Below are 72,089 nucleotides of genomic sequence, written 5' to 3' on the forward strand. Positions count from 1 at the left end.
ATGAGTCAAAATTTGAGATCTTTGGATCCAACCACCGTGTCTTTATGGAAAAGGTGAACGGATGGACTCTACATGCCTGGTTCCCACCATGAATCATGGAGGAGGAAGTGTGATGGTGTGGGTGTGCTTTGCTGGTGACACTGTTGGGGATTTATTCAAAGTTGAAGGCATACAGAACCAGTATGCCTACCACAGCATCTTGCAGCGGCGTGCTATTCCATCCAGTTTGCGTTTAGTTGGACCATCATTTATTTTTCAACAGGACAATGACCCCAAACACACCTCCAGGCTGTGTAAGGGCTATTTGACTAAGAAGGAGAGTGATGAGGTGCTACGCCAGATGACCTGGTCTCCACAGTCACCAGACCTGAACCCAATTGAGATGGCTTGGGGTGAGCTGGACCGCAGAGTGAAGGCAAAGGGCCAACAAGTGCTAAGCATCTATGGAAATTCCTTCAAGACTGTTGGAAGACCATTTCCGGTGACTACCTCTTAAAGCTCATCAAGTGAATGCCAAGAGTGTGCAAAGTAGTAATCAAAGCAAAAGGTGGCTACTTTGAAGAACCTAGAATATAAGACATATTTTCAGTTCTTTCACACTTTTTTAAGTATTTCATTCTACATGTTTTAATTCATAGTTTTGATGCCTTCAATGTGAATCTACAATTTTAGAGTCATGAAAATAAAGAAAACTCTTTGAATGAGAAGGTGTGTCCAAACATTTGGTCTGTACTGTATGGGGCCTTAGTGTCCTGCCTCCACCACTGCCCTCATGCTAAGATCTGTAGTGATGGCTCTAGTATACTAAGGGGTACATCTGACATAGCAAGATCGCTAGCGAGATCGCTGCTGAGTCACGGTTTTTGTAACCTCATTAGCGATATCGTTGTGTGTGACACTGAGCAGTGATCTGGCCCCTGCTGTGAAATCGCTGCTCGTTACACACAGTGCTGGTTCATTTTTTGGACGTTGCTCTCCCGCTGTGAAGCACACCTCGCTGTGTTTGATAGCGAGAGACCAATGATCTGAATGTGCAGGGAGCAGGGAGCCGGCGTCTGGCAGCCTGCGGTAAGCTGTAACCAAGGTAAATATCGGGTAACCAAGCGAAGCCCTTTGCTTGGTTACCCGATATTTACCATGGTTACTAGCGTCCGCCGCTCTCAGGCTGCCAGTGCCGGCTCCCTGCTCCCTGCACACATAGCCGGAGTACACATCGAGTAAATAAGCAAAGCGGTTTTCTTATTAACCCGATGTGTACTCTGGCTAAGAGTGCAGGGAGCCAGCGCAAAGCGGTGTGCGCTGGTAACCAAGGTAAATATCGGGTAACCAGGGGGAAGTGCTTTGCTTGGTTACCCGATATTTACCTTAGTTACCAAGCGCAGCATCGCTGCAACGCGTCGCTGCTGGCTGGGAGCTGATCACTGGTCGCTGGTGAGATCTGCCTGATTGACAGCTCACCAGCGACCATGTAGCGACGCAAAGGCGATCCTGACCAGGTCAGATCGCTGGTGGGATCGCTGGAGCGTCGCTAAAGTGTGACGGTACCCTAACTCTGGCTATCTAAGGATAAGTGCAAACTAAATTTTTCAGGAGTTTTTGTATATGTTCTTCTCTGAAAAATCACTTTAAAAAAATGCTTGGAAGGCTTTGTTCATTTTGAGTGTAAAAAAAAACACCTTATTTTTTGTTAGCATTTTTCTTCCTTTTGTTGAAAAGAATGTACTTCTTTGAAGTGTCTCCTCCAAACTAGTCACTGGCCAATCGAAGCACTGGAAAACTTTAGGCTATGTGCGCACAGTGCGTTTTTCGCGGCATTGTTGCGCGTCTTTCGGTGTGTTTTTGGGCTCAAAACTTCATGACTTTGCTTCCCCAGCAAAGTCTATGAGTTTTCATTTTTGCTGTCCGCACACAACTTTTTTTTAAGTTGCATATTTGAGCTTAAAAAAAATGGACATGTCAATTCTTTCCTGTGTTTTTCTGCGTTTTCCCCCCTTGCAATGAATTGGAAAAACGCAGAAAAATGCAGAGATGAAAAACGCAGCAAAACGCAGCCAAAAACGCGGTAAAAACGCATGCTATATTTACCGGTGCGCTTTTGCCACGGGTGCGTTATTATGCAATTTTGTGCGTTTTTAGAGACCAAAAACGCACAAAAATGCAGCGTCACAAAAACGCAACATGCGCACATAGCCTTAAGGAAAAAAAAAGTCTTCAAAGCTGCTTCATTAAGTGGTTCAGAAAATAATTTCTTAAAACTCTCCAAAGAAGAGTTTTCTGAAGTGGTTTACACTAGAAAATTTTTTGACTGCCTCTAAATAATGCGCATGTGCACATTCCTTAAGTGCTCGATTTGTTTAGCACAAAAACTGACCACTTTTGCCCTGTGACAGGCTTTTTTAAAAGGACTCTTTCCCCTACGCTTGCCTATACTTTACTGAGCAGTAAGGTTCCTACGTTCCTGTTATCTGCTACATCGTGCAGTATTTCCTAACTTGATATTCTTGGTAGACTACGCAGCTAGCTTTTTAACCATGATCCATCTGCTGCCTGCCATGACCTGGAGTACCTGTTACCCCTTTTTCCAGGAACTCAACTGGTCCTGACGTTCTTCTGTTTGTATGCAAGAACCAAATTACTCGACAGTATATTACAAAACCACAAACTTTTTTCAAAGATTGCAATATTAATCCTATAGGCTGCTTTACAGGCTGCTTTACACCAGACAATCTATCGTCCATAATATCGTTTAATTTAGTAGTTCATCGTTTCCGGGGTAGCACACGCCGCTCCGTGTGACACCCCGGGAACGATGAACAGCAGCTCACCTGCGTCACGCGGCCGCAGCCGGCTATGTGAAGGAAGGAGGTGGGCGGGATATTTACGTCCCGCTCATCTCCGCCCCTCCGCTTCCATTGGCCGGCGGCCGTGTGACGTCGCTGTGACGCCGATTGTCCCTCCCACTCCAGGAAGTGGACGTTCGCCGCCCACAGCGAGGTCGCACGAGAGGTAAGTATGTGTGACGGGGGTTACTTACTTTGTGCGACACGGGCAGCGATTTGCCCGTGACGCAAAAAGGACGGGGGCGGGTACGATCGATTGTGAAATTGCACAATCGGTCGTACCGTGTAAAGCAGCCTTAAGAAATCCACGTTCAGGAAAGTGGACCCCAAAAATGCCTAAAGTGACAAACTTAGATGGTACTCACCCTTCCTTGGTCCTGTGCTGACTTGTGCAGTGATATGCATTGTTCACATTACGTCACTGCCATAGTCAATACTCTGTGACCAGAACAGCGATGGAACCTGGACCTAGAGAGGCTGAGTTTGTTATTTTTGGCATTTTATGGAATTTGGGGCCCAATTTCCTAAAAGTGGACAACCCTTTGAATAGTTTTTTGTTCACCGGGATGAACCTCATATTGCCTATTTAAAAACTGAAATTTTTATCCTGTTTTTACTTCATCATAAAAAATCACATCTTCTAAATACACTAATAATTATTGGCCTAAATATAACATCAACATAAATAATTCTACAAACCACATGCAACAATTAAGTGATGAATGCTTCAAATGGAATACACATTTAGAACTGGGCGATAATAATGAGAATAAAGCCTGCTTTACACGTTACGATTAAGCATATGATATCGTATGCGATCGTACCCGCCCCCATCGTATGTGCGGCACGTTCAATTTGTTGATCGTGTCGCACAAACGATTATTTGCCGTCACACGTACTTACCGTTCCATACGACCTCGATGTGGGCAGCGAACGTCCACTTCCTGGAGTGGGAGGGACGTTTAGCGTCACATCGACGTCACGCGGCAGCTGGCCAATAGAAGCGGAGGGGCGGAGATGAGCAGGACGTAAACATCCTGCCCACCTCCTTCCTTCCGCATTGCCGGCAGGAGCTGCGGGACACAGGTAAGATCTGTTCATCGTTCCTGGGGTGTCACACACTGCGATGTGTGCTGCCTCGGGAAAATTGAACAACCTCACGTTCAATTTTTAGGAATTGAACGACGTGCGCGCGATGAACGTTTTAACGTTCAATCGCAATCGCACGTAGCTGTCATACGTTACAATATAACTTACGATGCCGGATGTACGTCACTTACGATGTGACCCCGCCGACACATCGTAAGATATATTGTAGCGTGTAAAGCGGGCTTTAGCTGGTGAGATTGAAAAGATCAGAGGATATAATGAAAGTGAGTGAATAACACCGGAGTGATCTCTCAATAATAGGCTTAACACTAGAAGTCCCAGGAATTTCGAGCTCAATAGGGTTTCAATGGTAGAAATGTTAAATGACCCCTCTCTGGGACTTCTATTGTTAAATGCAATATTGAAGTGAACGGAAGCTGAATTGCAGCACCAGAGAAAGACTAACTACATACTGTATGTCCAAATCCCACCAAGGATATCTGCAAGGAGTTTGTATGTTTTCCTCATGTTTGTGTGAGTGACCTCTGTGTTCTCCCGTTTCCTCCTACATTTCAAAGACATACTGATAGGGAATTTAGATTGTGAGCCCCAATGGGGGCAGTGATGATGTGACGCCCTGGGCAAGCCAGGGGTCACAGGTCATGACACCACCACACCCTACACCCCGGATAGGTACACCGAAGCTAAACCAAAAATCCTTGTTGCCTTCCTCCAGGGGCTGATGTCCACACCAGGGGGTGGGCCAGGCGGTTGGCTCCACCCACCGAGGAGTTCACAGCCCTGGAGGCGGGAAAACCAAGCAGATCAAGTCATATAGAGTTTGGAGAAGGAAGTGGTAGAGGAGCAAGAGAGAGGAGTTAAGGTGGAAGAGAAAGTGACAGTTGAGGAAGCCTGAAGTTGGTCCGGGTGTGTGCCCCGGACTGAGAACAGCAAGGTTAGCAGACGGCGGTGACTGTCTGCAGGAGAGGCTGATCGGAGGTTGCCGAAAGGACCGTGGACGGGTGGTGGCCCGGCGGTACCGGAGCGGTATACGAAGAGAAGCCAGCACCATTGGCAGGGGCCTTTCGGATCCCGGCAAGGCTAGGAGTCGCCGTGAATTTGCCAAATCCGTCAGTGAAGGGGACCTCTGGGTCTCCCAACAGCTAAGTCCCGATTGAAGGCAACAGTCCAACCGTAGGAGAGAGACACCGCCACCGCCAAGGCACCAGTTTCTCAGGGCCAGCGCCTGCGGGCAAAGAGGGGCTCCTCCGGCCCATATCCAAGCCGGGGAGCGGGTTACCGGTGGGAACCCATCGCTACCAACATTTCATTAGGTGCAGGGACAGAGACCGTCACCGTCAACTACCGGGAAAAAGCAACAGCAGCCGTCCGTGGGAACCCTTCTTTCCAGCCGTGTGTTTTACCGAGAACTGTGTCAACGTCTCAGGCTGAGTGAGTACCACCGTGCCGTGCGGCACAGCGCTGCCCCCGCGACCCTGCACCTCACCAGGCCCCGCACCTGGCCTGCCATCCATCCCTACCCCATCACCGGGCCCCGGGACAACCAACCCCCTACCCACGGAGGGGAGAAACAACAACAAAGCTGCTCCCTGTCACCGCTCCCGGGATCCCCATACAGAGCAGCGGTGGTGTCCACACAATCACCACAACCGTGGGTGGCGTCACGGACAATAAATCCCCAAAACCAATCCCCTTTTCACTCACGGGCGAGGAGCGTCGCTCGAGTCCCCGGGATCTGGCCCATCGCTCGAGCCACCGAGCAGCAGCAAGCCGCCGCAGCAGCGGCAGCCGGACCTGAGCAGTGGGAGAGCGCAGCGTCCCCTCCTCCGCCCGCGACAATGATGTCTGTAAAGTGCTGTGGAATTAATGGCACTATATATGTGAGTATTCATAAATATTTAAATACATTTACTCCTTATATGATTTGTCCTGAGTAAGGAGCCTAGATGGCTCTGAAATGCGTTGACAATAAATCATAAACTTATTCATCAATCTCATCTGTACTGTTACTTCATCCCTACGGCAGCGCGTTTAACCCTTTTCTCTTCACCATTGTTTATCTCTCAGTAATAGGCTTACATGATATATTGAAGTGAACAGAAGCTGAATTTCACTACCTCCAAAAATTCCAGGACAGTCCATGAAACATTGTTAAGGCGTCTGTGATTTTTTTTGAAGCTAAAGAAACTTATACAGATTCTTTTGACTAAACACAAGAACGATCCAAAGTACTATAGCAGGGCATAACATATTGTAAAACAAATAGGTAAATAACCCACCACAGGCATAATTCAGCAAAAAAACAGAGAATTGTGGTTTAAGTGTGGTTTAAGGGATAACAATAAATATTTTATTAACTGGCAAATACCATATTATAACACTCATAATTTGCATATGGAGAGCAGGGGTCAAAAAGGGTACCCAGGTATTCAGTATATAGTTAATTAAATCATATTATTGCTACAAGGAAGTACATGTCCACAGAGGATACAGGGAGTAAAGTGTCATGTGCAATACAATTACTATTACCACAGAAACAGGGGGATTACATAAACATTGCACACAGTCCCATGTAAAGTGCTATGCATATCCTAGTGGGTCAGACAAGAGTTTTAGCAGCACATATATAACAAATCAAGTAACAGTCATGTGTATACCAGTACCCAGAGGTGGAGGGGATGCACACCAAGCCTAAGGAACGCACGTTTTCGCGGGTAGCTTTATCAACCAGGCAAGGTAAAAATCGCCATTTTTACCTTGCCTGGTTGATAAAGCTACCCGCGAAAACGTGCGTTCCTTAGGCTTGGTGTGCATCCCCTCCACCTCTGGGTACTGGTATACACATGACTGTTACTTGATTTGTTATATATGTGCTGCTAAAACTCTTGTCTGACCCACTAGGATATGCATAGCACTTTACATGGGACTGTGTGCAATGTTTATGTAATCCCCCTGTTTCTGTGGTAATAGTAATTGTATTGCACATGACACTTTATTCCCTGTATCCTCTGTGGACATGTACTTCCTTGTAGCAATAATATGATTTAATTAACTATATACTGAATACCTGGGTACCCTTTTTGACCACTGCTCTCCATATGCAAATTATGAGTGTTATAATATGGTATTTGCCAGTTAATAAAAGATTCTTTTGACTGTAATTATTATTTTAGAGTTCACCGTGAATGCGGCTGATGTCTTCTGATTAGAATTATGGGCTGTAGAGATGTATGACTTAAAAACCTGATTTATTATGGTGTTCCAATGTGTCTGTAAAAAATATTGTCTGTATGTTATTTTTTGATAGGTTCTCAGAAAAAAATAAAAAGGCAAGTTGGCAACCTTGCTACTAAGAGTGTACGGAGCTGTGGGTTTCTGGCCCTGTACACTGTTTATATCTGTCCGCCAAGGAGGATGCTTCAAGGAGCTGATCCATGAGGGTTCCGAGTACCAGACTCCCACCTAACTGATATTAATGACCTAATCATCTGGGCAACTCCTTTAAAACCACAATTCACCCATGTAGTTTACAACTTCTACCCTCCCTTCTGTTTCTAGGAAGAGACAGGATAACAGGAAGCTGAGTGAGATTCCACAGCGATGATACCCCCAGACACAGTTGGTGGTGACAAATGTAACAGATGTCACGCTGTTTCATTGGCCTCCAAAATATATTGCTGACTGTGAGATGAAATCAGTAGCTCATGCCATGAAATGGATAAATGAACAATTTACAATGGTTCTTATTGTAGTGCTAAACTGATACTGTGTTGACAATGGATAAAGTATTTGCTGGATAGAGCTACAATAATTCTCAAAATCCTCCAAGGCTTAAATAAGAGCCAGCACAAATCTTTAGAAGGGTATGATAATTAGCAGCTCCACTGCAGCTAAACTTAGCCGAAAACACATTGCAGCGGTATGCTGATACTGTAACGTGGCATTGTGGAATTCCTTATGATGCCTCACACAGTCCTCCAGTGTCTAAACACTGAAATAGCTGCCATGAACATATCTGCTGTCACATTTATGGAGTCCACCAAAAAGATAGATTGCTTGTGAGCCAGCCCTCAACAGGGGGCAATAACCTATGCTATAAACTTGGCAATGGTAGTTATTTTAACTACCTGCAGTATTTTCCAATTCATTGTTTTAGGTGGTCGATGGCATCTAGAAGGAAGAGGTTAGACAATTTTCTCAGACGAAAATCCTTTGTCTCAATTTATACTGGGCGAATATTGTAAACTAGCATTACTAAGAATGCTCGTTCCTATAATCGTACAGTGTAAACAGGCTGCCAATCACCTGACAAGCAAGCAGATTGTTCACTCTCTGGTACTAGAGTAAACCGGGCTTTACACGCTACGATATCATTGCCGATATCGCTAGCGTGCGTACCCGCCCCCATCTTTTGTGCGACACATATCGCTGCCCGTCGCGCACAAAATCGTGCACCCCCGTCACACGGCTTACCTGCTCTGCGACGTCGCTCTGGCTGGCGATCCGCCTCCTTTCTAAGGGGGCGGGTTGTGCAGCGTCACAGCGACGTCACACGGCAGCCATCCAATAGGAGCGGAGATGAGCGGGACGTAAACATCCCGCCCACCTTCTTCCTTCCGCATAGCCGGTGGACGCAGGTAAGGAGATGTTCCTCGCTCCTGCGGTGTCACACATAGCGATGTGTGCTGCCGCAGGAACGAGGAACAAGACCGCTAATGAGCGTTAAACGATTGGTTTGGTTTTAGGACGACCTCTCCACGGCAAACGATTTTGGCCGCTATTGTGATCGTTTTAGGTCTCATAAAAGTGTCACACGCTGCAATATCGTTAATGACGCCGGATGTGCGTCACTAACGGCGTGACCCCGACGATAAAACATTAACGATATCATAGCGTGTAAAAACTCCCTAAGATTTCTGGCATAAGGAACAGTGCAGCTCATCATGAATTAGATGAGCAGTGCCATTGAGCCCTTGTCTTGCCCTATAGCACCCCAGCTCTGCCCATTATAGCACAGCTGGAAGAAACTGGTGTGAAAACGCCATAAGATGCCAAATTTTTGTGCAAACTTTGCCACTTTGCCATTGCACCACAACATTAGTGTCAGAATTACAGGAATTCGGATCTAGTAATTTGCGAATTTCATGATGACTATATCCGTGACTGTTTGAATTTTCCTGTTAAGGAGGACAGATAATACAGATCTTTAAATATGCACTTCAAAAAGTGAGGTGTTCTGGCTACAATGATAAATACATAAAGCAATAATTAATTGTATTGTTTGCTATCAGCATACTATAAAACAATAGCACTAGGGATTTCATGACACTGAATCTGGCATTAAACCTCTGGAAAAGTCAGAAAATGTTTGTGTAATGCAAAGCTGAAAAATTTGACTTTTGTCATGATACTCTAGTTTCAGGCAGCTCCACCATAAATAGGTCAATAATAATTAAAACCAGCACCCCAGTGTTTTGTTTTTTGTGGCCCGCAGGAGTGGTGGTTAACTCTAAGGGTATGTGCGCACGTTGCTTTTTACCTGCTTTTTACCTGCTTTTTTGCTGCTTTTTCTTCTGCGCTGTTTAATGCCAAAATGGATGTGTTCTTCTATTCAAGCAAAGTCTATGGGAATTTGGGTTTCTTGTTCACACTATGTTGTTCAAAATGCTGCCTTTTTGTGGCAGAACTTTGGTCAAAAACTTAGCTTTGCAGTGCAAAACCCAAATGGCAAAAACAATTGACATGTTGCTTCTTTGAAAAGCTGAGTTTTTGACCAAAGTTCTGCCACAAAAAGGCAGCATTTTGACCAACATAGTGTGAACAAGAAACCCAAATTCCCATAGACTTTGCTTGAATAGAAGAACACATCCATTTTGGCATTAAACAGCGCAGAAGAAAAAGCAGCAAAAAAGCAGGTAAAAAGCAGGTAAAAAGCAACGTGCGCACATACCCTAAGTCCCCAGCGACCTGTCTCATACTTTCCTGCCACTGTCTTCTCTTATCGCCATTGCTCCTGTCAGGCTCAGGCGATTTGTGACCTGCTAGATAATCCAGTGTGTTATGGTTGCCCAGGGGTGGCGAGCGTCCGGGAGTGGGAGCACTGGGGCATACACAGGACTCCTCTGATGAAGCTAACTAGTAGCGAACCCCTATACAGGAATTGTCTGGTGCAGCCACAAGGGACTTAAATGCACGAATGCCAGGAACCAGTGGAGGTCCGGAGCTGGTGTGCTCAGATGTGGCAGTAGGGAGGTGGAGATTCAAATGTGGCGGCATGGAGATGGTAACTCAGACGTGGCAGCACAGAGATGATGGCTCAGACATGGAGGCGCGGAGATGGTAGCTCAGACGTGGCAGCGTAGAGATGATGGCTCAGACTTGGCAGCACAGAGATGGTAGTAGAGAGTAGGCTTTAGGATGAGACACAGGTTAGTAACACGGAACTGGAACAAGGACAAGGCAAGCAGTACTAGATACAGTAGCATAATCGGCCCTGAGAACTAGCAACGCACTAACTAGTGGACAACGTTGCTCAGGTGCCTCCTGTAAGGGGAGACAGTCTTAAATACCTTAAGGTAATAGGTGACCTTCTGGGATCACTTCCGGGTAATGGGATGCCGGCCCTTTAAGAAAGGGAGAGTGGCCATGCATGCACCCTATGGGCACTTACAGAAGGGCTGCGCGTGGCCTGGAAGCAGGAAGAGGCCGCAGCAGACCCCGGGACAGAGAAGCAGATCGTGGATCTGCTGGGCAGGTGAGGAGAACGGCGACCCTGCCGAGGCCTGGGAGGGGCAGCGTGTGGAGGGGCCGTGCTGGGACCAGGACTGGGTGCTACACAGTGTTTGCTCGAGCATTATGAAGGTCACAAATCAAGACAACTCTATGGGAGCCTCATTCTGGGTCTGATAGAGTTCTACTGAGAGATTGTGAAGTAATTTCTGACTTCTGGCCAGTTAGAAATTAAAGTAAAAAAAAGAATGGCAATGCAGGACTGGAATGTCACTGAAAAAGCATTAAAAACCTGAGGGTAAGTAAAAAACAATTGTCAGGGGGCTTACATTTAAAGCCCCACTCCAGTATTGAACAAAAACAAAATGCTGGAAATGTTGCTTTACTAATAATAATAATTTTAATTTCTTAAACGCCAACATATTCTGCATATACAATTCAGAGGGAATTTGTACAAAGATAAGACTTTAAGGCTATGTGCGCACTTACCGGATTTTGCCGCGGATTTTCCGCGGATTTGCTGCATGTTTCGCTGCAGAAAATGTTCATAACATCTCTGCAGTGAATCACCAGCAAATCCTATGGAGAAAAAAAATCCTGTGCGCACTGGGCGGAATTTGACAGCTGCATGTTTTGCTGCGGGAATCCCGCAGCAAAAACAAGTGCATGTCAATTCTTTTCCGCACATCGCTGCGGGATTTCACTCCATTGACTCCAATGTTAATCATGAAATCCCGCAGGGAATAACGCAGGCAGCAAATTCTGTGCGGTTCACTGCGTTTTGCTGCGTTATTCCCTGCGGTATTTCGCGGTTTACCTCCGGTAATGTGCATTGCTTGTCTGCGGTTTTGCAGGGAAGTGATGTCATTACAGGAAGAGGAAGCCGTGCAGAGAGTAAACACAAACACATCACAGACACACACACATCACAGACATAGACACAGACACAGACACATAGAACACACATAGAAAGAAAACGGAAATATAGAAAACAAAGAACGTGGGCTCCGCTGCATATTTACCTTCCAGCCGAGGTAAGCACACAGCGGCAGCTCGGTATTCTCAGGCTGGGTAGGGAGAGGGGCAGGGATAATGTCCCCCGCCTCACTCCCCCTCCCGCAGCCGAGAATATCAGCCGCAGCTGCCCCGGCACTGTCGCATGCATTATGCGGCAGCACCGGCGTGTCCTCGGCTCTTCTTGCCGCCGTGTAGCAGTGGCAGCAAGGTAATACAAGGGGTTAATGATGGTGGGGGACCACCGCCATTAACTCCAGGCTTGATCATGGCAGCGTCTGTGTGACAGCTGACATGATCAACCCATAAGTAAAGTGAATAAAACACAGACACCGAAAAATCCTTTATTTTAAATAAAACAAACAAGCCACGTTCACCATTTTATTAACCCCTCCCGCACCAAAGCTCCGGCGTAATCCACAGGTCCTGCGCTGCTTCCATCCAGCCGCGACTGTCACAGACACAGCGCTGAATGAAAGCAGCAGACAGCAGAGGTAATTACCGGTCATTTCCCATGGCCGGTAATGTGAACTCACTGCCGACCGTGGGAAATGCAGCGATCTGTCCTCTATCTATCTATCTATCTATCCCTCTATCTATTCTTCTGTCTATCTACTATCTCAGAATTAAATGACTTTTTTTTTTTTTTCTTCAATGTGCTTTATTGCATTGAATGCAATAAAGCACATCCCAACCCGCATGCGGCAAAACCGCGGCAATACCGCGAACAATACCGCGGTAAAACCGCAGCAAACCGCGGCAAACCGCATGCGGTTTTCGGGTGCGGTTTCCCCGCGGTTTTTTACCGCGGGTGCGGTAATCTTTGAGAGTATGCGGAATTTTCTCAAGAAAATTCCATTTCCCAGTGCGCACAAGGCCTAATAGTCCAATGCATACCAAGAGTCCTGCTGGCAAACTTACAATCTATGAAAAAATAGGGGAGACATAAAAGGTAAAAATAATTTCCTTATCATCTAATTTCTATCCATCGCTATAATAATTAGGGGCATTCACATAACATTGCATGAACCAGTCACCAGCCAGTATCTGTACAAATACAGGTACAAAGTGCTACCAAGTGCTTGAAACAGAGAATAGGGGAAAGTTAGATTAGTGAGGCGAGGCAATAAGCCAGTGCAAAGAAATGTGGGTTTTTTTGGCACACTTAAAAGACTTGATACGGGGAATTAAATGGAAGGTCTAAGGTGGCACATTCCAGAAAACTGTTGCAGCATAAGAGAATTCCTGGAGACAGGAGTGGAAGGTTCAGATTAAAGAGAATGTTTTTCTTAGATCATTAGCCGCAATAAAGAGGATGGTTAGAGTGGTGCACAGAGATGAGGGAAGAGATGTAGGGTGGTGCAGAACTGGGAAGATCTTTGTGTGTAAGAGTGATAAGTTTATACTGGATTCTGTAATGGTTGGGCACCCAGTGCCAAGACTGGCACATGTTGGAGGCATCAATGTAGCGGTAGGGTAGAAATAGGATCTTGGCTGCTGTATTCAAGAGAGTTTGGAGGGGCAAATTCAGTACTGTGAGGCTGGGATCACATGGCCATAATTTCTCTCATGCAAAAGAAACGGCCCGATTATGCAAAAGACACTAGGTCAAACCCTGCTCAAAGAGCCAAGTGTCATTTATTGAGATTCGATTCTCTCACATATGAGAATCGGAGAACAGGTGAGGAGAAGATGGAGAACTTAATTTCTCCATCTTCTCCAATGTCCAATGTAATTTTACTGTGCTCAGATGAAATTTGAGTGCAGTCCAATGATTTCCATGACCTGTAGACTTGAATGGGTGCGCAATGACCAATATACTGTAAGTTGTCAATCTCAGCACGGTGCAAGTTTTTTCTCATGTCGATTCGGCCTAGACCCAGGACATGTGTAAGCAGTAGCTAAATTCAAGGATAGAAGTTAATTCCTAAAATCCTACCCACCTCCCCAGCCCATTGATTTCTAGAGAGCAGTTAACTGCTCACCTCCCACCCCCTTCCTATCAGCTCCTGACTTTTATTAGTTATCCCTATGTGTAAATGTAGTGATAGCAGTGTAGGTAGACTTCTGAACAAATCATTGATAGCTCAATGTTCTAAAGCATAACTTGTGCTGAGCTTTATATTTCTACTAATAGTACATTTCTGCTACTCACCAGAACTGTCATTCTAGGAGAAGTGCACAACCTGCTAAAAAACAGGAAATAAGGAGGCTGTAGAGTTGTGAACTGCTGAAGAGACAACTTGAAAAAATCCCTTTTAATATAAAAAGGTAAACAGCAGTGATGAGCGAGCGCACTTGACACTGCTCAATACTCGAACCTCAGGGGGGCTCGGCATGCTCATTGGTCAGCAGAATATCAAGGGTGCTCGAGCGTTATGCTCAAGTCCCCGTCTTGCATGTTTTGCAGCCTTTTTTTCAGCCAATAGACATGCGGGGATCGTCTGCCAATCACAGTAGTGTCTTAGCCATGTTGGCTACTAGCATTACTGTGATATGCTGGCGTCATCGCATCATCAGGTCTTATATGAGACCAGGGGATGTCATGCTTTTCACACTACAGTCCAGAAAGAGTTTATGTAGGAAAGACAGCGTAGATTAGAGCAGGCATATAAGAAGGGTTTTACTCGTGTAACCTTTATGCATTTCATGTGACACTAAAGGGTGTTTTTAGCCAGGTTTAATTTAATAAATAAATAACAATTTTAAAAAATGGCTTGGAGTCCCCCCTATTTTTAATAACCAGTCAAGGTGAAGCAGACAGCTGTGGGCTACGATTATCAGGCTGGGAAGGCCCATGGTATTTTGGCCTTTCCCAGCCTAAAACAGTAGCTGACCCAAACATGACGCATCCATTGGTTGTACTAATTCTGACGATTTGCCCTGACTCTTCCCAATTGCTCTGGTCGGTTAACATTCCAGTAATATTTTTGGGGTTGATGTTAGCTGTGTAATGTCAACTGATATCAAGCACAGGTGTTAGTAATAGAGAGGGGTCTATGAGACAGCCCCATTAATAATCCTGTAAGTATAAAGTTAAAAAAACACATACAGAAAAAATTGTTTATTTGAATAAAGACTCCCTCACACTATCCCTAATTCACCTATTTATTTAAAAAAACATAAATATCAGACGTAATCTATTGTGTAGAGTTCCCACGACATCTCCCATTCAGAAAACATCAGTTTCACCGTTTGTGAAAAATTCCAGGTTAGGCACTGACCGGGAGTGACCTCTGGAGCCAGACTTTCTCTTACATGCAGTGACCTCAGTAAATTAGTGACATCGCTGTGCGTGAGAATTCGGGATCTAGCACTGAACGGGAATGTCCTATGGAACCTTGTGCTCTGACATTGCGGAACCAGAATGGATTAAGTAGGATCTTCAGATTTAAAAAAATAAAAATAAAAATTGGGGAACAAGGGATAGTGTGGTGCAGACTTTGTTCAAATAAATCATTTTTTCCTGTGTGTGTTTTTAACTTTACACTTACTGGGTTTGTAATAGGTGGTCTGATAGATGCCTCTCCATTACTAACCCCTGGACTTGAAGTCAGCTGATAATTCACAGCTGATATTAACCCCACAAAAACTACTCTGATTACCACTGCACCAGATCAATTGGTAAGACTAGGGGTGAAGTGCCAGAATTGGCACATGTAATGTAATGCACTAAATCTGAGATGGCTGTTGCTGCGGGCTGCTATTTTTAGGCTGGGAAGGGCCAAAAAAACATGGGCCTTCACAGCCTGATGATACAAGCCCGCAGCTGTCTGCTTTATCTTAGCTGGTGATCAAAAATAGGGAGGACCTCAAGCAGTTATGTTTATTTATTAAGTTAAACCAAGCTAAACACTGTTTAGCCTGATTTAACCTAAATAATAAATAACACCTGAGGCGAGTGTCAGTAGCATATCACATCCAATGCTCTCACATAGGATGCAATACGCTAATGAGAGCGAAGCCTAAGGCACTTTCTTTCAGCTGTAAAATTACTGATGTTAGTAAATTACTATAAAATTTTTCTTAAAGCAATTTATCTTTAGAAAATAATCAATAGTTTTAATCAGGTTTTTGTAATAAATGCTTTTTTAACTGTTGATTTGTTTTCTTTTTTATATTTCAATAATTATTAAAAATCTTGCACTTGCCACTGGGGCCTTTTTAGATTCTAACTTTGTTTGTCTCATAATGCTGCACATGTATATTAGAAGCAATGAGACTCTGGCCCTATTTTTTGTATCCTAGCATCTAATGAGTATGTGCAAAGGTCATTGTGAAGGGAGGGGAGCAGTGTCAGCTATGGCATTACTTAATGTGGACCTTGTTTTATCAACTGGATATAGAGGTAATGAAAATAAGTTACAGAGAAACTAGATTTTTTTTCATTTGCAGACTATACAATTCATATGAATTAGATATGGAGCTTCATGTTGAAACAAAGCATAATTCACTAATGTTCCTCTCTCATTATATGTGTCATTTTCATGTTATGTACACATATTTACCATTATACAAAACAATTGAACTTGTATGAAATTTGTTTTCTTTGCTGTGAGATTAGGATTTGTATCAATTGGTAAGAATAAAAGTGGTATATGAATTTCTAGCCTGAAATACTGAATATGTTAAGATTTTAAATTGAAAAGTGTAAATTGTGCGATTTACTATTAGGTGAGGAGGTGAAGCGTAAATGAGTAATTTCTCCCGAGTTTAACACTTATACAAGTTTGCTGTTTTAATTCTTTGAATATAAACTATTATATCCTCTATACACAGCATAAAGCCTGCTTTACACCTTGCAATTAAGCATACGATATCGTATGCGATCGTACCCGCCCCCATCGTATGTGCGGCACGTTCAATTTGTTGAACGTGTCACACAAACGAATAACCCCCCGTCACACGTACTTACCTTCCATACGACCTCGATGTGGGCGGTGAACATCCACTTCCTGGAGTGGGAGGGACGTTCAGCGTCACATCGACGTCACGCGGCAGCCGGCCAATAGAAGCGGAGGGGCGGAGATGAGCGGGACGTAAACATCCCCCCACCTCCTTCCTTCCGCATTGCCAGCGGGAGCCACAGGACGTAGGTAAGATCTGTTCATCGTTCCCGGGGTGTCACACACCGCAATGTGTGCTACCTCGGGAACATTGAACAACCAGACGTTCAATTTTTAGGAAATGAACGACGTGCATGCGATGAACGTTTTACCATTCAATCACAATGGCACGTAGCTGTTACACACTGCAATGTATCTTACGATGCCGGATGTGCGTCACTTACGACGTGACCCCGCCGACACATTGTAAGATACATTGCAGCGTGTAAAGCGGGCTTAAGGCCATGTTACGCTCTGTTCTGACTATTACTATTAGCATTTTTGCTCTATTTGGCTTTTTGTTTTATTTCTTAAAACCTTTTTCTTTGCTTTTGAATAGCTTAAATTCCCATGATTAGTTTTTTTGGGTTAATTTTTGACGCTGTGTATTTTCACTGCACAAAAAATGCAGTGTTTTTTAGCTCCTTGAAACTGGACAGGATTTATTGAAATCTCATGCCTACCATGGGTTTTTTTTCAATGCTGCATAATCTGGCCTCTGCTGTGGTTTTGAAATTCACAGTATGTAAATGTTTCTTATGAATACCTAGACTAGAATTTTAGGTTCAGATTTTCCCCTTTGAGCTGCATTAGGCAAAGAAAATCTGCAGGTAAAAATGGATGTGCAATTTTAATTCATTTCCTGCCGCAGAACCGCGCTAAAAATGCCTGCAATTCACACAAGACTATGTCAATACAGTACTGCAAGCACCAAATAACAGGTAGTATCATAAACAAAGAAGAAAAAGGAGTCTGCACAAACCTTCCGGTAATGTTCTTCTTTATTTATAAATTCATAATAAAATCACACACATGGTGTGGGAAGGATAAAAACACTTGACGCATTTCAAGTGCGCAATGCACTCTAATTATAGGCTATGATTAAGAGTGCGTTATGCACTCGAAACGCGTCAGTTTATTTTAGCCTTCTCCACACCATGTGTGTGATTTTACCATGAATTTATAAATAAAGATGAACATTACTGGATGATTTGTGCAGACACCTTTTTCTCCTATGTGTGTGCTGAGCTGCACCAGCCGCTTTCACAGCACCTTCCGGATCCATTTCCCAGATCTCATTGACACGAAGCGGGTGAGCTCTATTTTTCTTACAACTTGCTATAAAAAAAAAGTAGCTTTATTTAAAACTTCACATACCAAGAAGGGACGAAAAAATCCAGCGTCAAAAACATGATAACAACATGTAAAAAAACACACAAAAAAACTAAATGAATAAATGCAAGTAATTTAATTTCATGAATTCAATTTCACTTTGCTTGAACCGTTGAATGTAGTAGATTTGTGTCATGGGTGTGTCACGGTTGACAGAGAGTACCGTGGTGGCCGGCTGCAGGAGGTCACAGCATTTGGCTGTGCAAACTGCTCCCTGACAGTCTATTCTTCCTGCTGTGGTGTAAATGGTATCCTATGTATCGTCTCAGCTTGGGGTTTATCTCTTTTCTTTTAGAACCCTTCGGATATCCTCCCGTTTTAGCTGCTAATCATCATCACTTCCCATTGTGTCCTTAAATACTCACATTTTCCCTGAGTGTTTGCTGGTGATAGAGTTATATTCTTATACCGGTGTTGGTTGCAAGCAGTCGGCTTGCAATCATCTGAAGAAACATTGTCACTTGTTGCTGTTTCTCTCCCTGAGTCTTCTTGGAGATAAGTTATTTGTTCACTCCCCCTGTGTGTGTGCTCCCTGTGTTCTTTAGAGCTTAGTGGGGTTGACTAAGTGCTCATCTCATCTGTTCCTTACTTAGGGTCCAGTTCAGGGTCAGCTAGAGACAGGTTTCTTGCTTGGCACATAGGTGCGAAACCTATCTATGGTGGTCAGGTGAGCCAGGAGGAAGGTTTGGTCGGGAGTCACCATCCCACCTTCCCTAGAGACAGGGTCTCCCTTCTGTTCCCTGTCACCGTATGTGTGGTATTTCCCCATGCCTAGCATGACAATTTGTTGTACAAAAAAATGCAGCAGAAGAAACACAGAATTTTCTGCTACATAAGAACATGACCTTACTCTGTGCATCATCATACTACTATAAACTAGTTACACAAAATACCCACCGGAAAAAACATATATACAGTGCATGGAAAAGTACAGCCTTTTGGGGTACGTTCACACGCAGCATCTTTTTTTTTTTTTTTACCACAAAGATGCAGCGTTTTTGTCCCACAAAAACGAACCACCGCAAAAACGCGTTTTTGATGCATTTTTACCGCGTTTTCCCCTATGCATTTTTTAAGTCATAATTACTTACTGGAAGGGCTCAGAAACACTAGAAAAAAAAAACAAAAAGAATTGACATGTTGCATCTTGGGTGCATCTTCAAAAATGCAGACAAGTTGCAGCCAACAAAAGATGCCCAGTGTGGATGTGGCGCCCCTGAGTATATCAGGGTGGCATAAGGTACTGCAATCCTTACCCAGGGTTCAGGGCCTACCGCCCCATGGTTCCAGGTTCCTAAGAAACCGGTGTCACTACCATCAGCACAAATCCCAATCGCAACTCACATCATGATCTATCAGACACACCAGTGGGTTAGTTAAGCTGATATAGGGCCACCCACCTAGGGGTCAGGCAGACTGGTGGGAGGGAAGTAAGAGAGTTGAGTTAGAGCCCTCAAAGAGTGAGGAGCTGGGGGAGTAGTTGCTCCCGGGGATCTAGACCGAGGTTGGGTCGCAGACGGCAGTCCGGCACCAGAGGAGTCGGGGACCAGTGACAGAGACATTGGAAGGGTGCAACGGACATACAGTCCCTGACAAAAGTTCTGTCGCTTATCCATGTTATGTAAATAAAAGCTTATAACCTGACTTTAAATTCATCCATTGGTTTCATAAATTACTCTTCTGAAAGCTGAAACCCTTCCAAATTTGGTTTAGGTTATGAAAATAAAGTTGCTGCAAAGCTGAAAGACTGCCAGGACCCAAACACCACCTTTTCCCCCCTAGAAAGACACCACACAGTTCTTTATAAATTAAATTACTTTTATTTTTCACTTATGGAGAGGCATAGGGAAAAAACACTCTCATCTTTTACTTTGGCATAAATTATGGTCGCAGCTTTCAAATTAGGCATTACCAGCCAACACCATGGGGTTTTGGGAAATTTTCCGCCACTGGCCGTCCGGTGCGGGTATTTCACCACCACTTTTCCTACCCCTTCCACTGCTGCGACTTAACACAGAGACACTCCACAAAACTCATAAAACAAAAGGGAGGGAGGGTGGGAAACAGGTCCGGGTCCAGGAACAAAGAGACCGGAAGCTGGGCAGCACAGTGACTTATATCCGATCAGATCATACCACAGGAGCCGGGGGGGGGGGGGTAGATGGTGAGTCTTTCCAGGGGGAGAAACCACCTAAAATTAGCATAGGGGGCCCGCAGTCAGGTGGCAGCATCTCAAATTTTGGCTGCAGTGCCCCTCAGACTGCCAGGACCCAAACACCACCTTTTCCCCCCTAGAAAGACACCACACAGTTCTTTATAAATTAAATTACTTTTATTTTTCACTTATGGAGAGGCATAGGGAAAAAAACACTCTCATCTTTTACTTTGGCATAAATTATGGTCGCAGCTTTCAAATTGGGCATTACCAGCCAACACCATGGGGTTTTGGGAAATTTTCCGCCACCGGCCGTCCGGTGCGGGTATTTCACCACCACTTTTCCTACCCCTTCCGCCAAGGAGCAGCACAGCGCTAGCAAGCTGCGACCCCCCCAAAAACCACAGTACCTTAGCCATCTCCTCACACATTGCCACTATTAAAACATCCGAAAACCGCATCATGGAAAATGCACCCGCTCCCTCATAAGGACAGCAAAGTTAATACCTTCCAGCTGGTGGTACCACACCAATTTTTTTTTTTTTTAAAAATATATATATTTTACACAATCAACTTAGGTAGGCACTGGTTGCCCGTGCACCAAGGACAGCCCCGTAACACATCCTTCCTTGGATCCGTTCCAATATGAGCTGAAAATCACCTCTGCCTTGCCCATCTTAAATTAGAAAAATAACAGGAAAAATTGTACCATCTCTGACCGGATGAGGGTACGAGGCGAAGCGCAGCTAGGTTGCAGTAGACCAATTCTGTGACATCTACTTGTGTCGCCAAGTCAACTGTGAAGGGCGGCTCCACAATCCTGAAAACCTCAGGTAGCACACTCAGCTCAACCAGCTCCCGGCAGCTTCTCCAATCACTTCCAGGCCAATGGAAACCACGGACCAACCACCAGAGCGAGGATCTCCTTTTCCCGCTGTCCAAAAATTATGGGCATGACCTAATCTTGAAACCTAGGCCGACTTACATCTGAAAAGGAAAACATTGTCAGAAAGGAAAATCTCTCGAAAACATCAAAATTCTCTTAAACAGCAGACCCCCTTTTCCTTGGGGTTGACTTGGTAAAAACTCTTGGTTAAAAGATGCTCACCGTCATCCCTGTTCGTCTGAGGGCTATCACTAACTAACACCTTAGGCATACAAACCAGAGGTGTGGAAAAAGATCTCAAAAATGTGAGGAAAGACAGGCTTGGCTAGATAGACCTAGGCCTTTCTTCAACCTGTGTGACTAAGCTTTAAGATCAAAACCACAATGGGCATAACCATCCGACCCGGCACCTTATAAGATCGACAAACAGCCAGGAGTATTAGGCCTCCTGACATCCACCCACCTGCCGCTAAACCACTACCCATTCCATACCGTGGGTCCCACTAGGCCTTGGTCGCGCAGGTCCAGTTTCGCAACTAAAGAATTGCAGGGCAAAAATCCCGTCCCAGTCTGCTCACAACAGGAAAAAGTGGTACCCGTTGGTGAAGTAGAATCACTAAATACTGCCGGTTATACATTAGCAAGGGATTGCTTGAAAATCATCATGCTTTTCACCCGCCTGGTAAACCCCCCTCGCTACATACTTTACTATAGGCCCATCATGTCTGTGTTTTAACGAGAGGCCGGGTCATCGGCCTCCTTTCGATGGGAGTACCATTACGAATTTAAGGAATCAAAAACCCTTTGGACCTGCCAGCAGACGGAGTTAAGGAGAATACCTGGAATTGGAAAATCAATAGGGGGTAAACAATCCTATCACGGCAACTGGATACCTGGTATAACTTTAACCTTTCGTTAACTTATGCGCATTCTAAAAACCGAAAAGCCTAAACAGCCCACTACTGATAAGGAAAGTCGTAAACAGGTGGCTAGACGGGTTTTTCCCCCGGGCTTGGTAACCAACTGATAATACCACTTTTTTTTTTTTTTTTTTTAAAAAAACAAACAAAAAAACGTTGTGTTGAAAGCAAACCCAAACAGCCAGACCTGCTGCTGTTAAATACACCCCCCAGCAATTCAGCCGTTACTGCTCTTGAAGCGAATGTAGCCGTTGAAGCTAAAAGAAAAATTCAGCTACACAATCAGTTCCTCCTTTTCAGGTGCCTGATTCCATGTAGCGGAAAATAAAGTTTAATCTTACCGCACATAGGGTTGGACCAATGTAACGATACCGGGTAACGTGATCCTGCCGCTTAGTCCTACACCGGAAGCCTACGAAAGGCGCCTTGGAAACAATGACAGCAATAGAAATGACCTTAACCGCAAAGTTGAAGTCCATACCTATGGAACCGCAGGCCGAAAGATAAACCTCCATACGATGGGTAAAAGCCGATAAACGCTATTTTCATGTGGCAAACCTTCCAAAACAAAAGTCAAACCCAAAGGGAGGGGCTTTTCCATAATTTTTTTTTTTTTTTATATAATTCATAATAGGTGCTTCAAATAATAAAGCTACTTGACACCCTCTATAGTCTAGAATTAGAATGATTGTTGTCTACTAACACATGGGAAAGCACTTGTCAGTTGTGCACACCTGAGACCTAAACTAAAATTGTGTAATTTTTTTTTTTTTTTTTTGAGGCTATTTATGTGGACCTAATTGCTCAGGAAATATTAGCGGGCATAATTATGCACTTACTTAAAATGACCATTTTTGCATTTCACCTGTTCATTTTCGTCTGTTGAACTGAAACTCCAACACGAAAATGCACAGAAATACCCTTTGCTATAACCATAAAGTTATCAGTGACGAACATAGCTTACGCCTTGTTAACTACAGCACTAAGTTAGAGTGTATACCAGGGAGAGGTGATCTCCTGTGAGCCCACATAATGTAACCCTCCTATAACTCACTTGACAGGCCACATCTAAAATCTGAGATCCAGTTTCTCAAAAATTTTTTTTTTTTTTATTTATCAAAAAAGGCGGTGGGGGACATTCTGAGATTAGTCGGTTCAAGAAGACAACTAGATTATTGCGAGGAATGGAAGAGGAGATTCCATTTTTTTTTTTTTTTGCATAAATCGTGTGTGGTCACTATAAAGGACTGGAACATTACTTCTTCCTACCGCAGCTAAATGTGAAGGGTTCTTTACAGCAAAAGCAATCAGACTGCGGAACGCCGACCACAAGAGGCAGCAATGGCAGCCACTATAGCGCCTATCAAGGCGGGTGTATGATTTCCTCAGTACACCTATAGTGTCGGTCAAAATTAACTTAATTAAATAATGTTGAATAGGGAGGAAAACCTGTTGCCTGGTGAAATCACGTGACCCCCCCCCGGGCGCTTATTCGCAATCCCACGTAACGGTACTGCCCAATTCCAACAGCACTCCGCTGTCCAGACCAATGTACGCCCTGATGCTCATCATCCCGCCGCGGGACCCCACCAGGGGTTAGTCTGAAGAAAAAAAAGGGGGGGTCTAAATCTACATGTGAATCATGCGCCCGGGGCCCCAACGCCCGTACAGTTGGAGTGAGGCCTGACCACACCCTGTAATTCACCCCACTGGCCGGGATACCCAGATGACCCCTAGCTCCTTCATGACTAACAGCTTTTTTTTTTTTTAATTTATAATTTATTTATTTATTTTATTTATAATTTAATTACTTAATTTATTTATTTATTAATTTATTTATTAATTTATTAATTTATTTATTTATTTATTTATTTATTAATTAATTTATTAATTTATTTTTTTATTTATTTATTTATTTATTTATTTTAACTTGGGGGGGGGATGGGTGGATCCTGCTGACCTCTTCAGACAGCACACAGCCACCAATGCAGCACCTCCAATCCGAGCTGCATCAGAGGCTGTGCCCATCCGCAGCCTGCCCCCACATTCTCTCCGCTCCCAAGTACTGGCTGTGACAGGGCAGCGATGACAGGGCAGCGGAGGGAGCAGGGGCACGGGGGTTTTTTATTCCTCAAAAGCCAGCGGTTCCTCTGCTGCAGGGCTTCCACCTGCGCTGCATCAGGGACCGCCCGGCTCACAGCCTGCACTCGCCCCCCACCTCTGGCAGAGGCAGGACGGCGGGCGGCCGGCACCATAATCAAAGAGCGCTTTCGCGCTCTTTTCAAAATGAGGGGCGGGCTCCAGCTGACCGGCGGGCGGGTAGTTCACTCAAAACACCGCTCGCCGGCACACCTAGCTGGAGCCTCAGCAGGGAGGAAGCCGCTCACAACAGCGCTGTGAGTAGGACGCTTCCTCCCTGCTGATGGGGGATTTGCGTTGGACGGCGAGCACAGGGCAGTGGAGGGAGCAGGGGCACGGGGTTTTTTTATTTACTCAAAAGCCGGCGGTTCCTCTGCTGCAGCGCTTCCACCTGCGCTGCATCAGGGACCGCCCGGCTCACAGCCTGCACTCGCCCCCACCTCTGGCAGAGGCAGGACGGCGGGCGGCCGGCACCATAACCAAAGAGCGCTTTCGCGCTCTTTTTTAAAATGACAGGCGGGCTCCAGCTGACCGGCGGGCGGGTAGTTCACTCAGAACGCCGCTCGCCCGCACACCCAGCTGGAGCCTCAGCAGGGAGGAAGCCGCTCACAACAGCGCTGTGAGCAAGACGCTTCCTCCCTGCTGATGGGGGATTTGCAATGGACAGTGAGCACAGGGGGACCGGCGGGCGGGTATTTCTCTGAAAACACCGCTCGCCGGCACATGTCACTTTTCCCTCAGCAGGGAGGGAGCCGCTCACAGCTAAAGCACTGTGGGCAAAACTCTCCCTCCCTGCTGATAGCTCTCTTACCGCCTTCCGAAGCGGGTATACGTCACCGGCCGCCCAAACAGGTCCGGGTCCAGGAACAAAGAGACCGGAAGCTGGGCAGCGCAGTGACTTATATCCGATCAGATCATACCACAGGAGCCGGGGGTGGTAGCTGGTGAGTCTTTCCAGGGGGAGAAACCACCTAAAATTAGCATAGGGGGCCCGCAGTCAGGTGGCAGCATCTCAAATTTTGGCTGCAGTGCCCCTCATATTGATCATTTAATGAAAACAGGTCAGATTTTGTCAAGACAAACGTTTTGTTGCTCACAAAAAGTAATGTGAAATTCAAACAAATAATTAACTTCTAATACAAAGATATGTTGCATAACATTGTTGAATGAAGTTGTGGTGCGATTAGAGCCATATTTAATATTTTGTGTGACTTCCGTGAGCGTGAAGGACTGCATCCATGCAGTTCAACAATGATTCATACAATTTATTGATGAAGTCATAAGGAATAGCAAAGAATGCAGTCTTACATGCCTCCCAGAGTTCATCTAGATTCTTTAGTTTTGTCTTTCAAGCTTCCTCTTTCATCCTACCCCAAACATGCTCAATGATGTTCATGTCTGGTGACTGGGCTGGCCAGTCCTTGAGCACCGTGATCTTCTTTGCCAGGAGGAGCTTTGTTGTAGAGATGGATGTATGAGATGGAGCACCATCCTGCTGCAGAATTTGTCCTCTTTTTATGATTGGGAATGTAAGAGATAGCTAATACTTCTTGATATTTTAGGCTACTGATATTGCCTTCCACCTTGAAAATGCTTCGCATACCCCCATACTGAATGTAACCTCAGACCATGATTATTCCACCACCAAACTTAACTGTTTTCTGGATCCATACAGGCTCCAGTAGGTCTCCTGCAGTATTTGCGGCAGCTGTGGTGTAAACTGAAGATTCATCAGAGAAATCCACCTTGTGCCACTTTTCCAGCGTCCATCTGTTTAGCAGGCTGTGGGACTTGGCAAATGCCACACGGTTTTTTAATTGCCTTTTGTTTAGTGCTGGCTTCTGGGCACTGATTCGACCATTGAGGCCATTTCGAGACAGAATCCTACAAACTGTTCTAGTTAACACAGGGACTTGAGGTGACCAGGCCTTTTTGGAGCTCTGTTACTGTGGAAGAGAGGCTGGCTTTGAATATTGTAACCAACAAACATTCCCCCTGAGCAGTTGTCTTGCGGGGTCTGCAGGACTTAGGCTTTTCAAAAACATCTTCAGTCTCTTCAAATCTTTTTTTCATTCTTTGTACTTGACATTGACACATTAAAGGTGCCATCCACCTCTGCAGTGGGTCTGGTCTTCAGCCTCTTGGGCTTTGGTCGCAGGGTGGATTTTTGGCATGTTGTCAGAGGTCAAGTTGCAGTTCAGCTGAAGGTCTTGGGTACTGGGTTTCTTTTTATACACACCCACTAATTAACCGATCATTTAGTGAGCACAGGTGACGATGTAAACTAGGATTGGGTGCATTATATGACGACTTATAAGGCGACTAAACTTTTGTCTTGCTAAAACCTGACCTTTCTGTGTTCATTAAATGATAAATATTTCAGATTTGCAGCAACTTTATTTTCATAATCTAAACCAAATTTGAGAGGGTTTCAGCTTTCAAAAGAGTGATTTATGAAACCAATGGATTAATTTAAAGTCAGGTTATAAGCTTTTATTTACATAACATGGATAAGCGACAGAACTTCTGTCAGGGACTGTAGTCTAGGAGGACTGTCGGCATCAGAAATCCAAAAGAACTGACCGGTACCGAGCACGACGGGGTACAGGATCCTAGGTCAGGAGCCGATTCAACGTCCTGATAATTAACCTGGGAGGGAGAGTATCTTTATGAACTTCCCTAAGAGCTCAGAGATTGAAGCCGGATAACCCCTTTAAGCTGACCATACACATTAGGTAGCTATGGTTTGGTTGATGGCCATCTCAGCCAACTCTCCCATACATAGGAGCACTCATTCAGCTGAGTGCTCTTGTGTTCTCTATTAGAAAGCCACCAGCTGATACATTTGCCAGAGGTTCATCAGAGAACAATGCAATCGTTAGTACAAAATCGGACATGTGCAATTAACATCTCTATCTCTGCCTGTAGTATAATCACATATAGAGCTTTACCCCCCATAGTATAATCACAAATTGAACACCCCTGTAGTCACCCTTTGCAATGTATACATTAAAGAATAGCCATCCCCTATGCAACATGATGCAATATATGACATACACCCCATGCAGTATAGATCTCCCCGCCAGAGTATGATCACTTACATCCCTTGTGAATCATAATTACTCCTCTCTTGTGTAATTAATTATACCCTCACCACCGGATCAGGGCAGAGATGAAATATAAACAGAGGTGGACACCTTTATACGGCGCTACCTTAGTAGAAGCAGGAAGGTCTAACGCCACTTATACATAGTGCAAGGCAGTTATGACACTGCTTTATCTGTCCTGCCCACCAGTTCTCAGTCAATACGATTGTCAGTAGTAGTTTAGTAATGGTACAGGGCAAGGAGTATTGCACGGCTTGTCAATGCAAAGCAGCACTTATGGCGGAGAGAGTAAATTGCTCTGGTGTTCCAGCAGTGCCCAGAATCACACAGCTGGGGCTGGATTTAGACAAAGCTTAAAGTGAAGCCCCAACTGGTAAACATATTGCACCATCACAAAAACATTTAACTTGTATTTACAGGAGCCGATTTCAGACATTAAAATGTGGGTGATTGACTATAGTAAAGTCATCTGGCATCTGTGTACACTGTATAGGCCTCTTCACACAGGCTAATAAAGAATCATGGGATTAGAACGATTACTAATACATCATTCTATCCCTTACAGATCATGTTATTGGCTGAATGTCTCCCGTTTACCCAGTCAGGGCACCCCCTCCTCCTGTTTTGGTTGAAGGTAACTTGGAGTATGCGGTAGAAAGAATACTTGATTCCCGTGTTGTCCGAGGGACAGTATAGTATTTGGTGCATTGGAGGGGTTACGGTCCTGAGGAGAGGTCATGGGTCCCTGCAAGCAATATTCATGCTATGGGTCTGGTCAGGCGGTTTCACCTCCAATTTCCTAGCAAGCCAGGTTTTGAGGGTCCGGAGGCCCCTTGTGGAGGGGGGGTACTGTTACGTCACTACCGGAGTCCGCTCCATAGACTTCTGCTCCGATCGCCAGGCGACGCCGTGTTCCTGCCGTGGATGGTGCTGGTGATGGAAGAGGAGTCAATGCCAGCGGCGCCGGTGGGCAGGCTCCGTTCATCCACTGGTCTGGGTTTCTTGGCGAGCTGCAGTGCCACTGGCTGACTGTAGATGGCGGGTGTCTCCCAGTTGAGGTACCATCATTCAGCTACAGCCTATGAGAAGATACCACACCCTTTTTAATTCCCCTCCTGTCTGCTGACCTCTGCCAGAGATAGTTCTGAGAATTCTGGCTCCTGTTTCGTCCTGTGATTTCGTGTGCTGATTACCGCTTGTTTCCTGACTACCCTCCTGCCTGCTGTTTTTGTAGCTTGCTGCCCGATCCGGTTTTGACCTCTGCTTGTTTCTGATTATGTCTTTACCTGCCAATTCTGTCCCTGTTCCGCAATTCCTGGTTTGACCCTGCCTGACGACTACTCTCTGACTGCAGCCTTCCACAGGTAGTGATCTCCAGGGCCCTGTGTAATTCCAAATTCCTGTATAGGGGTTAAAGGGTTTCAGGGTTCTGGGGGTCCTGCTTGGCAATTGGCTTCCCTCTAGCCTGTCCATTACAGCCCGTCTGAGTCTGTGGATCCAGGCAGGTGTTACACCCTGAAGGGCATGAGCAGAATTTACTGCCAAATATGCTGATCGCATGTGTGTTCCGCTGTGCAGTGAGCTAACAGGTTTCAAATCGTGTGACGGTATTCCGTCGCAGCCCCGTATATTATAAAAAATACATCCTTTCTGGGCATTTCATTGCATATCTTTAAGTGCTATCTTTATTTTGTCTCCATCCCAACCAAGTAACGGTTGGTTGAGAAGCGTCTGGCTGCCTCCGGGTACTACTCACCTTCACTGTAAGAGACCCAATTAAGCCCTGTCTGATGAAAGCCGAATAGGCTGAAACGTCATTTTTCAGACTGATCATTATGTCAGATTGACCATTTTTTTCAACTTGTACACCAATAAAATTTATTTGACTGCAAGGACGTTGTTTTTCTTTTTCTTGTTCTTTTCCTCCCCTTGGGGTAGTGTGCCGGAGTTCCTCCTTGAGATTACTATATTTTTCTCCAGAGCACCTATATGGTGATGTGGGGCGTTAATTTATAATCTTCCATATGCTATATACAGGGTGGTCCAAAAATAGGTGGACAGAAAATAACATTTATTTTGATTTATGTATAAAATTATATCTACTAACACAAGCATAACATTGACAATTAAATGTTATTCTGAACAATAATACAAAAGCCCTTAAATGTTATCAATGCAGGTTCTCAAACTGTTTTCCATTACACTTTGCACAGCTTTGAAGTCTGCCTCTTACGCTTCGATACACATTTTTGCACAAGTCTCTTTGGATATTAATTTCTTGAAATGCATCTCTTATGTAATTTTTCAAATCACTGACACTTTTTGGTTTTCGACTATAAACTTTGTCCTTGAGAACTCCCCAAAAGAAAAAATCCATTGGGGTCAAGTCTGTTGAATGTGCCGACCAATCAAGTGGGCCTCTTCGGCAAATCCATTTATTAGGAAATGTTTCATCAAGATACTTGCAGACTACTCTTGAATAATGTGGATGGGCCCCATCTTGCTGGAAATAAAGGTCATTTGAATTAGGCTGTGTGAGGTAAATCCTGGGATATGAAGAGGAATTATGACTAGAAGTCATAATTGCTCTCATCACTCCCTGGCAGTGCCCCCCTCCCTTCTTGTGCTCAAATGTCCAGCATCTGTGAAGGTGTCACATCCCACTTACACCTCCAACAGCCATCTCCTCTGATATGGAGATGAGATGATGTGAGGACAATGGACCCAGGATGACTCCCTGCCGTCACCCTGTAACAAGAGTCGTATCTCATTAGCAAGGCTTGGAAGTAGCCAGACAGAACGACTCCAGTAAAAAATGGTTCATATCTCGCAAGCCATATCTCCGATAAATATGGCAACCATAAAAATGGTGTTTGCGCAGGCGGACGATGCTGGCACACCTTTTTTATGGAAGGGGGAGCTTGGGAAATACCCCAGGCGTGATATCAGCCATATGGGAACTCGTAGACAGGTCATGAGTCCCCTCGTTCTGTAGCTAAATTCATAACTGTCACAATGAGAGCATTGGCGTCTGCCTACGACGCTCCCAGGCAAAGTTATGGCCAATATCCCCTTTGCTGGATAATTCTGATCCATGCAGGGGGAGTGGCAGTGCTTCCCTGTGAGGTCACTAAGGTAGGAGGGGACCTGGATCTGCCCAGGTTGATAACCCTACTTCGGCCATTTTCCAGTGTTCTTCTGCTCGGGGGCCTGGTTGGGAAACATCTGTGGGAAGAATCCTAGAAACCTGGTCTACAGCGCCCCCCTGTGGCCAGACACACAAGGTAACTGATGTAATTGTATACCTGTTTGTAACCCATGCTTTATCTGTAACTGTACTCTGACATATGTATATTCTGTAGATTCCCTATTGTATATATTGTAGTTCTAGTGTGCTTTAGGCTGATTAAATTATATAATTAATCTTGGGCTGTTCTGTTATCTCGATCTTGAATCCCACGTCTGTGTGTTCGGCTAATAGTTACCGTAAATCGGTTGGTGGCAGCGAATTGTGCCAAGGATTATTGTGGGGAGGCCAGTGAGATTCGGGGAGATTTTATATATTCCGCCCGCGGAGGTCGGGGGAATATATACCTTACTCTCACCGGGGACCCTTCAATAATCGGCATAAGTAGTATAGCGGCCTCCTTGCTTATTGTCGGGCAATTCCATAATTGGCCTGACTATAAGAGGGGCGCTAGAGAGCGCGTCACGTGCTCTGTCTGTCGGTCGGGAGGTATAAAGGAGGGGTGACCCCCACTTGTTACCCCCCGATTGTGACGTACTGGTAGCCAGCGCGGGGAATTTCTGAGTGACCCCCCCGGTGGTTTGTGACATATTGGTGGCAAGCGGTGGGATCGAGATAATAGTGTGTGTGAGTGTGAGACCCATACTCCCAGACACTAAAGACTGCCTGCAGCAGCTGTGGCTGCTGGGGTCTTCAGACTAGCTCAACACTAGAGTGTCAGAGTGCAGATACTGTAAGGTGTGTGGAGGCGTCAGGTGTCAGTTCTGTGTCAGTGACCAAAAGTCTGCAAGAATGGCTGAGAGCACCAGGAGCAAAGCCAAAGGAATGGCCGATGCTCAGGCCAGAGACGATGAGGAGGTTGTCCACGAGTCCTCCAGGAGCTCGACGCCAGAAAACAGCTCTGCAGAGGACATTGCACAACCGGGCACTGCTGGACAAGATGAGGAGCAGCTCGCCCAAGGGTCCTCAACGAGCCAGACGCCAGCCCTCCGCTCTGCAATGGACAGTGAAGCACCAGGCTCCGCAGCGGGCCGCAGATCACCACGTGCCATTCCACCGAGCCTGGGAGGCTCGGATAGCCTTCTTCAAATGGCTATGGCCCTACGCCAGGCTGGAGACCGGGAGGGCTACAAGGAACTCATGGCCGAGCGTGAGCGGCAAGCAGCGCGTGAAGAGCGCCAGGCAGAGCGTAACTACCAGCTGCAGCTAGCTCAGCTCCGGCCCTCATCAGCCACCCGTGACCTTCCAGACACCAAACTTCCAAAGGTCCGTGTTGAGGACTTCCCAGTGCTGGAGAAGGATGGAGACTTGGACTCTTTCTTGACTGCTTTTGAACGGACTTGCTTGCAGCATCATCTGAACAAGGACCAGTGGGCCAAATACCTGACCCCCCGTTTAAGGGGTAAGGCCCTGGATATCCTTGGGGACTTGCCTGCTGAGGCGGATCAGGGCTACGACACCATCAAGCGGGCCCTGATCCAACAGTACAACCTCACCCCGGAGTCCTACCGCAAGAAGTTCCGGACGCTGCAGAAGGGACCAAAGGACTCCTGGGCTGACCACCGGCGGGCACTTGCCCGAGCTGCCGACCACTGGACCCAAGGCCTGCAGCTTTCCACCGGACCGGAGATCCTGGACTTGTTCATCACGGAGCAACTCTTGTGGAACTGCCCTGAGGATCTCCGCCAGTTCATCCGAGACCAGAAGCCAAAGGGATCCACGGCTACAGCTGCCCTGGCAGATGACTACACCAACAATCGGGCTCCTGAAGCCAGGAGAGCAGCCACCAGCAGCACCTGGAGAGGGGGTAAGATGAACTCTGCGACTGCCCCACCTGCCCCTAGACTGCAGGGGGTGTCCCCCTCAACTCCCCTCTCCAGGCCCGTGGCGGAACCAAGACGGTGCCACCAGTGCAACCTACCTGGACACTTCAAGGCCATGTGCCCTCAGCGTCCCAAGGCCCCGGCTCCGTCCCCGTCCCAAGGGCCGCCCAAGGTGTATTGTGTGGGTGGGGGTGGTGGTAGGTCCCTGGACAGCTTCCAACCTGTCACCGTCGGCCAGTCTGTGACCATAGGACTGCGAGACAGCGCCTCGGAGGTGACTCTGGTGCGGCCTGAGATGGTGTCCCCCCAAGACTTGATCCCTGGAAAAACCCTCGCTGTCTCCGGGATTGGAGGCATTGACCCGGCGCTGCCTGTTGCTGACATTTATGTGGACTGGGGCGCAGGGCGAGGGGTGAGGGAGGTGGGGGTAACTGATCGGATCCCTGCAAACGTGCTACTTGGGACAGATTTGGGGCAAATAACCTCCCAGTTTGGCCCCGCCCCAAAGGCTGAACCTTCAGCCAGTGCTGACATGACTCCTGACAATGTTAATGTGTTATCTATGAATGATGTAAGGGAGGAGGGAGTGAACTCTGATATTTCTGCTTGCATAGACACCATAGACACACACTCAGCTGCAGCTGTGACAGGGGAGGGGGTCAGAGAAAGGTGTGACCATGCCTCTACAAGTAACCAGCCTGTGAGCTGGGATCTGTTGCCCTCTGCAGGGATAAGCAGAGAGCAGGGTGCTGCAGGGGGAGGACCAGTGTGTGGGGTGGGGGCTACCACAGCAAATGTGGGGTCCCCAGAGATTTCACAGCGGGGTTCTGTTGCTGCAGGAGGGGAACAGGCAGGTGAGATTGGGGCCAGTCCAGGAGCGGAAGTGCTCCCAGGTAAGATCTCGGTGCATGGTTCCCCCACAACCGGGGTGTCAGGAAGCCAGGTAGGTCTGCCTGAACCGGCGACTTGGTCAGGAACGGAGGAGGAGCAGGCACGACCCACGGTCGCAGCGGCTGTGGCCGCTGTCACCCGCAGTGGGAGTGCTGGAAGCCAAGGGGCCTCCCGGAGGTCCGATAGCTCTTCCCCTTCTGACCAAGTGGCAGCCGAGTCAGGTGGAGGCCAGGACACAGGTCCCGGGGTACTGACTGAAGATGTGACAGTCTCGTCGATTCTGGCCACATCTAGTCAGGAGTTTCAGGCAGCGTTAGAAGCTGACGACAGCCTGAAAGCTCTAAAGGAGCAGGCGGCACAGCCTCCCTCGGACTCGGACCCGGAGCGAGTGGTCTGGGACCAAGGACGGCTGTACCGGGCCACGGTCCAGCAGGGTTCACCGGAGGCGTGGCCCAGGGACCGACAGTTGGTGGTACCCTATCCGTTCCGGACGGAGTTGTTGCGGATCGCACATGAGATTCCGATGGCCGGACACCTAGGGATCGCTAAGACCAAGGCCAGGTTAAACCAGCATTTCTACTGGCCAAAAATGGGGGCCGATGTGGCTGCCTACTGCCGTTCGTGTGAAACCTGTCAGAGAGTGGGGAAGGCGGGGCCACGCCCCAAAGCCCCACTGGTATCTCTGCCAATCATCGATGAGCCTTTCAGGAGGGTGGCTGTGGATCTGGTCGGCCCGCTGGCCATCCCCAGCAGCTCCGGGAAACGCTTCATACTGACGGTAGTGGACTATGCCACCCGGTACCCAGAAGCAGTGGCCTTGTCGTCCATTCGGGCTGACAAGGTGGCCACCGCATTGCTGGAGATTTTCTCCCGAGTGGGTTTTCCCCAGGAAATGCTCACCGACCGGGGGACCCAATTCATGTCCCAGCTGATGGAGACCCTCTGTAAGCAAGTCCAGGTGCGACATCTGGTGGCCAGCCCGTACCATCCACAGACTAATGGCCTGTGCGAGCGGTTCAATGGCACCTTAAAGCAGATGCTTAAGATGTTGGTCGACTCCCATGGGCGTGACTGGGAGCGGTATCTCCCACACCTGTTATTTGCTTACCGGGAGGTTCCACAGGCCTCAACAGGATTCTCACCGTTTGAGCTCCTGTACGGGCGACGTGTGCGGGGCCCCCTGGCTCTGGTGAAAGAGGCTTGGGAAGGGGATTTGGCCACCCCTGGAGTGTCGGTCATCGAGTATGTCATGCGCTTCCGGGACAAAATGCAGGCCTTGACGCAACTGGTACACGACAATATGGCTCAAGCCCAGGCCGATCAGAAGCGTTGGTACGACCAGAACGCTTGTGAGAGGACCTACCAAGTGGGTCAAAAGGTGTGGGTACTGGTCCCCGTACCACAGGACAAGCTTCAGGCAGCCTGGGAAGGCCCATACCTCGTGTACCAGCAGCTCAACCCTGTAACGTACCTGGTCACCCTGGACCCTGCCCGTGGAAGGCGGAAGCCCTTCCATGTGAACATGATGAAGGCACATCATGAGCGGGAGGCATGTGCGCTCCCCGTGTGCAACCTGCCCGAGGAGGGAGAAGCGGAAACCCTCTTGGATATGCTAGCCCAGGTTAGGGCAGGCGGATCCATTGAGGATGTGGAGGTTGGCCACCAGCTCTTGGAAGACCAACGGTCCCAGCTGTGGGCCACCCTCCTCCCCTTCCGGGGGTTGTTTACCAACCAGCCCGGAAGGACTGACTTGGCTGTCCATCACGTGGACACTGGGGATCATCCCCCGATCCGGCGTTCAGCATATCGGGTCTCCCTGGAGGTGCAGCAACACATGCGCCAGGAGATTGACGAGATGCTGGAGCTGGGGGTGATCCAGGCATCCAACAGCGCTTGGGCCTCGCCTGTAGTCCTCGTCCCTAAGAAGGACCGAACCACTCGGTTCTGCGTGGACTACAGGGGGCTCAATGCTGTCACGGTCGCCGATGCGTACCCAATGCCACGCATCGATGACCTGCTCGATCAGTTGGCCGGGGCTCAGTACCTGACCATCATGGACCTGAGCCGGGGATATTGGCAGATCCCCCTGACTCGCAAGGCCAGGGAACGCTCTGCCTTTATTACCCCATTTGGACTGTACGAGTCCACGGTGATGCCATTCGGGATGAGGAATGCCCCTGCCACTTTCCAGCGGATGGTCAACACCCTGCTCAAGGGACTTGAAGGGTACGCGGCCGCGTACCTGGATGACATTGCCGTCTTCAGTCCCACCTGGGAGGACCACCTAGAGCATCTAGCACAGGTGCTCAGGCGGATCCACCGGGCAGGTTTGACCATCAAGCCGGGAAAGTGTCAGCTGGCCATGAGCGAGGTCCAGTACCTCGGTCACCGGGTAGGTGGGGGAACGCTGAAGCCCGAGCCTGAGAAAGTGGAGGCCATCGCATCCTGGCCCACCCCCAGGACCAAGAAGCAGGTGATGTCCTTCTTGGGGACCGCTGGGTACTATAGGAGGTTTGTTCCATGCTATAGTAGCCTGGCAAAGCCCTTGACGGACCTCACCAAGAAGAAGCTGCCCTCTGCAGTCGATTGGACAGTGGACTGCGAGACAGCCTTCCGGGCCCTAAAGGACGCCCTGTCCAGCCCGCCCGTGCTACAGGCAGCCGACTTCACGCGGCCGTTTGTAGTACAGACCGACGCCAGTGACTTCGGCCTCGGTGCGGTGCTCAGCCAGGTGGACTCTGCGAGCCAAGAGCACCCAGTCTTGTACCTGAGCAGGAAGCTGTTACCAAGGGAAGTGGCCTATTCTACAATGGAGAAGGAGTGCCTGGCCATAGTGTGGGCCCTGCAGCGTCTGCAACCCTATCTATACGGGCGCCACTTCATCGTGGAGACGGACCACAATCCCCTCAGCTGGTTGCACACCGTCTCTGGGACGAATGGGCGATTGTTGCGATGGAGCCTTGCGCTCCAGCAATACGACTTCACCATTCGCCACAAAAGGGGCCGTGACCACGGTAACGCAGACGGGCTGTCCCGACAAGGAGAGGTCGCGGACGGGCGCACGGGGGAACACCGGAGTGTGCTGCCCCCTAGCGCCCTCAAAAGGGGGGAGGTGTGAGGTAAATCCTGGGATATGAAGAGGAATTATGACTAGAAGTCATAATTGCTCTCATCACTCCCTGGCAGTGCCCCCCTCCCTTCTTGTGCTCAAATGTCCAGCATCTGTGAAGGTGTCACATCCCACTTACACCTCCAACAGCCATCTCCTCTGATATGGAGATGAGATGATGGGGACCCAGGATGACTCCCTGCCGTCACCCTGTAACAAGAGTCGTATCTCATTAGCAAGGCTTGGAAGTAGCCAGACAGAACGACTCCAGTAAAAAATGGTTCATATCTCGCAAGCCATATCTCCGATAAATATGGCAACCATAAAAATGGTGTTTGCGCAGGCGGACGATGCTGGCACACCTTTTTTATGGAAGGGGGAGCTTGGGAAATACCCCAGGCGTGATATCAGCCATATGGGAACTCGTAGACAGGTCATGAGTCCCCTCGTTCTGTAGCTAAATTCATAACTGTCACAATGAGAGCATTGGCGTCTGCCTACGACGCTCCCAGGCAAAGTTATGGCCAATATCCCCTTTGCTGGATAATTCTGATCCATGCAGGGGGAGTGGCAGTGCTTCCCTGTGAGGTCACTAAGGTAGGAGGGGACCTGGATCTGCCCAGGTTGATAACCCTACTTCGGCCATTTTCCAGTGTTCTTCTGCTCGGGGGCCTGGTTGGGAAACATCTGTGGGAAGAATCCTAGAAACCTGGTCTACAGCGCCCCCCTGTGGCCAGACACACAAGGTAACTGATGTAATTGTATACCTGTTTGTAACCCATGCTTTATCTGTAACTGTACTCTGACATATGTATATTCTGTAGATTCCCTATTGTATATATTGTAGTTCTAGTGTGCTTTAGGCTGATTAAATTATATAATTAATCTTGGGCTGTTCTGTTATCTCGATCTTGAATCCCACGTCTGTGTGTTCGGCTAATAGTTACCGTAAATCGGTTGGTGGCAGCGAATTGTGCCAAGGATTATTGTGGGGAGGCCAGTGAGATTCGGGGAGATTTTATATATTCCGCCCGCGGAGGTCGGGGGAATATATACCTTACTCTCACCGGGGACCCTTCAATAATCGGCATAAGTAGTATAGCGGCCTCCTTGCTTATTGTCGGGCAATTCCATAATTGGCCTGACTATAAGAGGGGCGCTAGAGAGCGCGTCACGTGCTCTGTCTGTCGGTCGGGAGGTATAAAGGAGGGGTGACCCCCACTTGTTACCCCCCGATTGTGACGTACTGGTAGCCAGCGCGGGGAATTTCTGAGTGACCCCCCCGGTGGTTTGTGACAGGCTGTTGCTGTAACTGGGTAACAACTTGATTCATTAGAATTTCAAGATACTTATCTCCTGTGACTGTTCCATCAAAAAATATTGGTCCTAAAACACCAAAACTTGAAATACCCCCACAAACATTGACACCAGGCTCATTTAGTTGTTGCTCTAATGTTAAATGCATGTTCTCATTACACCAGTAAATACAATTATGTCTGTTAATATGGTCGGATAATTTAAGAGAAGCTTCATCCCTCCACATAATGTTATCTTAAATTACTGGATTTTCTTCAATTTCGTTAAGCATAATCTCACTAAATCGCAGCCTCCTGTCTGGATCATCCCCCAATAAACCATGAATTAGACGTGGATGATAAACTTTCCACCTACAGTAATAGATTTCAGGATTCGCATGATAGAAGCTCATGAAATTCCCAATTCGAAAGAGACTCTTCTGGGGGACTTTTTTGGACTCTGAACAAATGTTTCAGCAACAAGTTGTTTATTATTTTCTGTACAGGCTGTTTTTGGTTGACCAGTTTTTGGACCACTAAGGATTGAGCCAGTGGCATCAAATTTGTCACGAATTCGGTAAATGGTTTGTCTCTTTGGGGCTTGAGTACCAAATGTTTCAACCCATTTGCTCTAACGGTTTCAGAATTTTGAGATTTCCAATACTCTATTAAAATCCATTTTCTTTGATCTGTATTTAAATTATTTGCCATTATGGGTTATCTGAATTATCTGAAAAGAAAACAGATTTAAGGGAGATTTATCTGTGAAAACTGGATCTGCGAAACTGACTCAGTTGCCCTTAGCAACCAATCAGATTCTACCTTTCATTTTCCAAAGAGTCTGTGAAGAATGAAAAGTGGAATCTGATTGGTTGCTAAGGGCAACTGAGTCAGTTTCACTGTGTTTTTATGTGTAATTTAAATGTTTAGCGCAGTAGTGCATACTATAAACTATATACTTGAACCTTTTGGAGATATTCACATGGTATCCCCTGCCTACTACCGTAGCAGCTTCATTTTTATACATTTTAAAAAGTTACACTAGAAAAACTTTGATAATTGTGCATTGATAGGTTTTTTTGATCTGAGCGCCAGTGATAATCCTATTTTGTGAGATTCTACCCTTCATTTTCCAAAGAATCTGAAGAATAAAAAGTGGAATCTGATTGGTTGCTAAGGGCAACTGAGTCAGTTTCACTTTACACCATGTTTGATAAATCTCCTCCTTCATAACTCTATTACACATACTGTCCACCTACTTTTGGACCACCCTGTATATATATACTGTATATACATATACATATACATATATATATATATATATATATATATATATATATATATATATATATATATATATATATATATATATATATATATATATGCACAGCGCATACATACACATATATTTTACACAGCACATACACATGTATATTCATACAGCACATACATACTGCGGTAAATCACACAGTTACAGTTCAAGGTAGACACAGGAAAACTTTCTGTTTAATTTCAATTGGTTTATTTAACCCCTTAACAACCACGGACAGTAAAATTAGTAATTCGTCATAGTGGTAGCAGCCAGCGGGGATCCGCGCACATGTCAGCTGATTTGTACAGCTTACATGTGTGCCTCGCAGGCACGAGTGGATCCGCATTCTACTTGTGCCTGTTAACCCCTTAAATGGCGCTGTTAAAATGCGACAAAGCCATTTACATCCCCGCCGTAGTAACTCTTCACTTACCCGGCTCCATCAGTGTCACAGTGACATGATAACTGTGAGACGATGGTTGTCATGATAGCACAGGGTCTTGTGCTGACTCCTGTAGCTCACATGACTCACTTCCTGTATCACCCAGCCAGCTGCTGCCAGAGACAAGAGGTGGGTCCTTCTCCCATATCACACGATCAACAGAGCGAGAGACGGCTGTACAATCCAAAGAGCATTTATTCCAAGCAAATCAAATGGTCCATAACATAATCCACAGAACAGAGGGTAAAATTAGTCCAGTAACACAAATATAGTCCGGTAAGCGATAAATCTCCAGGTCTCTCTCTGAGAAGTCTCATCTTCTACCAGAGGATCAATCTTCCTGCTTCACTCTTGAAGTTCTCCAACAGACTGCCTGAATGTCCCTGGTAAGCAAAAAGGTTACAGTAGGTGGACTCTAGTCCCACCTACACCCACACCCAGGGACGAAGCGCCTCAAGAGGCTATAACCTTGTTCTATAGGGGGTGATTATCTACAGACAATAGAATGTACTGTGAGGTAGCGTCGTCGGCTGCGCTGCAGAAGACACGGGATCCAGGCACCAAGGTTCACAGCACACAGTTTATTCCAAAGAAAAAGTCCACAATAGTACATATGTGCCTTTCCGGCAGAGAACTCAAGGAAATGTGATCACTCCCTCACACCCGGCACACCTGCCCTTGTTCCTGAATCTATTTAACCCTTCCTTGAGCCTGTAGGGAAACAGCATTAACCCTATAGTGGATTATCATGGAGTGAGCACAACCGGGGCGAGACATACCGGCCGTCATAGATAACCCCGGTCACAGTCTCACATACCCCCCCCCCTCAGTTCAAGCGTGCGGGGTTGAACTCCTGCCATCAAACACGGGCCGCGGGACAAGGCATCGGCGTTGCCCTGCAACCTACCGGCCCGGTGTTCAACCGTAAACCGGAAGTTCTGCAGAGAAAGGAACCACCGGGTAACCCGGGCATTCCGTTCCTTGGCGGACCTCATCCAGACCAGTGGAGAGTGATCCGTCACCAAGCGAAACCGCCGTCCCAGCAGGTAATAGCGTAGGGACTCCAAGGCCCACTTGATCGCCAGGCACTCCTTCTCCACTACGCTATAATTCCGCTCGGGAGGGGTGAGCTTCCTACTTAAGAAGGTGACGGGGTGTTCCTCCCCCTGAACCACCTGAGACAGCACTGCCCCCAGGCCGACCTCCGAGGCGTCAGTCTGTACTATGAACTCCTTCCGGAAATCAGGGTTGACCAGAACGGGCTGTCCGCACAGGACCTCCTTCAGGGCCCGGAAGGAGTCCTCGGCCTGCGGAGTCCAGCGCACCATGACGGACTTCTTGCCTTTGAGAAGGTCCGTCAAGGGGGCTGATAGTCCCGCAAAATCTTTTACAAACCTCCTGTAGTACCCCACGATACCCAGGAAGGCCCTAACCTGCTTCGTGGTCAGGGGTCTAGGCCACTTCTGGATCGCCTCGACCTTGTTAATTTGGGGCTTAATCACTCCTTGGCCTATTACGTAGCCCAAGTAGCGGGCTTCCGTGAGTCCCAATGCACATTTCTTGGGATTGGCTGTCAATCCGGCTGTTCGAAGCGCGTCCACCACCGCTTGTACCTGTTCCAAGTGAGTCTGCCAATCGGAGCTGTAAATAATGATGTCATCAAGGTACGCTGATGCATACGCCTGGTGGGGTTCCAGCACTAAGTCCATCAACCTCTGGAACGTGGCCGGAGCGCCATGTAACCCAAAAGGCAAGACAACATAGTGGAAGAGACCCTCCGGCGTAACAAAAGCGGTTTTCTCCTTGGCGGACTCCGTTAGTGGCACCTGCCAGTAACCCTTGGTCAGGTCGAGCGTGGTAAAATATCGCGCCTGTCCCAGCCTATCAATCAGCTCATCCACCCGGGGCATGGGGTAGAGATCAAACTTGGATATTTCGTTCAATCTCCTAAAGTCATTGCAGAACCTTAAGGAGCCATCGGGTTTTGGTATTAGGACAATCGGACTAGCCCATTCACTCCGGGATTTTTCGATGACCCCCAGGCGTAACATTGTCTTTACTTCCTCCGATATGGCTTGTCGTCGAGCCTCCGGTACTCGGTATGACTTCAGGCGTACCTTCAGGTGGGGCTCGGTGACAATATCATGTCGTATCAGACTGGTCCTACCGGGCAGCTCGGAGAAGACATCGGGGTTCTGCTGAACCAACCGTCTGGCCTCTCGCCTCTGTGTCTTGGTGAGGGCTTCTCCAATCCTTACTTCCGGTTCGTCCTCTCCGGAGGTCGCTGGAGCCGGATGTGAACGACCCGAAGAGGAGGGAGGTGGGGAAAAAACAGCCATCAGGCTTTCCCGTTCCTGCCAAGGTTTTAATAGGTTGACATGGTATATTTGTTCAGGTTTCCGCCTACCGGGCTGCAATACTTTATAGTTAACCACCCCGACTCTTTCCTTTATCTCGTAGGGGCCTTGCCACTGAGCCAGGAATTTACTCTCCGCCGTGGGGATTAATACCAACACCCGATCCCCGGGATTAAAGGTCCGCACGGTGGCTTGTCTATTGTAGCGGCCGCTTTGCGCGGCCTGAGCCTCCTGTAAATGCTCCTTCACAATTGGCATGACCGCGCTTATGCGGTTCTGCATACCCAAAATGTGTTCAATCACACTTTTATGGGGGGTGGGCTCCTGCTCCCAGGTTTCTTTTGCCAGGTCCAACAATCCCCGGGGATGTCGCCCGTATAACAATTCAAAGGGCGAAAACCCCGTGGATGCCTGTGGCACCTCTCGTATGGCAAACATCAAATAGGGAAGCATCATATCCCAGTCTTTCCCGTCTTTGGAAATCACCCTTTTGAGCATGGTTTTCAGGGTTTTATTGAATCGTTCCACTAAACCATCCGTCTGAGGATGATACACAGACGTACGCAACTGCTTGATCTGGAGTAGCCGGCATAGCTCTTTAGTCACTTTAGACATGAATGGGGTCCCCTGATCCGTAAGGATCTCCTTGGGCAACCCCACCCGGCAGAACACAGCCAACAACTCCCGAGCTATAAGCTTGGCTGCAGTATGTCTGAGAGGTATCGCCTCTGGATACCGGGTGGCATAGTCAACGATCACTAGGATATGCTGGTGCCCTCGAGCAGACTTTACGAGGGGCCCCACCAAATCCATCCCTAGCCGTTCAAAAGGGACTTCTATAATGGGTAACGGTACCAACGGACTGCGAAAGTGGGTCAGGGGTGCGGTAAGCTGACACTCCGGGCAGGTTTCGCAGAACCGTTTTACCTCCCCAAAGACCCCGGGCCAATAGAACCTTTGCAATATTCGCTCCTGCGTTTTCTTGACCCCTAGGTGACCACTCATCAGGTGTTTATGAGCCAAGTCGAGGACCCGCCGGCGATACGGCTGGGGCACCACCAACTGCTCTACCCCTACGCCCCGTATTTCATCTACCCGGTAGAGTAAATCCTGCTTAAGAGCGAAATGGGGGTATCTTACCTGGGCACCAGGCAGCTGTGCCACCCCGTCAACTACTGTCACCCGACTCCGGGCATGTATTAATGTAGGGTCCTGGAGTTGGGCTGTCCCAAACGTATCCGGGGACGCCTCCAACTCCGGGATGGGCTCGACCGTCTCAGCCTCTCCTGCCAATACCTCTAGGGGCGACCTATCAGGTTCACATCCTGTCCCTATCATGGGGACCCCTACGGCAGGCGTCCCAGATTCAGGATTGTAGGGCTCAGGTCCTGGACTAGCCAATATCTGAGGGGACTTAGGAGGTCCCTTCCATAAAGTCCAAAAATAGGGCAGATCCCTTCCTAGGATCACATCATAGGGAAGAGTATTAATAAGTCCCACCTCATGTTGCACCTGACCGCAAGGTGCTGTGATGGTGACTATCCCCGTGGGATAGTCTCGGCGGTCCCCATGTATGCAAACCACCCCCACAGTACGTCCTGTGGCCTTTACTTTAGCCCTTAGGGTTGATCGCACAAGGGTCACTAAGCTTCCGGAATCCAACAAGCCTGTAACCGGACATCCATTCACCTGAATTTGGCACAAGTGGGGCTCAGTCTCTGGGTAGACCAGGTCAGCGGTACACACCACCTGAGCATACATTGAACCCCGCCGGGTAACCCCACAATCCATGGGCTCCGTGGTGAGTGGACACTGGGCTTCCATATGTCCCACCCGCTGGCACCGCCAACATCTAATAGGGAAGGACACCCCCTTGACGAGTTGTCGTTTAGGGTACATAGTTTTCCGGACCTCAGGGACGGAGGGTGCGGCTTCAGACGGGACGGTAGCGGACTCCCGCACCGGTGTCAGCGGTGGGTCCTTGGCCCTAGGCTTGGAGGGGCCGGACCGACGGGCGGTACGCAAAGTCTCAGTGTCCCGTATCAAGTCCTGCGTAGCCACATGCCGCTCTACCAGGGACACTAATTGGTCCAGGGTACTCGGGTCACCCTGTCCGACCCACCGTTGAATGGTGACGGGTAAAGTGCGCACAAAACGATCCACTACTACCCTTTCCACCATTTGCGCCGGGCTCAGAGTGTCAGGCTGCAACCACTTTTTTACAAGATGTAACAAGTCATAGGCCTGGGAGCGTACGGGTTTGGCTTCCTCAAAGAACCACTGATTTACCCGCTGAGCCCGTACATAGGTATTCACCCCCAACCGAGCAAGTATTTCGGCTTTCAGGCTCACATAGTCAATGGCGTCCTCGGTACAGAGGTCCAGGTATGCTTTTTGGGGTTCCCCCGTCAGATAGGGTGACAATACCTCAGCCCACTGCGGGGTCGGCAGCTTTTCCCGCTCGGCCACCCGTTCAAACACCGCCAGGAACGCTTCCACATCATCACCCGGGGTCATCTTTTGCAACGCTTGTCTCACCGCTTTCCGGACGCTGCCGTCGTCACCCGGTCCCTGGGTTGTTGCTGCCGGTCCGGCACGGATCGACTTGGCCAGGAGAACCATCTGTTCTTGGTGCCTTTTTTCCTGCAATTGCAAGGCTTGCTGCTGACGTGCATTGGCCTGATCCATCTGTTCTTGGAATTTTTTTTCCTGCACTTGCAAGGATTGGAGCAGGTGTGCATTGGTCTGTCGCTGCTGTGCATTAGCCTGTTGATGCTGTGCATTAGCCTGTTGCTGCTGTGCATTAGCCTGAGCCAAATGCTTTATTATGTCCTCCATGGCGTCGCCGGGTTTGGGCTGTAGTATAGCCGCTCGAATCCAGGACATGCGCAGCTGGGTCACCAGGGATGGATGCTACACCTCACCGGCTGTCATGCCCGCCGATTCTCCACCATATGTGAGGTAGCGTCGTCGGCTGCGCTGCAGAAGACACGGGATCCAGGCACCAAGGTTCACAGCACACGGTTTATTCCAAAGAAAAAGTCCACAATAGTACATATGTGCCTTTCCGGCAGAGAACTCAAGGAAATGTGATCACTCCCTCACACCCGGCACACCTGCCCTTGTTCCTGAATCTATTTAACCCTTCCTTGAGCCTGTAGGGAAACAGCATTAACCCTATAGTGGATTATCATGGAGTGAGCACAACCGGGGCGAGACATACCGGCCGTCATAGATAACCCCGGTCACAGTCTCACAGTACACATAACCAGTACAAATAATGACAGTGAACCACGCCTAAACATGAACCCACACAAAATGGTACATGACCCACAATATCCCAACATCACAGTGAGTGTTTCTGTTTCTGGTGATCACAGCTGTGTCGCTGTACTCAACAGAAATGAATGAACGATCAGACTGCTGGTCCTCATAGTCCCCTAGAGGGACTAGTAAAGCAAAAAATATAAAAATACACACCTATTTGGTAAGGTATCGCTGTGTTAAGAAATACCCGATCTATCAAAATATAAAATCAATTAATCTGATCAGTAAACGGCATAGTGGCAAAAAAATTTGAAACTTCAAAATTACGTTTTTTGGTCCCCACAAATGTTGCACAAAATGCAATGACAAGCGATCAAAACATAGCATCTGCGCAAAAATGGTACCCTTAAAAGCGTCATCTCAAGATGCAAAAAATAAGCCATCAATGAGCCATAGATCCCAAAAAATGAGAATGCTACGGGTGGCGGAAAATAGTGCAAAAGTGCGTTACTTTTTTTGGACAAACTTCAGATTTTTTTTAACCCCCGTAGATAAAAGTAAACCTATACATGTGTGGTGTCTACAAACTCGTGCCGATCTGAGGCATCACACTGACATATTAGTTTTACCAAATAGTGAACACGGTGAACAAAATATCTCAAAAACCATTCATACAATCGCTCTTTTTTTTTTTGCAATATTTGCAAACTTGGAATTTTTTTTTCTGTTTTCCAGTACACTATATGGTAAAACTTATGATTTAATTTAAAAGTACAACTCGTCCTGCAAAAATTAAGCTCTCATATGGCAAAATTGAAGGAAAAATAAAAAGTTACGGCTTTTCTGACATGAACTAAAGGCAGTACCATACAGGCACTTAGATACTGCATCCAAGCATACCTGTTGTAGAAAGAGCCAATGCTTGGTTGATGAAATATCTTTAATCAAATTCCAGAAATGTACTGCAATTTGAGAGACGGGGCAGGCCTTTATAGGTTGGGTCCTCTGCGTACTCTTCCTTTGACGTCTTGTTGGCTTGCCCCTTTTATTTATTTGAATATCGGGCTGCGCCACCATTGCTGTTGTTGGCAGCGCGTGCACATTGCCACAGTAATTCTGTCTTTATAAAAATGGTGCCAGAGTCCGCGCATGCGTGTACTGCAATATCCAACACTATTTTATTGAAGAGACTGCGGTGAAGACTATGAGCGGCATCGGTGCGTGCGGCGTTTTGTTTATTTTTTAACATCTGTACATGCGCCTCTGACGCTCATAGTCCTCACTGCAGTGTTTTTAATAAAATGGTGCCGGAGATCGTGGTGTGCGGACTCCGGTGCCATTTTAATGAAGACAGAATTACCTTGGCAATGTGCACATGCCACCAACAACAGCATTGGCAGTGCAGCATTATATTCAAAAAAAGAAACAGGGCCAAGCCAGGAGCATGCCGGAGGAGGAATAAATGCCGAGGATCTGATCCACCCTTTTTGACCCCGTTAATCAAAGTGCAGTGTATTTCTGCAACTTTGATGTAAGATACAGGTGCACCTCAATAAATTAGAATATCATCAAAAAGTTAATTTATTTCAGTAATTCAATACAAAAAAGGGAAACGCATATATTACATAGAGTCATTACACACAAGAGTCATCTATTTAAAGGATTTATTTCTGTTAATGTTACTGATTATGGCTTACAGCCAATGAAAAACGAAAAGTCATTATCTCAGAAAATTAGAATATTATATAAGACCAAAAAAATTATTTTAAACTCAGAAATGTTGTCCTACTGAAAAGTCTGTACAGTAAATACACTCAAAATTTGGTCGGGGCTCCTTTTGCATGAATTGCTGCATCAATACGGCGTGGCATGGAGGTGATCAGCCTGTGGCACTGCTGAGGTGTTATGGAAGCCCAGGTTGCTTTGATAGCAGCCTTCAGCTCATCTGCATTGTTGGGACTGGTGTCTCTTATCTAACTTTTGACAATTGGAGTTTAGGTCAGGTGAGTTTGCTGGCCAATCAAGCACAGTAATACTATGGTTACCTTTGGTACTTTTGGCAGTGAGGACAGGTGCCAAGTCCTGCTGGAAAATTAAATTTCCATCTCCAAAAAGTTTGTCGGCAGAAGGAAGCATGAAGTGCTCTAAAATTTCCTGGTAGACGGCTGCACTGACTTTGGTCTTAATAAAACACAGTGGACCTACACCAGCAGATGACATGGCTCCCCAAACCATCACTGATTGTGGAAACTTCACACTAGTCCTCAAGCAGCTTGGATTGTGTCTCTCCATTCTTACTCCAGACTCTGGGACCTTGATTTCCAAATAAAATGCAGAATTTACTTTCATCTTAAAATAACACCTTGGACCACTGAGCAACAGTCCAGTTTTTTCCTTGGCCCAGTTAAGATGCCTCTAGCATTGTCTATTGGTCATGAGTGGCTTGACACAAGGAATGGAACAGTTGTAGCCCATGTACTGCATATGTCTGTGTGTAGTGGCTCTTGAAGAACTGACTCCAACAGCAGTCACCTTCTTATGAATCTCCCCAAAATTTTTGAATGCCCTTTTCTTAATAATCCTATCAAGGTTGCGGCTATCCCGGTTGCTTGTGGGTTTTCATTGGCTGTAAGTGTCGCGGGCGGGGAGGAGGGTGTCAGCACACCGTGCTCACCCCTTCTGCTCGGGTCCGGCAGCTGCTCAGTGGTGGCTCGAGCTGTGGGCCGGATCCCGGGGTTTCTCGAGCGACACTCCTCGCCCGTGAGTGAAAGGGGGTTTTGTAGTTGGGTGTGGGGATTGTTATAGTTCGTGACGCCACCCACGGTTGTGGTGATTTCACCACCGCTGCTCAATACGGGGATCCCGGGGATGGTGATGCGGAGCAGCCAGTTGTTGTGTTGCCCCTCCGTGGGTAGGGGTTGGTGATCCCGGGGCCCAGTGGGGTGCAGGGGCGCAGGGGCAGCGCTGTGCCTTGCGGCACTGAGGTACTCACTCAGCCAGTAAACATGACACAGTTCTCGGTAAACAAACGGCTGGTTGGACGGGTCCCTCGGACGGTTCACGGTGCTGCGGTTCCCTGCAGTTAGCGGTGACGGTCTCTTCCCTGCACCTTTGAAATGTCTGTTTGGTAGCGGTGGATTCCCACCGGGTACCCGCTCCCCGACTGCAATCTGTGCCGGAGGAGCTCCACACTTTGCCCGCAGGCGCCGGCCCTGGGAAACTGGTGCCTTGGCGGTGGCGGTGTTTCCCCGTTGTGGTTGGACCTTTGCCGTCAATCAGGACTTGCTTGTTGGGAGATCTGCGTCCCCTTCACTAACGGATTTAGCAATGTATAGCGACTCCAAGCCTTGCTGGGATCCGAAAAGCCCCTGCTCTGGTGCTGACTGCCCTCTGTATACTGCTCCAGACCCCCGGATACACACAGCCTCCGTGTCCCTTCCAGCAACCTCCAGACAGTCCCACTGCAGACCTTCACCACTGTCTGCTGACCTTGCTGACTCCGTCTGGGCACACAGCCACAGACCAGCTCCAGGCTTTCTGTCACTTTCACTGCTGTTTCACTCTAGCTCCCTCCTGAGCTACACTCTGTTCACCTCCTACTCCTTTCTCCTCCCTGGCTGAACTCTCCTTCACTCTTGCCCTGCCTGGGCTAATCTGCCTGGAACTTCCTGCCTCCAGAGCTGTGACCTCCTTGGTGGGCGGACACCAACCGCCTGGCTCCACCCCCTGGTGTGCATCATCAGCCTCTGGAGGAAGGCAACAAGGATTTGTGGGTTAGCTGGTGTACCTACAGGGAATGTGGGGTGCGTGTGTGTTGTTATCTGTGTCCCCTGGCTTGCCCAGGGCGACACATAAGCCATAATCATCAACATTAACAGAAATAAACATTTGAAATAGCTCACTCTCTGTGTAATGACTCTATATAATATATGCATTTCCCTTTTTGTATTGAATTACTGAAATGAATTAGCTTTTTGATGATATTCTAATCTATTAAGATGCACCTGTATTTGTGCTATTGAATTCTTGCCAGGAGCAAAATGACTAAATCTTGTTTATGTAATCACTCTCTTGCTGAGATAGAGGCCTTGAAAGAGTATATTCAGAAGAGTCTGGCCAAGGGGCATATACAGCCGTCCACATCTCCTCTGCCGTGGAGTTTTTCTATGTTAAAAAGTATGGTGGGTTATGCCCATGTTTGAACCTTAAAGAGACTAATAAAATTCTGGTCCGCAATCCTTCTCCTTTAATCCTAATAATAGACCTGTTTAATCAGTTAGAAGGAGCTAAATGATTTCCTGAACTTGATGTGAACAGGACATATAACCTTATATATGTTAGTCAGGGTGACGAATACACCAGAAAGTCATTTTGAAAATCTGGTGATAACATTTGGTTTGACCAATGCTGTGGTAGTTTTCCATCTAATATATAAAGCTCAGTGTACAGTATGTATGTGTGTATGTCCGCTAAAGGAATTTGCACCGTCGCATTTACAATCACGAAATTTTGCACAAATGCCCCATGTGACCCAGGGAGAGTCATAGACTATGTTTTGACGGAAAATTTAACCCCGCGCTTTACAGTTACTCTCCAAAATCCTGCCTCCATTAAACTGAATGGAGGTGGGAGCTACAGGCTATTCATAGCAACTGTCAGTGGTTGCTATAGGAACAAAATAAACTGTTCGTACAAGAAGCTTATTTGTGAGGTAATAAGATGTCGGTGGTGAGACGGATAAAGAGAGACAGAAAGAGACAGACAGACCGAGACAGACGTGGAAAGAGACAGACAGAAACAGACCTGGAAAGAGACAGACCTGGAAAGAGACAGACCTGGAAAGAGACAGATGGGGAGAGAGACAGACAGGGAAAGAGACAGACCTGGAAAGAGACAGACGGGGAAAGAGACAGACGTGGAAAGAAACAGCCGGGCAAAGAGACAGCCCTGGAAAGAGACAGCCGGGCAAAGAGACAGACCTGGAAAGAGATAGACCTGGAAAGAGACAGACCTGGAAAGAGACAGCCGGTCAAAGAGACAGACCTGGAAAGAGACAGACGGCCAAAGAGACAGACCTGTAAAGAGACAGACCTGTAAAGAGACAGATGGGAAAAGAGACAGCCCTGGAAAGGGACAGCCCTGGAAAGGGACATCCCTGGATAGAGACATCCCTGGATAGAGACAGCCCTGGATAGAGACAGCCCTGGATAGAGACAGCCGGGCAAAGAGACAGCCGGGCAAAGAGACAAACGGACAAAGAGACAGACGGGGAAAGAGACAGACCGGGAAAGAGACAGCTCTGGAAAGAGACAGCAAGGCAAAGAGACAGCCGGGCAAAGAGACAGCCGGAGAAAGAGACAGACAGGCAAAGAGACAGCCCTGAAACGAGACAGATGGACAAAGAGACGGACAAAGAGACAGACGGACAAAGAGACAGACGGACAAAGAGACAGACGGACAAAGAGACAGACGGACAAAGAGACAGACGGACAAAGAGACAGACGGACAAAGAGACAGACGGACAAAGAGACAGACGGACAAAGAGACAGACCGGGAAAGAGACAGATGGGGAAAGAGACAGACGGGGAAAGAGAGAGACAGACACACACCTAGAGACAGACACAGAGATAGAGACAGACAGATACAGAGATGGAGACCGATAGACTGATACAAATACAGACAGAGAGATAGAAACAGGCAGACAGAGACATAGACACAGACAGAAAAAGAAAGACACAGACAGAGCGACAGACAGACAGCAACACACAGACAGAGACTGGGAGAGAGACAGAGAGACAGTTACTATTCCGGGCAACGCCCGGGTACTACAGCTAGTAATTTTATAAATTACATCTTTTACCCTCTTTTGGGTAAATTTGTTGGGGGGAGGGGCTGACAAGGTCTCCTCTGCTCCAGTCCTGGTGCCACAGTGTTCAAATGCATTCTGAAAGTTGACAATTTATGTGATTATGGGAAACAGGGAGCACTATCTCAAGGTTACCGCGGGCTGCAAAAAGCCCCTTGGAGGGTCACATGTTGTTCAGTTCTGGACTCCAGCAGCATTAGGGACCTTTGGTGACATCAGGGTCGTATGATAGTCATGTCACCAATGGTCTTTCTGCAGTATTAACCTTGGAAACTGCAGTGAAAATACAAAACTTGTATTATCACCACAGTTTGTGCTTGAAAAGCTAAGAGAGAGGGGGTCCCTGGGAAAGTCTCCAATTCCAACCCCTAAAGCAGCCCTGCATGTAGCAGTCAGTGCCCCATGCTAGTACTTACTGTGACCACTGATGGGCAGGGCAGCATCATGGCTGTTCAGTACTATAGATTATGTTATGGCTCCACTGTAAGGTTTGAACTGGTGATCTTTGGTTGTTGGTCGGTTTCCCTCTTGGTTAGACCATAGCCTGTTTGTACTGGTCCAACTGCTGAAGGATCTCTTGTTTTTCTTATTGTCTCCCTTCCTGTTTCACTCCTGTTCAGGTGTGTGTACTTTCTCGTTTGGTTTTCCCAATCACATTTTGGGAATGCTATTTATACTATATTTCTAGATGGATGGTTATCTGGAGTCCCAGCTCTTCAGTTAAGGTTTTCTTATAGAGATATTATTTCTATTCCATGAAGTTTGTTTGTGTTAATTCATCTCCAGTTATTTCCTATTTTGTTTCATTTAGGTTTGGGAGGGATTCACGTATTTTGTTATTCTTTTTGGTTTCTTTTACGCCATCATTCCTGTACAACTATGTTTGCACGTTCCTAGCCCTGTGAGTCATCCTATGCTTGTGTGCACTTCATTTATGTTTATTGTTAAGAAAAAATAAATATGAGGAATCTACTATATAAAAACTTTCTTCTTTATTAGAACATAGTTAAAAGCAGCCACATCGGCTTGTGGAAGTCATTCCTCTGATGCATTTCTGGCCCTTCACGCAACCGTAATCATAGATACAAAGCTGCAGCTGTATGAACATATTTAACAGCACAAACAACCAATGGGAAAACTTAAAAAAAAATTCATATTTTACTATCAAGCATTAATATAGAGTCAATATAGCAACATAGTATCATTACGGAAATTCATTCCATTTGGTTGTTTGGTGTTCAACTTAAGATACAGACCATCTCCCTCAGAAAAATCTTTTTCTTCCAATCCCGTCCTCCTATTGGACGTATGACTTTTTCAATACCAAAAAATTGCAAACCAGTAATATATCCCCTATATATATCCAAAAAAATTTTGGCTATTCTTCAATAGGTGTTATTATTTTTAGAAACATTGAGTTCCAATATTCTCTTTGATAAAAAGAAAAGCGCGCTCCTGTGTAAAACCAAATGATAAAAAATATTGTAAATGCAGTGTGATGGCCACACTCACCTGATCCCGTTGTACATCAGGTACAACACTGGGGAACCAGCCGAAGGGAAATCCAGGGTGTACCGCTATGGCATCAGCAGGGATCTCGTCCTCTCCAGCCCGCAAGAATTCCAGCTCGGGCGACCGCTCACGCGATCGATATCCCACGTGGAGAGCACAGCCGCCAGACCAGCGCTAGGCTGCAGCTCCTCCTCTGGGATGGACAGACCAGTAGACCCGATGCCGGTGACTCACCGGCCCTTCAGAAGCGTAGATAGATTCAGGCACATCCAACATACATGTGTTTCATTGAACATTGTTGTCAAATATGAATATGTATAATTGATTTCTGTGAGGCGAGGTCCCTGAAAAACCCTGTTGATTGATCGTCATGATCCATATGCTAATTTGGTTAAGGGGTGTGGGGACCTCTAAATTTATGTATATAAGGTATATCACTTCATATGATTGCTGCTACCTGAGGAAGGGGGAGCTTTTATCCCCGAAACGCGTTGTGGCTTTTATTTTTGCAAATAAAAATTTCTGGAATAATATTATCATCTCTACGAACTTTCCTAGCAGCGCAGCCAATACCGTGATTTTTCTTCATTATCCCTAAATATTCTCTTTGATTTTTTCCTTGTAGTACACCATATATATATATATATATATATATATATATATATATATATATATCGTAAAATTACATTTTGTGCATTTTAAACAATAAATTAAGTGATAAGAATCACAATTAATAAAGCAGTTTATATATATTTTGTTATTAGGCATTATGAAATTTTTCTTTTTAGAAGCAAAGGGGCACATATTGTAATTATTTCCACAATTAAAAAATTGTGATGGATAAACAAGTTTTTTTCTGTTCCTTTGTTTTAACAAAAAGACTAGGAGTGAGGGTAATACTCAGACTGTTGCCTCTTTTGGTGACTTCTCTATGTCCCTTGTCCAGGATTCTACTAAAAATATCATCCTGGTAAAGGTTAGCAATATTTTTATTATTGATCCTTTTGATGTCTTGAAATTGATAACTAAATTGTGTACTGAAAGTAGGCATTTGATTATTTAATTTGTCATGTGCCATTAGCATCTTTTCACCATCCCAAAGGATTCAGAGCACTGCTGTAAGTGTGACCCAACAAGATGCCAACTGACAGCAGTGCTCTACAACCGTGACACCGCCCAGTCCATGGACAAATAAAGAGGCATCTGTGGCGGCCCATGTCTCCAAGGGTAAGCATCACATCCCGCCCAGTCCATGGACAAATAAAATAATGAGGCGACTGTGGTGGCCCATGTCTCCAAGGGTAAGAGAAAGGCGGCCAATGTCGTGGTGGGTAAGAGAAAGGTATGGCAAGTACAACGTACTGTTACATACTCACACCTTAAGTATTTTCGTGCTGTGATTTAAAGGTATAGCATCACTATATCGCCCAGGGGCCAGGGCCACCAGATGGTTTAGCGGTGCTGTACTTTACTTTGAGTCACTGGTGGCCTCAAACAGATTATAATTCTGCCGCCAGGGATTGAAAGGTACAATGTTCCTTATTCACCAGGCGGCCTGAACTGTTGATAAGGGAACAAACTAGGGGCTGATGCCCCTCTGCCCCCTTGCCCAGCTACTTGTATACATATTTTCTATCACAACAATCACTTTCTTACGCATATATGCAATAGCTATATTCAGAAGATTAAATCTTGTAATCCCTGGCATTAAATGTATCACAGACTTGTAACACCAGGTATATACCAACAACATTATATTTAGCAAACATGACACACTAGAGGTCTACTCTTCTCTATTTGCACTAACAACACAAGACCTGATGAGATTGTTTCGGGGCAAACATACTCTCCTTGCGGCAATGTTTTCAGAAAATACTCAGTTTATTACTTACTTTCTCAGAAAGGCCATCATTTAGAAGACAGAAGATAAGCACATATGCAAAATCGTCATTGATGGAAAAACTCTACAGATTGTTATTCTCTACATCAGTCATATGTAACGCGATACAGAAGAATATACACAACAAACGCTTTTACATAATATTGACACATTCTGTGATTCTCCCATCCTTGATATCTTGTGACAGATCACTACACTGGCACATGCTTGTTTTTCAGATTTCCTCTAAAGATTGCATGCAGTATGAGGATAGATTATTTTGGGTACTAAAATAAGCTTTAGTTTGATATATGGATTAAGCGAATTATAAAATGACCAATTTCCCAAAACAAGTAGGAATTCGCCTCTGCTTCATTACAGGCCCCATTTATGGTAGATTGTACTATTTTAATAAAGTCTACAGAGAAGGTATTATTGTCACATTTTTCACTGAACTTGTATTTGTATCTAGCGCCTGTACTATATTGATGACGCCTACGGGCCTGTTCTGAAAAATTCATGTCTCAGAATTGAATCCATAAACAACGATCATTACCTAATCTGTTTAATTTCACAGATGTACAAGCTGAAATACTGTGATCAAAATTCAGAAATGTCACCTTAGATTAACAATAAAGATTCCCCAATGGCCAACTAATGAAAGAAATCTTTCTTACTTGGTTCCTTACTTGCGTTCCCAGACCGCCTTGAAGAACGTTGAAGCTCAGAAGTCTGCTTTTAGTTTCAAAATCTATTGTTGCATGTTGCAATTAAGGGATGACATGCAAAAATATATTGCAGAAAATAATATAATAACTGACAGACAGCATGGATTCATGAAAGATAAGTCATGTATAACCAACCTGTTGGGGTTCTATGAGGGGGTAAGTGCAAACCTGGATATTAATAATGTAGCTGATATGATTTATTTGGACTTTGCAAAGGCATTTGATACTGTACCACATAATAGCCTTATACTAAAGCTCCAGAAGCAAGGACTAGGGGAAACTATATGCAACTGGGTAAGGAATTGGCTAAAAGATAAGCAAAGAGTAGTCATAAATGGTACATACTCTAAATGGGCTATAGTCAGCAGTGGGGTACCGCAGGGATCTGTGCTAGGACCGATTCTTTTTAATCTCTTTATTAATGACCTTGTGGATGGGATTGATAGTAAAGTGTCAGTCTTTGCTGATGACACCAAACTATGCATGATATTTAAAACTGAGCTTGATAGTACAATATTACAAAAAGATCTGGATAGGATGTCAGAATGGGCAGATACTTGGCAAATGAGATTTAATGTTGATAAATGTAAAGTAATGCACCTAGGACGGAGTAATCCTATAGCTGCGTATACATTAAATGGAAGTAAACTCGGGACTACAGAACAGGAGAAGGACTTGGGTATTCTCATTACAAGTAAGCTGAGCAGCAGCACTCAATGTCAGGCAGCAGCTGCTAAAGCCAACAACATTTTAGGGTGTATAAAAAGAGAGATTAGATCTCGTGATCCCAACGTATTGTTACCCCTCTATAAGTCACTTGTAAGGCTGCATCTGGAATATGGGATCCAGTTTTGGGCTCCACATTTTAAAAAGGACATTCAGAAGTTAGAGTCAGTTCAAAGGCGGCTAACTAGAATTCTACAAGGAATGGAAGGCCTCCCATATGATGACAGGTTTTAAAAGTTAGATATCGTTAGCTTAGAAAAAAGACGTCTCAGAGGAGATCTCACTTATATGTATAAATACATGTGTGGTCAATATAAAGGACTGGCACATGACTTATTTCTTCCAAAGACAATAGTAAGGACCAGGGGGCATACACTGCGAGTGGAAGAAAAGCGATTCTGGCAGCTAAATAGGAATGAGTTCTTTACAGTTAAGGGTACTTTACACGCTGCGATATCGGTATCGATATCACTAGCGAGCATACCCGCCTCCGTCGGTTGTGTGTCACGGGCAAATCGCTGCCCGTGGCGCACAACATCGCTTACACCCGTCACACGGACTTACCTTCCCTGCGACGTCGCTCTGGCCGGCGAACCGCCTCCTTTCTAAGGGGGCAGTTCGTGCGGCGTCACATGGCAGCCGTCCATTAGAAGCGGAGGGGCAGACATGACCGGGCGGAACATGCCGCCCACCTCCTTCCTTCCTTCTTTTCCAGTGGACGCAGGTAGGAGATGTTCATCGTTCCTGCGGTGTCACATGTAGCGATGTGTGGTGCCACAGGAACGACAAACAACATCGTACCTGCAGCAGCAACGACATTATGAAAAGGAGCGACGTGTCAACGATCAACGATTTTTGACGTTTTTGCGATCCTTGATCGTCGCTCCTAGGTGTCACACGATGCGATGTCGCTAACGGCGCCGGATGTGCGTCACTAATGACGTGACCCCGAGGATATATCGTTAGCGATGTCGCAGTGTGTAAAGCACCCTTTAGAGCAGTCATACTGTGGAATGCCCTACCACAAGAGGTTGTAATGGCAGAGACTATAACAGCTTTTCAAAAAGGGCTGGATGATTTCCTCAGTACACAAAACATTGTTAGTTATAAGTGACTTAGGGACAAAATGTAGAACTGGTGGATCAAGGTTGAACTAGATGGACCTGGGTCTTTTTTCAACCTATTTTCTTTCTTGAAAAGTACACCTCCTACCTGCCTTCCTGCGTACTTGAGGTGCGCTCTTGATGTTTGACAGATCAGACCTGTGGCATGGCTGAAACACTGGCCCACACTGTGCGCTCTCCGCTGAAAGCTAACAGCGTTACATTTTCACCATTTGGTCAGCTTCAGAACAGAGCTTTCAAGCTCCAAAGAAAAGAGCTTGCAAGCACTTTACAATTTTGATCTGCGCACGATTTGCCTCCGTAAGTCAGATCGCACTCAGCTATTCAAGTGTATGGATCCTAGAAAAAATTAGATACAGATCTTTAACTCACGTGCGAAGTATGTCTGCATGCATGTATAGTTAACACTTGGAGAGGTTGTGAGTTGACTGCACACAGTTTGCTTTCTAGGTGTTGATTGTGTCAGAATTGAGTAAATATAACTGATTACCTAATATAATCTTTTAGTTGAAAAAAGTGGGATTTAGCAGTTAACTTTAGGGTATCGACACCTTGCCAATAAAATCTCCATTACTTTTATGTGCCATGATCGAAAAATGGTTCAAAGGAACAACCTGATCAGAATGTGACAGCTAGTTAGAATAAAAGAAATGGAGCGGACTATAGGATTTTACTATAGGATTAAATGGGACCCTGTGATTCAAGACTAATGGCACAATGGAGGGTGCTGCTTTACAAACTGCTGATTGCCATAAAGCTAGGTCTTTTTATATACTAAACATTTTATGATGCACATCTTGATTATTTGTGCCAAAGGTTATCTACCATCTTTTTATTCTGACTATGATATTTCTCAGTTCCTTGAAGAAGATGTCCATTACTTTTACATTGATAGTATGTCCTTAGATAAGTCATCAATGCCTGATCTGCTGGCGTCCGACAACCCACATTCCCCTTTGATCAGCTCTTCTCGGTTGTGGTGGTGGCAGCAGGCAGCCGAATATGCTCAGTTCCGAAGCTGCCCTGTCAACTGATAGCATCTGAGGCCAGGTACTACACATCTGTTTCCCATTCTAATCAGTAGGAGTAAGATGTGCAGTACTCCACCACTATCAGAAGATAGGGCAGCCCCGGAACTGAATATTTCCAGCTGCCTGCTGCCGCCACCAAGAACAGCAGGCAGAGGACCCTGGCTGATCAGACATTGATGACCTATCCTAAGGGGCACTTTGCACACTACGACATCACAAGCCGATGCTGCGATGCCGAGCGCGATAGTCCCCGCCCCGTCGCAACTGCGATATCCTTGTGATAGCTGCCGTAGCGAACATTATCGCTACGGCAGCTTCACATGGACTCACCTGTCCTGCGACCGTCGCTCTGGCCGGCGACCCGCCTCTTTATTAAGGGGGCGGGTCGTGCGGCGTCACTGCGACGTCACACGGCAGGCGGCCAATAGGAGCGGAGGGGCGGAGATGAGTGGGATGTAAACATCTCGCCCACCTCCTTCCTTCCGCATATCCTACGGAAGCCGCGGTGACGCTGGTAGGAGATGTTCCTCGCTCCTGCGACTTCACACACAGCGATGTGTGCTGCCGCAGGAGCGAGGAACAACATCGGACCGTTGCGTCAGCGTAATTATGGATTTCGCCGACGCTGCACCGATGATACGATTACGACGCTTTTGCGCTCGTTAATCGTATCATCGAGCCTTTACACACTACGATGTCGCATGCGATGCCGGAAGTACGTCATTTTCAATTTGACCCCACCGACATCGCACCTGCGATGTCGTAGTGTGCAAAGCCCGCCTAAGAATGGACCATCAATGTAAAATTAATGGACAACTCCTTTAATATTATGTTACTACCCAACCCTCAAAAAACTAAATCCAAAGATGCTCATTCTGAATCAGCAAAACAACGATTGATGGAAATATGAGAAACATATGCGTTATATCTAAGAAACGTGGTTTTGTTGTAGTATTTATATAACGTCATCAATTATTTTTGTTTCTAAACATTTAGTAAATCTGATACTGTAATGCCATTGAATAACTTTATAGTATGTACGTGATGTTGACGACACATATGTTCCTCTGAAACAAATTACCGTACAGTTGTTTGTGCATTAACAATACTTATAAGGTAGCCATTTCCCAAAGCTTTGTGCAGTCAGCAAGGAATGACGGGAGACTTCAGCTCTGAAGCCAGCAGAATGCCACTGTGAGCAGTAGCACAGGCAACAGGCAATAACTCAGGATCAGTAAAATGATAAGTAATGCAATGTAATTATGTGCCGCCCCTGCAGCGGTCAAACCGCTTGGATCCGGGAGTGGTGATTACTCGTGCCTCAAGGATGGCTAGGGGCCACACTCAAATGAAGAAGGGGATTATTTACAGGGGATAGGTATAGTTTGTGACGCCACCCGTGGTGTATGGTAATTGGGAGTACCGCCGCAGCCGTTCGGAGTACCCGGGGTGATGGAGTGGGGCAGCAAGATGACGTTACCCTCCACGGGTAGGGGAAGGCCCCGGGACTCTGGATGGTGATAAGGGGTGCAGTTCAGAGGGAGCGCAGGCTCGCTGGTTGCAGGGGTTAATTAGGTACTACTCAGCAATAAAGCAAACGCTGACAACAGGGTAAACCAAGTCTCTGACTGCCGCTGTCTCTTGAGGGGAGCTTGTCCGGGTCCCGTTCCCTGCAGCACTGCCTGGTGGTCCGTGGCCTGCCCCCTGGCACAGAATTTAGAGTGTCCTTTGTGGCCCGTCAGCTTGGAGCTTTTCGGGCCCCACTCCCCACTATGGCTAAGTGAAGGAGCCTGCTCTCAGGAGCTCATGCTTAGGATTTCAGTGGGCAGCTTGTTTGGAAAGCCATATCCCCCTTGTTGCGCTAGTGTCCCTGATCTCTGAGCTTCATGGGAACAGTCTATAAAGGTTAATTGCCGGGTTGCCTGAAGCTTCTCCCCTGACATAGGGTCCGTGTACCCCGCTGTGCCTTCGGTCCCGGACCGGTGATAGGACCAGGCTGCTGACCGTCCTCCAAGACAGGTCCCAGGCACCTAGCCTCAATCCCCTGCGACCGGGGGTCTAACTCCTCTAGGTTCAGACCACCGTCTACGACCTAGTCTGCTTCTCTCCTGGGAGCTCCAACTCCCAGCTTCCTCAGAGCACCTCACAGCTGAAGGGCTACCACTGCTCTGACTTAACACCTCCCACCTACCTGCCTGACCCCTAGGTGGGCGGCCCTATTCCAGCTTAAGCAGCCCACTGGTGTGCCTGACAGGGTGTGGTGCAAGGTGTATCTAGGATTTGTGATTGCTGGTGGAGGCAGTACTGCAGGATGGAGACCCAGAACCATGGGGGGGGTTGAATCATGCACTCAAGAGAAAGAGCGTGCAGTACCCTGTGATGACCTGAATAGTCCAGGGGCGTCCCAATTACATACAAATGCATATACAATATACAGACTAGCAATTAATACAGACCAAAGGAACATATTTTTAATAGCCAAATGTATGAAAATTACAAAGCTCCTCACATCGTAATGAAGCAATGAGTCAGTGCGATATTTAAGCTACTCCCTAGAGAAAACAATCCACTCCTTTACGTGGCATAGACTCTGTCTAATGATTTTTTGCGATGAGCCGCCCTGGTGAGTCCGGAGCAGAATGACAGCTGTTTATAGCATTGCAATGGAGGCTGACCCTAAAGTATTTGACTTTTCTCTTACATTTCTATTAAAGCATTAGAAGTCTCTGCCAAATACAGTTGAGAGACTTTATTCTATCACAAAATATAGTAAAGCAGCAAAATGTAAATATATCGCAGCACGTTGCTTGCATTCCTAAAGGTAAATCAGATGAAAAAGAAAAGATTGAGGTGCACACAACAGTACCATACAAAAAAATGAGATAAAACTGAATAGATTTTTTTGGCGGAAGGTGCTTGCTGCTATCCATGTTGAGGGAGATCTTATCAATTGTTTATTGAATTTTTATAATTTATGTTTGTATATACTGTATTTGAGCACGATATGAAGCATTAGTTGGCTGGGATATTATTTTTTTAATTTATTAATTTATTTGCCCATATTATTTGAGCACTACATTTTGCTACTATTTGTTTTCTGAATTTAGATGTTATTTTAGTATTATATTGTGATTTTTCTCCTGCATTATTTGAGCACTGTATATTGAACTGTTTTTGGTGATTTTTTTAACCACTCTATATTGGTTTTACTTAATGAGATTTTTTGGGACATATTGGTATGTTTGTATTTTTGGAGCACTGTATACTTTTATTAATTGATATGTTTCTTTCTGGTACATATTCAGGCACTGTATGTTGTTGAAAACTGATTCACTGTATATTGGTATGTTTTTTTATTGTTTGATAACAAAATAATTTTGATAATTTATTCCAATACAGTAGCAGCTGTCATGCAGTGACTACCGGGGTTCTTTCACCTCGTCACTGATCACGTGTCTATCCCTGTCTTTCCCTGGACTCAGCCCTGTATCGTGCACATGGCAGCGGGAATACTATCCTTGCTCTAAATTAAAGACACAGAGAGGATAAGACAGACAAGGGTTAAATAAACAGCAATTATACAAAGCACCCTAAACAACAAGCAATAATAATGAGGAATTTACCAGAGGGGCAAAACCAAAAAGAAAGCCATGGAACCCATATGGTGTAGGAGCGACTTGACAGTCTGTAGGGCAGGGAGTTGATAGGGTTAAACGGTGATGGTTAGTATAGGAATAAGGAAAAGAAGGTGATTGGTTAGGGGGTGGAGTGTGGTGGTAGATCAGTGGGGAGCTTCATGGTGTATATAATAGGAGGTGGGGGTCAGTTACCTCCTCTTGCACTTCCTGGATGACAGCTTGGAGGAACCTCCATCATGACGTCCTGATGACTCCTTGGATCTGGTCAGCATGGTGGTGCAGGGTGCCCAGGCAGTGCAGTCCCACATCCAGGCTGCCTGGGTGTCTCCTTGGCACCATCCCCTCTCCCCCCCTTCTGTGCTGCAGTGCTGGCGGCGGTTTTATTTTTCAGACCTCACCGGGGGTCTTTTGGGGTAGATGGGGGAGAGAAGGAAAACTTGAGAGCCCTCACCCGTGGGGACCCTCAACGGCAGAGCGGGTGGCGGCTTGCTGAGACCACTCTGGCTGCCGGGAGGAATCTCCTGCAGGGCCATGGCGGCCGAAAAGGGGGCGTGTCCAGCCCGGGGGCCTACTTCCAGTGTGAGGCCTCGGGCTGGATTTAGGAGCGAGGCAGCTGGGCGATGGATGCACTACATACCCCCACTCACCCCCCGCGGGGGTCCGGAGGGCAGAAGCCTGCAGGGACATCTGTGTGGCTGGATCGTCGGGTCCGGAGGACTGGACGCAGCAGGCAGTGGAGAGGAGGCCGTCTGTCTCTCCTGGAGCAGGCATTGGGTCAGTGGTGCAGCTCCCATCAGTAGCGGCTTCCCCCAGGAGGGGGGAGAGCCCAGCATTGCGGAGGCGACAATCAGCCCAAGCAGGGCATGTGGACGCGGTGCTCCTGGCTCAGGGGGCGAACCCAGCGGGCATTCGATGGCTACAGCTTGAGGGACTGTCCCGGGACCGACAATGGACATGGACGACCATCGAGAAAGGACGGGGACAGCTGATCTGAGGACGTCCTCTGGAGGCAGCCTGGCGAGTTAATCAATTTAAGTTTTAGCCTTTTGTAGTGGTGGGGACAGTCGCTATACTGTAGTAGTGACTAGAGTTGTGGGTAGTAGCTGGAGGGTTGGAGCGTGTGGTCAGTTCGTGGGATCAGTTGGTGACAAGGTCCCGGGGGGGGGGTCATGTTCTGGAGGCCGGGGGCAGAGTTACGGACGGAGTGGTGTCATGGCGGCATAGCAGTGAGGGTGTAGGTGGTGTTAGGTCCGGTGGCCACAGTTTCAGGATGGGGGATGGTGAGGTTAGTCGTTCGCCGCAGTTCAGGTAATTTGAGACTTGGTTACGGGTGCTGATGATTGCGGCATACGTGAGCGGGTGGAGCATTTGTTGAAGGTTCGCTGGTGTGTTTATTGGGAATCTTCTAATGCATGGTGGTTCATATTGGTTGAATTAGGATGGGTAAGATAAAGGAGCGAGGGGTCCCGCCGTACGTAGTATGCGGGGAGTTTTCCGGGGATTTCGTGAGTGATGAGTGTGGGTGCGGGGCTTCGGTATAACGCAGGTGTTGCTGTGGATAATGGATAATTGGAGAAGGAGAGTGGAAATGTGGGAGAAGGTGAGGTTTTGGTTGCTGTAATGGGTTTGTAGGTTTGAAACTGCATCTTTGGTAGCATGGTGGTTAATTCATGGGTAGTCAGCATGTTATCCCATTTTGGAGTTTGGTGCTGGGAGGCATTATGAGTCAAGCGGGCCTGAATTGGTGTTACCGTAGGTGGTGGGCAGCTTTGGGCTGCTGTGGGTGAACTCAGTGAATCAGCAATGATGGGCTGTGGATGGAACAATGGAGTTCCTCGGACATCCGTGATTACAGGGGGGGACTATGCGAGTTATGGTTCGGACTTCAGGATTGGGTCCTCGTGGTGCATAGAGTGTAAGTCATGTGGCCTAGGGCAGTATGGTATTATTATGTGTTTCGTGTGGTTGGGGCTGGTGGTGTTCGATTATTTATTTATATACAATTTAAAAAAAAAAAGTAAAATAATTGGCTCGGTGGTAGGTATGGGGATCTTGGTAAGAGTTTGCTTGGGGAGCCGTGCTGCTCCGGTCTCACACGTCAGAAAGGTTGTTGGTTTGGAGGGTGCAGTTCGGCATTACGGGAAAATAGTAGTACACACTATGGTGGCCGGCTTTGAGCGGGTACTACAGTGTGACTACGGTTTTAATTTATCATGGGGTGTAATATGAGGGTTCAAAAAGCGTTGTGTGGTATAGGGTTTTGTGACTCCCTGGACCAGCCAGGTGGTCACAGGTAGACCCCCCCAGCACAAACACCAGCACCTAATAAGGTGACAGCAGCCAACCTACAAACCTTTGTCACCTCTCTCAGTGTTCAATGGGGGCGAAGCCAGGCGGTTGGCCACGCCCACCTAGGAGTCCAGAGGGCCTGAGACAGGAAACAAACAGTCAGTGAGTGCAGGCAGTACAGTGAAGTGGAGTGGAGTTCAAGTGCGGCAGGCCTGTGGCGTCAGGTCTGCAGCAACAACACTGACCGGTGCCGGGGTCATAGCCCTGGTCCCATGGCAAGGAGGCAGATGGTGGCTGCTGCCTGCAGGAGCCGGGAAGACGGCTGGTGGAACCGTAAGGGACCGGGACAGGGTAGTGGCCACCGGTACCGAACCGGGGAGCCAACTGGAAACCGGAGCACCAGGAGGGGTACTCAGACCCAGAACGAGGTCCAGAAGCCACTGGACCACGTCGAATTCACTGATTGAGGTCTGGACCTTAGGTCCTTTCCCGTCCCAAGACCCGAAAGACGGCAACAGCCCACCGAGGGGGATAGAAAGCCACCGTACAGGAAGAGAGATCCCACGGGCCAGCACCTGCGGACAAACGGGTTCCCCGACACACATCAAGCTGGGGAGCGGACTACCGTTGCTGAAGCATAGGCAGTCAAGTTCTACCACAGAGGTGCAGGAGAAAGGCGGGAACCACCAACGTGAGAAAGGGGCAAAGCGCAGCCGGCTGCGGGCACCGACTACCATCCTTTTTGGTTTACCAGAGACTCCGGTGTATCTGTCATAGTGAGTACAACAGTGCCCTCGGGCCACGCACCGCACCACACCATCTTGCCCGCACCTCACAACCACCGGGCCCCGGGACCATCACCCCCTGCCCACGGAGGGGTCAACACCAGGCTGCAGAACACCGTCCCCGGGAGCCTAGTTAACGGCAGCGGTGGTGTTCACATTCACCACAACCCGTGGGTGGCGTCACGAACTTACACCTTTAAACTCCACGGCCTCGGCCGTGAACCTTCCCCACCGAAATCCCTACATGTAGCGCCAACTCTCTTTCAGAGCGACGTGACCCCCGGGTCCGGGAGGAGCTCGAGCCACCCACCGACAAGCATGGACCCGAGCGGCTCGGCAGCCGGCTGAGCCCCGGGGCGGTACAGTTTCCTTTAAGAACACAAAGCCCGGACATGATGTTTAGTAAAGTCTGTGTCTCCTGATGCCCATAGTTGCATATGGAGTCAATTGGGGCTAGTGGTGTGGCTGCAATTTTCTGGGGTGCATTGTTGTACAGGGAACTTGTCGTTGGTGTGCTTTGCATAGGGAAGCGGACAGTGAATTATGGTTTGGAGGTCAGGGTGATGGTTGTGATTGCGTTCTGTTTTTGGGGGCATGGTTCCGTTGGTGTGGGGCATTGGTGTGGGGCATGGTTCCGTTAGGCCGTGTGGGCTTCATGAAAAATTGGGCCAGAATTCCGATGAAGAAGGGCCGTTACTGTGGTGGTTGAGTATGTGGGAAGAATTTTGGGAATTTTCTGGGAAAGACCGCTTGAGTCTCTGTTGTTGTCAGAGTGTGTGATGGTGGAATAAATCAGTCCGGGGAGACCGGTAGTGTTAGTTTGCTGTGGGGAAGAGGTATGTGTAATGCATGTGTCAGTGAGTCTGGGGCAGGGGGGTCAAGGGCGGTGCGCCCCCCCACCCACCCTACTTCTTGTTGAGGCTGCAAGGTCGGCTTTAGGGGAAATTTGAAGGCTATGGATTGCAGTCGTTTTCAAATGGGGGTCAATTCTTAGCCGTTTCCTTAGGGGACAGGGTGCGAAGTGGCTCAGCCGAGTAGGCAATGTGAGTGTGATCCTGTTTGTTGTATCTCAACCCCAGTTGCGGTTAAGTTCAGCTGGAGACAGGAAGAGGGGCAGGGTGACAGTACAGTGGTTCTTTGGTAGGTAATGGGGAGGCCGATGGTACGGGCAGTACTGCATTTAACTTGTTTAACTGATGCCGGTGGGGCATGTTGTGGATTCAGGAATAGTTGGGAGCTTGTGGCATAGTGTGCTGGGCATGCCTGAGTGGCCGTCAGAGGGAACCAGTGGCCGTCAGAGGTAGCCAGTGAGCAGAGTGAGCCAGAGACGTGGCGGGTCCCTGTCGAGCTGGAGACAGGGTTGCCTACAGTTGTTTAATATTATGGAGTGGCACCAGCTACGTATGATGCTGTGGAAAGCAAGGAGGTGGCTTTGGAATGTTTGTCTTGGGAGCCGTATCGTGGTATCAAGGGCGTTTTGGTACGAGGTGGTGGCCGTGTCATGGTGTGTTGTCCAGTGTGATCCGTATTAAAGGGTAGTTTTGAAATAAATAAATGGATTGTGACATGGGGAGGTACAAAGGGATTTGGGGTGGCGTGTGCTGCCACCAAGGATGAGGGGAGTGTGGTGCAGTAAGGGGAACTGGTAACGTTGCCTGGCGCATATATGCGATGCTCAGGGTTTAAGTTGTAGGATGGAAGGGTTTAACGGTTGGTTTTGGCTTGCAGGTTGGAAGAGCAAGCTTGAGTGTGTGGGGGTCCAGGCCACGCAAGGTGTCACGTGGCCTGTCCTGTGGCTGGGGTAGGTCTGGTCCAGGGGCGGTTTAACGGATAATGTTATTTGATTGGAGAGTCACTTGTAGGATTTTTTGCATTTCTGCAGTGTCACATTGTCAAAATCCATGCGTTCTGGTGCCCCTGCAAAGTCTATGAGAATCATGCAAAATTTGTGCGCACGATGCTTTTTGAAACGCAGCGTTTTGATTGTCAAAAATTTGACAAAATCTCTGCGTTTAGAAAAGCAGCATGTCAATTCTTTTGTCAATTTTGCGTTTGCACTGCATTTTTGTTGCGATCCGCATGGTTTTTTTTTTCCATAACAAAGGCAGGTCTTTAGTCTTTCTCTCTCTGTCAGTCGGTCTCTCTCTCTCTCTCTGTCCATGTCGGTCTCTCCCTCCCACCCCCTCTCTCATACTCACCGATCACCAGCACAGCGCTGCACGGCGTTCACACTGTGGCGGCTTCTCCTCTTTTGAAAATGCCGGCCGCTCATTAATCCATCTCGTTTTCCCTGCTTCCCCCGCTCACCGGCGCCTATGATTGGTTGCAGCCAGACACGCCCCCATGCTGGGTGACAGCTGTCTCACTGCAACCAATCACAGCCGCTGGTGGGCGTGTCTATATCGAGCAGTAAAATAAATAAATAATTAAAAAAAACAATGACGTGCGGTCCCCCCCAATTTGGATACCAGCCAGGGTAAAGCCACACAGCTGAAGGCTGGTAATCTCAAAATGGGGAGCTCCACGTTGTGGGGAGCCCCACAGCCTAACAATATCAGCCAGCAGCCGCCCGGAATTGCCGCATCCATTAGATGCGACAGTCCCGGAACTCTACCGGGCTCATCCCGAATTGCTCTGGTGCGGTGGCAAACGGGGTAATAAGGAGTTAATGGCAGCAGCTCATAGCTGCCACTAAGTCCTAGGTTAATCATTGCAGGCGTCTCCCCGAAATACCTTCCATGATTAACCTGTAAGTTAAAGAAAATAAACACACACATTCAAAAAATCCTTTATTTATAATGAAAGATAAAAACTATCCTCTTTCACCACTTTATTAACCCCTCTGAAAGACCTCTAGGTCCGACATGACCCACGCAAGGTCCCACGACGTTTCAGCTCTGCTACATCGGAAGCTGACAGAAGCGGCAGTAGAACACCACCGCTTCTGTGAGCTCCATGCAGCAACTGAAGTGAGTCGTGCGATCAGCTGTGCTGTCACTGAGGTTACTCGCGGGCACCGCTCTCAGGTGGAGGACTGCAGCTGTGGCCGCGAGTAGCCTGAGTGAATTCACAGCTGATTGCGCGGCTCACTGCAGTCACTCAGGGGATTTGTGATGACAGGTGAGTCTTTCATATGTGACCGCAAATCAAGCCGCGGCACACACACAGAGCCGCGCAATCACAATGAAGTCGGGTGAAGTTCATCCGAGTTCATTCTGATTGCGCGGCTCTGTCTCGCAGCCAGCCATGCTCGTTTTGACAGTGCAGTCCCACTCAGCTCTGCTGCAAGTCTATGGGGATGCTGCAGAGCCGAGTGGGACCCCACTGTCAAAAATGTGCTTTCTGGAAGCATCCAGAACACATGAATTCAGCAGGAATTCTGCAGTAACAATGCGTCTCAGAACGCAGCTTTTCGGCTGCGTTCTTAGACGCACATGCAGTGACTTACACGCTACGGAATAGAACGCAACGTGCGTACATAGCCTTTACCTGGACTAGGAGGGAAGTCTTACAACAGAGCTAATTAGCAATAGAGAACAGCTGCCCATACCTTACATTCAGACTTTCAAGAAACGGAGGATCTACATAACTCCTAGCTGAGCTGGATAAAGGAGAATCTGCACAGCCAGCAATAGAAACCTGAGCAAATGTGTATGAAGCCCAGCGCTGTGATATCCTGACACCAGAAATCGGAGGGCCCACTCTCCGTCGTGGTACCCTTCTGACACCAGCACAGACGTTTCATCCTCAATGGACCTTCATTAGTGTACAACAAAAGGAGAACAATCGAGTGTATATGCAAATGAATTGTTTATTATGAAAAAGACACACGCAAAACAGTAGTGAGACAAAAAATGTAAAAATTAAAAACAACTACCACTGTATCAAGGGAGGCATACAATGTGATGAAATGGTACAATAAATAGGCCACCAGTAGCCGTGGGAGAGGTGAACATATGTTATATAGAAAAGGCCAAGATAGTTAGAATATGGTAATAGAGTCAAATGTTCATAGTCCCTGATAGTCGTGGGAGAGTAAGCGGTCAAAAGAGAATAGTATAATTAACCAGCAATTTGGTAATATGTAGCCATGGGAGAGAGGAATGCAAGTTATGGTATCATCCTCTAGTCGTGGGAGAGGTGAACCAATCAAACTTAGTAGAAAAAATAATAATAATAATAATAGTAATAGTAGCTCACTCGTCAAGGGGGATAGATACCACCGGCACCTTATTCAACTGGGATTCCCATTGTGCGATTTACAACATGTATATTAATACAGTGCCGGAAGGAATCTAGTCGTGACCCAGGCGTGTAAGAATACATGCATTCACATCATACCCAAAAGCCGCAAAACACCAAGATGCTTGCACTAATCAACGGTATAGAGATAGATACCATGCAGCTATCTGCGAGCATGATGGCCAAAAAACATAAGGTGCAAGTGCATACCAGTCGCAGTTACACAATATCATATAAAGTATGGTATAAGAACGCATACCCACAGATAAGATGAGCTACTGCCATCAGGCATATAAAGGAATCATCACATAATGCACATACCCAGATGGAAAGAGAGAGGGATCGCCACCAACTAGCGTTTCGCGAGGTGTTGTTGCTTCTTCAAGGAGGAGACCCTACTGGCAATGTAAACATGCTGGATATAAATAGCCTAATAGATGAATCTAATCCCTGCCAGGTGTCGGTTCTCCAAAGTGGAAGTGTATAAGAGGGCGGGTCAAACAATCTATCCATGATCTGATAGGTCCATAGCCCACTTCGGGCGCGCGTCAATCATACAGCTAAAAGAATAATCTGTCCGGAATGAGTAAATCTCCACTGATTCATCCATCAAGTGAATCAAAATATACAACTATAATCAGCAATATTCTGAGGGACATACCTCTATATATTAAAACAGCAGAAACTGCTGAAATGAAAGGACGGTGTTGTACACAGAGATCCAGGAAGTCCCAGCACACGGAACGTCCCGCCCCCCAGCCAGACTGGAGACGAGCCCGTGACGCCACGGACGCGTAACCATGGCGATCACGCGCTCCAGCCCAGCCATAGGCTGACGAGGGCAAAGGACGCCGCGGATGGGAACAGCCCCGGAAATCCCGCCCATCAACACACGCTGTATGATGACACATGCCACGTAAAGCCATGCCATTGGACACTTCGGTCAGATTGATTACAAAGATATATGTAGTGATGGGAAGATCTAATGGCCATGAATGGGACGCTTAAAAAGTAAAGACATAAACAGAATATGGAAATATACAGCAAAATAAAAACAAATACAAGTATCCCAACATAAAATAGCAAGTGTCACAGTCAGGAGATATTGGTAAGTGTTTATAGCCATAATGTAAAAACTTAATGGGCCACAACCTGCGCGTACATGAAGAGAAAAAACAAGACAAAAATACCCAAATATACATCCCATGCCAGCTGGCCAGTCCCGACACCCAACGCGACACACCATGGAATACGAGTACATCACCCCTGGCACGCGTAACCAGAGGGCGAAGCACAAGCATCCACAGTGAGCCGAAAAGGGGGCCAAGGGCCACCATACTGGCAAAAAGGAATTAAATGATGACCATTTACTTAATGAAAATCAAGGGTCCCCATAATATATATACCAATACCAGATGAATGAATGATAGATATACCCACAAACATCCCCAAATAAAAAAGTCGGGGATATTTATTCAACACACGCGCACGCAGGTTGGGGCCCATCAGTCTACCCAGATGATGACATAATATATGACACTTATACTAAGGGTCATAAACTAAAAAAAAAATATATATATAATACAAAATGAAAATGAAATAATAATCCATGATAGAAGCGTCCGTAATTTTCAGGGCCAATGATCTTGATTTCTGGAATGACACAAAATCACTATAGAAGAACTCCATATCCAGGGAACCGATAAGATGTCAGAACAGGTCAAGAACGATGCTAAATAAAAAGATAAATAACGCAATATAAGAAATCCAGCAGGTAGACAAGCAATATACATGCCAGGTAAACCCAATTGACTAGAGGTAGATAAAATTAAAAACAAAACAACATAAATAAAAGACCAGATGATAAAAAGGAGAATAGAGATATACATGGAATCGATGCCCCTACAAGAAAGAGACAAAGCTGATGTTTTCATTTAAGCCGCGGGGTGTAAGAGTCCCAAGAGTGGTGATCCAACGAGCTTCCACCTGAGCCAGCCTTTTCTTTAGGTCACCACCTCAGGATCCCCAACGGACAACATCAATACCTCTGATCATAAGTCCTGAGGGGTCACATCCGTGAAATCTCCTGAAATGCCGCGGTAGCGTTTTCAGGAGACTCACGTCATCGACCCCCAAGGTGGCACGGATATCTCGAACGTGCTCCCTGGTACGTACACGCAGCTCATGTGAGGCGAGTCCTATGTATACCAGAGAGCACGGACAGGTGGCGTAATAGATCACATGTGTGGTGGTACACGTGATATAATACCGTATGCTCAGTGTCCGTGTCCCATCAGATGAAGAAAAAGTCGTGGCACGAAGGATGTTAGGACATGCTACACATCGTCCACAACGAAAACATCCATGTGTCGGGCCACGGGAGGCAAAGGGATTGGAAGGTGGAGGTACATAATGGCTCCTTACCAGGATGTCACGGAGATTTTTGGAGCGTCGGGCGGTCATAAGGGGGCCTGAAGGAAGAATATCTGCCAGGATGGGATCTGTGCATAGCACAGGCCAGTGTCTGCTAAGGATGTCCCTCATCGTTTGCCATTGATTATTAAACGTTCCTATGAAACGAATGGGGAGGTCAGTTAGTGACTGTTGTTGTTTATTGTTATAGTGGAGCAGTCCCGTGCGGGGGGTCTTTTTCGCACGCATGTAACCTCGCTTGATGCAGCGGTTACTATACTCGCGATCCTGGAAGCGGCATTTGAGTTCCACGGCCTGTTTTTCAAAGGAATGGTCCGTAGAACAGATCCGTCTCACCCTCAAGAATTGGCCTTCATTAGTGTGCCTGTGCTGGTACTGTATTGGAATAAATTATCAAAATTATTTTCTCATCTCATCTGAGTGCCAAGTCATTTTCTTCATTGAATAGGCAAAACACTTGTTCATCAGATGAAACGGTCTTATAAAAATCATAGTACTCGGCTGCACATCATCCTGTATAAACAGGAAATGTGCTGTCGAGAATAATGACATCTATGTACACCGAAAGATCTCTTACAGAGCATTCTATATGCATCATAATTGCGGTCAACTTGTCTACATAGCTATATGCAAGAGTGAAAATGTGAAAAATGGAATCTGCATTACTGCCATGAACATATGAATCAAGAGAAATTTAGCTACTGAATTGATCAATGCAATAGAGCCCCAACACTACGCCAAAGTATTTCTCTACGTTGGGGTCCCTAGCTTGTGTGTGTCCTCTCATGCAGTTAAAAAACTTACCGTGTATGGAAAGCTGAGACCCAGGCTATTTATGCGTATGATATGGATTGGCAATAGGTAACGTTTGGAACACCATTCTAAGTAAGTTTGCACCCAGTTCGGACTTAGAAT

Source organism: Anomaloglossus baeobatrachus, chromosome 4, assembly GCF_048569485.1.
Source record: "Anomaloglossus baeobatrachus isolate aAnoBae1 chromosome 4, aAnoBae1.hap1, whole genome shotgun sequence".
NCBI lineage: Eukaryota > Metazoa > Chordata > Amphibia > Anura > Aromobatidae > Anomaloglossus > Anomaloglossus baeobatrachus.